We start from the raw sequence: 72,089 nt of genomic DNA on the forward strand, positions 1-72,089 counted from the left end.
AAGGACAGCCAAAACAGATTTGTTGGCTGTTGAAGTTACACAGTAGCACCTACTTGGTGTCTTACTTCTGGCTTCGTGCCAATGTGCTGGAATTGATGTAATCCACCCTATGGGGAAGATGAGAGTTGTAGTCTGTTACAAGTATGTGCAGTGTGTTTAACATATCCAAACCATTATTGCATACTCAGTTATGTAGGTTTGAAAGAAGGAGTTATACAAAGATAGCAACTAGAGGCAGAGTACTATGTTTCATACAAGTACGCCACATTTGTATGTTGTGGCGTGTATGCAGTGCGACACTAGTTATGTTTGCGGCTACAATTGGAGACATAAGACCACAGAGGGAAACCTAAATATATCAACCCCAAAGAAAGAGATAAATGCTCACCACCACAGTGTTAAGACAGTGTCTTGTTTATAATAGGAATTACAAAATTAATACTCTCTCTATACTTCATGGTATGGTAACGATCAGGTTGAGTACCATGTCTCCTCCTGGGGAGCGGGGGAGAGCATAAGATCCTTAATTTAATGGTGGTTCAACTGCTGACAGGGTACGAAGAAGATACTCTCACTATGCCATGAAGTATGGAAAAAAGAGATTGGGTCATATACCAGGTCTCCTACCCCTGGAATGAGTAACAGATCCATAATTTAATGGGGGTTCAGCTGCTGCCGGGGTATATCATCATTCAGGCCTACATTATGGGATTGAAGTCTGTAGACTCATTGCTGCTCTTTCTCAAATGAGGCTTGTGTCAATCTCTTTGGTTGAATCTTGTCAATTACAGTCCACAGTAGATCTTTGTCATTATGGTTAAAAGAAAATGGGCCTTTAGTCTGGTGGATGACCTCTTGCACCTAATTGTGCTTCTAAGTTTGCTTATGCTGACCTTTATTTTTTGCGACACCATGCCCACGTATGGTAACCCATAAGGGCAAGCGATCAAGTAAACCACATGTTCCTTATTGCAGTTCATGTAAGATCTTTGTTCCCCAGGGGTCCTTAGTCCCAAATGTAGAATTAGCTCTACTAATAAAAGGATACCTAGGTGTGTGTGAGTCATTTTTAACTTTACTTCGCCAGTACCTCAAATGTAGCAGAAAGCGCTTCCTGGAATATGGTTGAGCCCATCCTGGATTTTAGCAATCAGGATGAACCTGATGATGAAACATGTCACTACTAGAATGAGTGAGGGTTATATAATACTCACAATGGTGTTTGCCTTATCATCCCTAAATCAGACAAGCGTCACATCTGTGGTGGACGGATACTCCTTTTTGTGATAAGTATTGTATTGAGAGAACATACCCGGTGCTTCTGTAAGGTCTCTCATCCCTCCCTGGGGGTTCACATGTCCCCTTCTGTTAGGGGACACCCCTTCCGTATAAGAATGGTTTACAAAATATAAGGAAAAAACAAATCACAAATTCTGGCACCCCTGTTTGTTCACAGTCTCCTACCACCTGTGTACACCCTGTTTGTTGCTGATAGGAAAACTATGGGGCATATTTAAGAGCACATAGCACCACCAGAATGTCACTTTTTGTGATGCTCCGGTTGTCCAATGCCCTGCACCGTATTTACAAAGTGGCATAAGCCCCTTTTTGTGCCTTAACACCACCTTGTAAATACAGTCCCTTCACACGCGGCTGTTTGCGTGGAAGGGGCGTGCAATGGGTGTTGCAATGGGCATGCCACAGCAACACCTATTGCACTTTGACGCTGCCTCAGATTTACGAGTTTTCGTAAACCGGAGGCAGAGCCAAAATCTAAGACCACCCCAAGCCACAGTTTTTGCTTTTTCTATGTGCTACATTATGCCCTTATTTCCAAAGCAGAACTCTCTTCTAGCCAGTACAATAGTAAGTTGCATGAAAGCAATTATCTGCAAGTACAGTAAACAGATGCAGATAGTTGTGTGTGGCAAAAGTAAACAGTACTTGTGCAGTCATTGCAAATGGTGAAAATTTCAATATTGTGAAAGGCGGGCCACACAAATAAGACATTGGGCATGTTTTTTTAAGTTTTTAACGTTTCCCTTGGCCACGCAAGGAGTTTCAAGGTGATGCAAAACCTAAATGAGATTTATCAAGCCACACAAGGCCACCTTGCATTGGCCTGAGTGGCTTGATAAATGTGGAGTAATTCAAGACAGTGCAATTCGCTGCTTGTGTTACTCTGGGGAAGGCAGGTGTGCCCTACATAGAGCATTGGTGTTCCCCCGCATCCACCCAAGGATTCTGACGCTTTCCCAGATTTACCAACATTGGTAGACCTTGGAATGTGTCAGAATTGTACACCTCCCCACCAGAGGCAAAACAAGGAGAAATATATTTATTTTTCTTTGCTGTTTCCTCTTTCTGCAGCACACTCAGAAAGATGAAAGTGCCTCAGAGGATTGTTTTTGTGCAGGAAGGTGCTCCTTCCTGCAAACAATTCCTGCCTGCAATGCAGGCACCCGTGCAACAAGTAGCAAGGGTACCTACATTGGTGATCAGCAGCCAAAAGTGTGCCAGTCCTACAAGAGAACAGGAATACATTGAATAATGGTAAATATGGCATATTCCTGTCCTTTCCCTTTCAAACAGGGCAAAACAGCATGGTGGGTCGATATGTTGCGCTGAATGAATCTTTTTAATACAAATTGCCCTGGGGATGCCAAAGGAGTATTTAGCAGACTAAGGGCCAAATGTACAAAGGGTTTTTCTGGTGGCAAACAGCCCAATTCTCAAATTGGGTTTGCAATTCGATATTAGGAAGGGGAATGTTTACAGTGTCCCCTCCTAATATCAAATCACAGTGGTATGTGTGAATGTTTTACAACCACAACGAAGTCACAAAACAGTTGCATTTTACCACTAACTTGAATCTGCAGGTCACGGATTTGAATCCAGATAAGATTGACATCACAGTTCATCCTTCTGAGGCTGGAAAAATGTATATCAATTTCAACTAGGTAATAATAAATATGTATATAAAATATTCTTTGCAAAGAACCTTGCGAAAACAGTTGTATGAGTAGCAGTTTAGTTGTAACTGTTGTTCTACTTCTTCTCCATGAAATCATATTGATAATAATACTAATATAAATATTTATATTACTACTACTACTAATACTACTACTATGAACGAGAAGAGGAAAAAGAAGAATAACATCAATAATACCAATAATAACATTGTTTATTGTTATATTTCATTATTAGGTCCTGCTGTTAGTCATGGATGGCACTAGACATATTGGTCTGTATGCATTAATAATTATCTGTGCATGTATGTTTGTGTCTATCTGCATTTGCCCAAGTGCCATGCAACAATCATTGAAAGTGAAATGGGGCTGCATAGGGTAATGGACATATCCATAGTTAACAATATTTTTACCAGGAGGAAATGAATTTGTTTTTTTTAAAGAAACTTAAATCTGGCCGACATTGATCATGAAGGTAGGTGCATAGTCTGGGAAGGCTAAGGGCCTGATTTAGATGTTGGTGGAGGGGAATACTCTGTCACAAATGTGATATCCTCTGGGGATCATGTGACGGCAGATGGGACAGAGTGTTCCATCCACCAACATCTAAATTAGGCCGTCAGACTGTTGTTTTTTGAGAGTACTCCTGAAACAAATTTAAAAAATTAAACTTTATATGTAACAATAATCATGGAGGGAAATTTAGATGTGGAAAAAATACATTATGGACAAAAATAAAAATACTCTTTAATAGAATTAGCATTTGGTGTTTTTTCAACTGGAAATTTTACCCCTAAATATGGAATTTTGGGTTTTTCCAAATTCATATATGCAAGGAAACATTTGGGAGTAGATACGCCCATGAGAGAGAGACATGGGAGTACTAACAAGGAAGGTGTTGAAGACCCAGAAAATCCTCTGTCTGTTGTTTTTTCTAAACGTTGCCAAATGTTTTTCTTCAACCTCTCTTATAAATATAATTTACGCCTGCATGTGTTTGAAATACTTGTGCAAGAAGGGTGGACACATTTCCCTGATACTGGTAATGTATGGGGATAGATTGTCTCAGAATGAATTAATATTGTCTATTGAGAAAAAAATGTGTTAAACGGACAATTTAAATTTACGTCTCTCTTATGTCTTCAGATTGTTTGGCTGTGAACAATACTCTGAAGTACCTGTACAGAATCAGGACTACATACATACATTTGGAATTCACATATATTTATTTTCATAATTGATGGGAGGAAAGATTAAATGTGTAGTTCTCCAAAGATGTAAGTGAAACGAAGAAGCAGACCGTTTGACAGCATTCACAGATCCAGGCAAGTGCCTTGGGGATGGCAAGAAGTGTGTGATTCATAACTCTGCTATGTTGGCTGATGGCAATTGAAGATAATGTTTGAGTTCACCCCACAACAAAGCAGTACATATAGGTAGAGAACTAAGGGCCTGATTTACATCTTGGTAGTAACAGTTCCGCTGATTGTTTTCTAACTGAAAACCAGTCTGTCACCATGATGGTCCACCGGCCATATTTAGATGTTGGTGGTCCAATATACTTTAACTCGACAGAGTGCCACAGCACCAGGGGAAAGAGTGGCTGATGGATGGACTCCAGCCACACTTACAGCAGAGCGGATTGGATGTGACATGCTGCCAAGAAAAAAGTGGTGGTTCGACCTCCACTAGGTGGATTTGGGGGCAAGCAGGGGAAAACTCACTTTTTTCTAGATTTAACATCTGTTTCTGGCTGGACACAACTGGACAGGACCCTCTGTCGCTGCTGCCAACGGAACCCAGAGAAAACACAACCCCCTGCCACTGGACACAAAGGTAGAGACTATGCCCTGGCTGTGTACATTGGGCAGTCACTGCACATGGGCATGGGGCCACTGTAGATATATACATGTTACAGCAACTTTTTTTTAAATACTGTGACATGCATATGCTGGGAACATGAGTGGGTCAGATATGAAGGGTGGCACACTGGTATACATCACATATCAAAAACATACACAAGTGCCCATAATGCATCGGTATTCATTGCCAAATGAATGCTAGCAAATGAATGATGGTACATTCACACTTGTCAATTATACCAATGTGTGCACATTGCAGGCTGACCTGTATCTGTCATGTTGTGCTTGAGTTGTGTCTGTGAATCAGTATGTGTACATGTTTGTGTGATGTGATAGGATCGGTAAGGTGGAGGGAGGCATAGTGAGTGATGTGGTTGTATCAGTATGTGTGCCACTTTCATATCGAATGGAAGTCAGTGGTTTTGCGTGTTGTGTTGCTACATGCAGAACTTAGGTGCATGTTGTTTTGTGGTGGTCACTGTCAAGATGCGTGTAGTTGTTCTTGTGTGTGCATGTGATGGTGAAGATGATTGTGTTGGTTGTTGTGGTTTTGTTGTCTGTGGGTACAGTGTCACTAGTGTGTGTATGTTGTGTAATGGATGTACATGTATGTGTGTTTGTGGCATGTGAGAGTTGTGTTGTGGTGTAATGGCAATAGATAATAGTGTGTACATAGTGTGTTGTGGTGTGTTGTGTCATGTGTGATGCAGGGGGTCGCATATGTGAAGGATAGAGTGTGTGTGTGACTTACCTCTTCACCATTGCCACTGGCATTATCAGATATACATTGGGTCCAGTGATGTCCAGCGGTTTCCTCCATCAATCAACACGCCACCAGCAGCACACAGCATGTCCAATTATAACATCTAAATACGGCCGGCAGGAACCCGCCTCTTTCACAGCTAGGAAGAGCACTCCGTTGTGCCGGTTTCATCTCAGCCACAATACATTTAAATACAGAGGGTGGAAGACTGTCAACTTGGCAGTCTTCTTGGGTCCGCAGCTTGAAGGTACAACCACAAAGATCTAAATCAGGCCCTAAGACTAATGCTTCCAATTTCTACATCTTTCTGCCCCACCCACGGTAATCTTAACAACCCAAATCAATTTGCCCAATTCCCTCTATCTACTAGTATTAGCTAAATCCTGGCATACCGGGTCTCTTTTACGTAACTGTCCGTGCCTTAAATTACCTATGTGTAATATGTGTAAATTTGCTGCTTTCAGTATGGTGCACTGGCTCTACCGTGGCTGCAATTTTCTGATAGTCATTCGTTCCAATAAAATACCACTGATAATTTATATACACACTTTTATGCTGAAAACACCTTGCATCAGGTGTTCTAGCAATACTTCTGGATCCTTAATAAACTTCTGGAATGTTCATCAGACACCATCTCCCACATTTTCGCTAATGGAAAATCCATTGACATATTCAGCATAAACAGTGCTTTATGACACTTTGAACATATTTAACTTTTACAGAAGTCCTTTAGTAAGACGGAATTACCGGAACCAATAGTTCAACCAATACGCTATCACTGTTTCGATGTAAAAACACTTGCATCAGTGACGTTGCATCCTTATTCACAGAAAGCAACACTGTTCACAAATGAGTAAACAACAAAAAGCCATGGCGCAAGCGGCCTAATACCAATATAAAGGATCAATAAGACTGTTTTTGAAGACTAGACTGCTGGGAATATGCGTGGGTGGTTTCTAGTCATCTCATGGCTCTTACACAGCTCCAACATCACTGTGCTCTGTGACAGGCCAAAGATGGCCTATTGTGCTAGAAATGCTTCAGTTTTATCAGAACAATTGGAAGTTGTTCTCACAGTGTTTCAGACTAAAAAATAGCAGACGTGTGTCTTCAACTGTACAGTATATTAAAACTAATACCGACCTGCACAAAAGTATTTAGAAGGGAGAACGTTTCCAAGGGCAGCCAGCATGAGAATGGATGCTACAGCTGGGTCTAGAAAAAGACCCGAAGTTTGGGGCAAGCACATCTGAGCATGTTTTATGCTCTGCAGCTGATGGGATAAGGCAAGAAAGACAGCTGGTGTTACTGCTTTAAGTGAAGAGAGACGGTGTGTGGCCTATTTGTTGCCTAGTGATGCTTATGTATGTACATACAGAGTGACGCAGCATTCATTTAGTATAGAATCTGCGGAAAACCATGACTAAGTGCCCTCAATAACCCTGATTGGGCTGGTATTGGAGGTTACTGGTCCAAACAGCACTACAAGTTGTGATGCTTCCAGCAGTAAATGAAATCTCTGTGTGAAGCACAGGAGTAAAACAGTAGATGTTGTTTGGTAGGAACACAGGTATGCTGCGCACCAAAACCTCTATTTATTACATCTTCTCCTCTGCACTAGCCACGCAAGCTCAAGTTATTTCTTTTCAAGACTTCTAAAAATCACTTAGTGGTAATATAAAGGCAACTATAGTTGCCCGAAGTAAATAAAAATGGTAAACAACTCAGCATTGGAGGTATTGAACGTACGGTCATGATTGGACTTTTGTCTGTGTGCTAGGTTAAAATAATAAAAGCCGAGCTAATGCCTCTATATTTTGAATTTTCTGTTAATGTTTTTTTTCATTCCTTATTAAAAAAATGAACTAGAAATCAGTTTTTGGGAAGGCAGTAAGGATTGGTAGTTTTAACTACTCATCTAAATGCAAAGGGGTACAAAAATCTGATGGTGCACGAGTTGTAGAAGTACATATTTAAATAAAGAGGAATTATCTGCATTTGATTTTAATTTGTGGAGGGCAATGACAATTTTAGCAATAACATATTTAGTAATTGTCAATGTTCTCTACGGCCTTTTTACTAAATCCTGCAGATAAAATGTTGGAAATTTTTGAGTGTTGATAAAAACCAATGCGTGTGTTAATTTGAAGTCAATTTGACTTTTGTTATTTTTTTATCATTGTATTATCAACATCATGATAAAACTTAATATAAATAAGTACATTTTTAACGAAATATACATACACCTAACAGATTCAGAAGGAATATATGCCCCATGTGCCTATCCTAGAAGTCTAGAAACAAGTCTTGGTCCTTTTTCCTCGAGACTCACACAAGGAGCCTTATGCAACTAAAGACTTCCTCTGACACATAGTCACTTTCAGCTTTGTTTAGTAGCCACATAAAGGATACTAATGACATTTACTAATTTGCCAGTGGAAAAGAGGATTTTTAACAGGCATAAAGTAGTCCAGAGCTGCTGCAGAGCAAAGAATATTTCATTATTTTCTACACCAAGTCTCTCCCAAGGACTTGTACCGAGATCTATTCTACGTTTCTGATTGACATCAGAGGAAACATTCTGGAAGCAAAAAAGATATTGATACACCTGTGGTATGGCTATCTGTCATGAGCAATCAGGAAACGCTAATTGTCTGGTGAGTTTCTAAATAGAGAAGTGCTTGGAAGCTTGAGAGTTGCGTCTGTGGGTTGGGTCACATGTGGCTGGAGGGGCTGTAACCAACATAAAGGGGCCGGTGGAATGAATTTGAGCTAGGAGGAGTAAGAAGTAACAAGCAGAATGTTTTAGCATTTTTGAATCCACTGTTTGGGTGCTGCAGGAGAGGTCGACAGACTTTTGGCCAGTGGACTTCACCCCCTCTGCTTCAGTACCTATGTGCATGTGTCCTACTCTGTTGTCTCAACTCCACTATCAGCACACTTTTCCACTCTGTTATGATCAGTCTGCCATTGCCACCATTCTTCACTGAATGACAACTCTGGACAGAGCTCGAGAAGCCTCTTTGTTGTGTCTTTAGAGTGGAGGTGGGTCACAACTGTTGGAGCTTGAAATGCAAATAAACTGTGGCTGTGCCTGTCCACTATGGAGGAACAACCAAAGTAGCAGCAGCCACAAAAGCAAGAAAAATGGAAGGAGCAAAGTATCACTGAGTTTGGCTGCGTGGTGTATGTAATTTATAAACAAGCAGAAGAGGCAATAGTGTTTGCTGGATGAGGTGCCATAATTCTTTCATGCGTAAGTGAACATTTTCAGTTAACATATCATAATTGTCCTGATGTGCGAGGAATGTTATCTCAGAGAAAATCAAAATTAGGATTAGGTGTAATGCTTGAATCATTCCCAACCATTGACAGTTACATAGGGCTTTATCCCAGTCCATCTTTTTTGTTTGTGCCCAACATACAGCTTCAGACACAAGCCAGCCATTTGCAGATAAGCCTTGATCCTGCTCCAATCAGAAGAGTCTAACTCAAGTGGCAGAATATGTCCCCACTGAACAGGAACACAAGCAAAGCAGACTGGTTTAGTCCTAGCCAGGCCTTGACTGTTAGGTATACCTTCAGTCATGTGTCACAGTGAGAAAGGGACCCATAGCTGTACATACTCATCACAATTAGGTCACATTGCTGAAAACAAAAAGGTGATGGGTTGAATGTTTGAATTAATCTCAGTCACTATTTACTCGGGCTGTATCCTAGTTTGTAAATAGTTTTCCCATCATGCTATTTCAAACAGAATTTAAATCAATGCAAATCAGCATTGGTCCTGCTCCAACTGGAACAGTCTACCCAGATTTGCTAGACCACTTGTCCACAAAAGAAAAACACAAACGACAGCGGACCTGTTTTAGACTTGTTAGCCTTTGTCTGTGTGGATAGTTTGAGTCCTGTGGCATATTGAACAAGACACCTATGTCTGGGAATACCCATTCAATGTAGAGCATTGTATTGAGAAAAGGAAGTAATGGGGGGAACATAAATTAATCTCCGCCACCACCAAATACTCAACACTGCCTCTAGGTTAATCATTTAATGCCTGTGGCGTGACCTCAGAAAGGAAACAGCCATTAGCAAATCAGCCTTGGTCTTGCTCTAGTAGAAACAGGCAAGCCTAACATACTATGCCACATCCTGTCGGAACAGGAACACAAGCAACCCTCGACCAGTTTGTCCAAGTTAGGCTTTGGCAGTGAGGTATAGTTTAAGTCCTATGGAACAGAGAGCAAGGGACGCATATATGTGCATGCCCTTTGTGCTTAGGGTGTCACATTCAAGAAAACAAAAAAGTAATAGTTGGAAAGCTCAGCCAATCTCAATTTGCCCAGGTTAAATCCCAGTTCATTAGTTTGTGCCTATTATTATACATTAGGCAGCCTCATGCCTTATTCATGCTCCAATCTTAACTGTCAGTACAGTATTATTTGAGTCCTGTTGCACAGTGAGCATGAAACCCATGCATGGGTATACCAGTCAAATGTGTGGTATTTGTTAGACCTGACAGGCTTAGGGAGGTCTTCCCTCAATCTTTTTTCCTGTTTGCCTCACAATTTTTATGTATCTCTTTTAATAATTAGCCTTAAGACTCTAAGCATTTTATCACTGCCAACCAATGGTAAAGTGCATGCGCTTCTCCCCTAACCATGGTAATATTGGTGTAACCACAATTGGTAGATTTAAGTTACTTGTACGTCCCTTCTAAAGTGGTATAGTATATACCAGGGCCTGTAACATAAATGCTACTAATGGGCCTGCAACACTGATTGTACCACATGCTTAATTAACCCCTTGACTATATCTCAGGCCTGGCATTGAACGGCCTGTGTGTGGCTTGGCACTAAAAACAGCTTGCCAAACCTTAAACTCCAGTTTTATAACATATATGTCACACCAAAGGTAGGCCGTAAGTAGCCCACAGGGCAGGATGCCATGTAGGCAAAAGACAGGACATCTGCTTTAAAGTTTGACATGTCCTGGTAGTTTCTCAGTACATTGATGCCTGCTCCTCTCATAGGTCAGCATTTGGAATTCCTTAATACACTTTAAGTTGTAATTCCTGATCAGAAAGAAGTAGCCTGGTCATGTTTCATATCTTTAGAATGGTAATGATAAATCCTCTTTAATGGTAAAGTCCCAGATTTCACATTATTATTTTAAAAATGCCACTTTTAGAATGTGGGCATTTCTCTGCTCTTACTGCTCTGTGTGCCTTGCAGCCTCTCTCCAATTCACATCTGTGCTAGGTGACAGCTGCACTTTGTGTATTTCTTCTAGACAGCCCCAAACTCAGGAATGGTGGGAGTGGCAAAGAGCTCATCTGCATTTATTTGTATTCTGATGGGTCTTCCTGGGCAGGTGGTTTAGAGGGGAGCTGACACTTACACTTCAAAGGAGAAGTGCATGTCCCACACAAAGGGCTAGTTACCCCCTACTGGCTGCCTGGAACCAGGCCAAGAAGAAAGGATCTCTGTGCACTTCAAAGACCTTTCTGTGAAGTCACTCCCATTTCAAAGGCACATTTGGGTATAAGTACTGTGACTTTCACCCTACCAAAGCAATACACCACTGGACCTGAGAAGAGCACTGCTATTGAAACAACTGCTGTGCTTAAGGATTACCACTTTGCCTGGGCTGACTGTTCCAATGAACTGCTTCTCTTCTTGGCTGAGCTGCCCTGCTGCCTACTGATCCCTGCCCTGCTGAGGACAAGCACTGGACCCATCTCACTTGAACTCAGAGTGACTTTAAGGGATTGCTGCCTTACCCCTGTTATTCTGCAGTCTCAGGGACATCAAATACTGCTTCCACTCTTTTGCTATTGCTGGGCTCTGCCATCTGTAATCCCTACCCTTGCCTGAGGTGCCCCCTCCAGACTTGGGCCCCAGAAGTGTGTTTTGCAGCTGCTTTCTACTATAAACCAACACATCAAGCCACTGCACCACTCAGAACCAACGCATCACCCCTTTGAAGCCGGCACAGAGGATGTTCCACAACAGCGGATTCACAGCCTGTGTGGCCCAACGACAATGCTGTGTGCTTTACTATGATGTCTTGTATTCATTTCTACGGAGCTCGACTTCGACACGTGACCTGACTGTGTGGGAGATATCTCGGCATGGTTGCCTCATTTTCAACTCAGTGATGATCCTGTGTGGGTTTTACAGTCAGCCTATCCTCCTTCATGATCGGCCTGAACTTTGGATTTGCACTGGTCCCTTGCAACTTAAAGTAACTTTGTGACCACTACTAATTAATTAATATCTGGACTTCTACTGATTCGATTTTTGTTGCTTTAATCTTGTTTTACCCGGATAAATGTTCTCTAAAGCTGTGTAGAGTCATTTTGTGGTGGTTTCATTGTGTTACTGTGCATGTGTATGGCACAAATACATAGTTCCTCTCAGGTTAGGCCTGCCTGCTCAGTGACAAGCTACCAGTGGGTGAGCACAGGTTAATTAAAGTGTGTATCTGACTTATCTTGACTTGGATCGTGGTCCCTTCTTGAATAGGAGGCAAACTTCTGCCAACTAGAGACCCATTTTCTAAAAGTATTGCACTAAGGAGAACCAAAACGTAATCTTCAGAATGCTTGAATTAGCCTAAGCCATTTGTATTTTCTCGGTCTGAGATTAAGTCACACTTTCCACCTATCACTGTTTTATTTTGCTGAGGAATTTTTCACCCAGACCATCACAATATTTTCGTGTGGTATTTGCAAGATCACAATAGAATAAATATTCATCTAGCATTAAATAACTGTTGCCAGAAAATGTGCTGGACGTGCTGATATTCTACATTCTGTTGTCAAATTGATGTCATTTCTGAGGGTGTCACCACCACCTGATTACTTTCCCATTTAGGAGTAAGAAGTGGTTTTGCCAATAAGTAAGCCATCTTCTCCAACTCTTATAATAGGACATGGGGAATCAGAGGTGGGAGAACAGGATGTTTGCTGTGTTTGGCTGATATTCCATCTCTACCAATGTCTAAATAAGAACTTAATTGTTGAGCTCAACCAATGTTACCAAAGAACGATGATTTCTTAGGTTTGAACTTGGGAGCTACCTTCTCTACACATTCTAGTATTTCTGCTACAACATGAATGGACATGTCTATTCATCTTTCATCTTTAGCCACATTAGGGGATTCATACACCTTGTCCCAGATTCTCAAAGGTTTAGTATCGGGTTAGCATTCATTTTGTAATGCTAAACCGACGCTAAACTTATTTTGAGATTCACAAACCAGTGCAACTTGGTATTTGCTTTGTTTGTGTGGCAAAGTAATACAGAGCCGTGCAAAATGCTATTTAGCGTTACTTTGTATGAGGGGGCAGTACATGGGTGGTACATGGGCATACCTGTGCTACCACACATGATTTCTTAAGTTAAACCCTATTTTCAAACATCAGAAGAAAGGATTTAGCACCAAAAACTTACACCACTTAAAATCAGACATTAAACGGAGAAATGTTTTCATTTTTCTGAGCTTTACTGACTTCGAATGTCCAGTTCAAATATCCTAGTCCACCTATATACTTTAGGGCTCGTCCCATTCGCTGGCCAACAGGTAAAGCATCTGCTCTTAGTGAGAATGATTGCCTTAAAGCATCATCTGAAAGACATGTTGAACTTCACCCTGACTTACATGAAACAACTGTCTCTGCTCTGGCTGCAGCCCCCAATATTGCCTCCACAAGCCCTCACGTTTCTTTTCCTTACAGATCCCACCAGACCACCCGTGATCCATTGCATAGCCATGATAACATTGTACATTCTTCCCCCCGTGAATCTCACTTATTACAGATAGCAAAGCATGAGAATACCGCACCTAGGATAAGGTTGGGTCCCCCAGATAGTTATCATTAATCAACACTGGATTCGCTGGACAATAGTGATGACGCCCCCTCTCCTCCCAAGCAAACTCATCTGTTAAACCATCCTCTGGTAACCAAACTCTCAAATATGTCAGTGGACAGGGCTGTCCATTCAACCACCGGGGTACGACTTGTCTCATGGAATTTGGCAGGTCTGAGATCTATCCTCCTCCTCCTGTCCTTCACCTCCCTTATTGAGGAACACAACATATGCCTTCTTCAAGAGACATGGTCGACCGACCCACTCTTCCGAACTGGCTATTTCAACTTTTATATTCCTGCTTTGCCCAGTATCAAGGGTAGGCCTTCTCGGGATCTAGACATTTGGACTAGAACATCACTAAACTGTCGTATATCACAGCTATCCATTGATTCCCCCGATCTGCTAGGTCTTCGCCTATCATTTGGGACTGATGCAGTTGTGATTATTCTTAACATCTATACCAGAGGGGTTGAGGGGGAGGTCGGGTTTCCAAAATCCTCTGCATTCTGGAGGCATTTTTGCAAAACTGTCCCTGGCATTACAAAATTATTGTGGCAGGTGACTTTAATGTCACATTTGAACCTCTTGACTGGGGTGATCTTGGGTCCACCCACGAGGAGGATCAGGTGTGGTCTATCCCTGCCCTGGATATCCCACCCATTAAAAGGTGGTCACAAGTTGCTGTTCAAGTAAAATCACTGACTATGGAATTTGGACTTCAGGCACTCAATGGCAGGACCAAATCAGACATAGTGGGTTGTCACATGTATAACCATACTAATAGAATTTAATATTGTCTAGTTGACATAAGATTATGGCCTTTAGTCATTGACATGATGGTTATTGAGAGATCTGAAAGTGATCATAATCCTCTCTCAGTCCACCTGTCAGCTTTGAGCAACCACCTATCCATGATCAACACCTCAGTTAAAGCACCAAAGGGAATCAGTCTGCCTAAAGTGGAACCAGGTTCTGGCTCAACCTACACTCATCGACGCTGCTAACAACACCTTGAGGACCACTTTGACGGGCTTAAAGGTGGGTTCCGCAATCCCCAACAAAGAAATAAGCTGAACTCACACCTCATCTTTCAAGGGTATTGCGGCCCTCTTCGCGGCTGACATAGCCACTGATAGTAAAAGGCTCAAGGGTAGGCATCACTGGTTTAACAAAGAGTGCCGCTCCTCAAGCAAGCATTTAGTCCAAGCTATCAAATCTAAGGATGTAAATGCAATTAGCTCAGCCAGAAAGTGTTACAAATCAGCTATCGACAAAGCTAAACGTGAACAAGATGACAAATTGTGGGCTGCACTTAGTGACGCTGCACAAGAGAGGAACTGCAGCACATTTTGGTCTCTGACAGCACGCGGCCCTGCAAACAGTGGATTGAACATTACAACTAATATTGCACCAAAGGACTGGGTAGACCACTTTAGTTGGTTGTATTATTACAACCATGATAGTTCTACTTCTCGACATAAGGACACTTGCCCAAATATTATCCTAACACCCACCCCTCCAGTGTTGCAACTACTTTACCAAGCGGAAATAGCATACTCTTTAGGCTCTCTAAAGCGTGGTACGGCACCTGGTGTGGATTATGTCCCAGCAGACCTATTTTTAACCGATATAGCAATCTGGTCATGATATATCACCATCATAGCGAATGCAATAGCATCTGGGGTGCCAATCCCTGAGTTTTGGAAGGGGGCCATTGATGTCCCAATTTTCAAAAAGGGCAACACAAGCCTCCCTATAATTATAGGCCAATTAGCTTAATAGACTGTTTGCAGAAAGTGTTCTGTTATTGCCTTCTGGGCAAGATTCAAGACTGGATGATGGAACACAACATCCTTAGTCCCCTCAAGGCAGGTTTTCACAAAAAAATATCTACCATTGAGCAAGCCCTTAGGTTTCTGCTCTTATACTGGAAAACCGTTTTTTTTTGGGTAAAAGGAACCTGTATGTTGCTTTTGTGGACTTGAAATCCACATTCGATCTAGTAATAACAAGCTTTGGGAAGTTCTTTCCCTAATGGGAATCCCCAAGCACATTCTTGTATTACTAACTCAGCTCCATGGGGTAATTATGAACGTGTCAGATGGGGCGATAGGGGGCAGCTAACTGACAGAATTCAGGTGTCAAGGGGTGTGCGGCAAGGGTGTGTCCTTGACCCCACCCTGGTCTCCCTGTACATAAATGATATTGTCCCCTCTTTACTCAGACTGGAGGCTGACGCACCTTCGCTAGGCACACAGAAAATTGCAGTCCTGCTCTTTGCAGATGATACACTCCTGATATCCAAGACCCCAAGTGGATTACGTAAACTCCTCATGTGTTTTGAGGAATTTTGCTCCACACGGGGACTTGAAATCAATGCCTCTGAAACGAAATTGATGACACCTAATCCACACAGATCATTTAGAGGAAAGTTCACTCTCAAGGGAACTCCACTCAAAAAGGTTGGCACTTTTAGTTACCTGGGCAGAATGTTAACTGAAAAAATTTCTTGGGAATCACATATTATAAAGCTATCACTGAAGTTAAAGCAAACAATGGGGTCTTATTAAAGGACTTTAACCTCTTACATACTTTACCAATATCCCCCGCAATCCAGATATATGAAACCAAGGCAGTAAGCTCAGCCCTCTACCGGGCTGAACTTTGGGGCATTGCCAAAGCACAAGAAATAAAGGTTTCTGAAAATAATTTCTTAAGAAATCCAGTGTCCCTCCTGCCAAGTACTCCACCTTTTCCCCTTTTTAAAGACCTAGGGATGAAACGCATTGACCACAAAGCCCGCCTACATCCCCTCTTGTATTGGCGGCTTCTTTGGACCACCCAGGAGCATGCCTCTTTTACTATAGCCCTGCAGGACATCTTAGAAGCTGAGCACTCTCATAGTATCCCCTGGTTCAGACACATTAACGGGCTACTTTACTCTCTTGGACTTAGAGAACTTTGGGATTCCCCAACTACTGCTTCCTTCCCTTCGAAAAGTGATCTTAAAAAATGGTACTGGCACATGGTAGACTCTGAAGACATGAGAGTTGCTCTTCACTCTACACTATCATTTGACTTCACCAACCTAAAAGAGATGCGCAAATATGAGGCTTTCTGGGACATAATCACGGTGCCAAGAGAAAGGAAGTTGTACTTCTAGTTCAGTATTGGCACCCTGCCATTAAGACTATTTACTAGCCGCTGGTCACACGATAAAAGAACCATTTGCCCAGCTTGTAAAGCACCCATCGAAAACCTCCCTCACGCCCTATTTGTCTGCCCTCCATACACTGCCTCACGCAGGAAATGGCTGGCCCCGGCTTGTAGACTGCTAGGTGTTCGCAGGTACGACCTAGCTCTCCGAATTCTTAGATCAGATACTCGCCCTATACTAGTGATTGCTGTTGCCAAATTCCTTGGGGCAAGTTGGATTGTTAGAGGGAAACTTATATCTGTGTAATGGTTTTAGCAAGAATGTATAAACTTACTCTGGGAGTGTATTCAAGTGTATTTAATTTTATTTAAATTGATTATTTTATCTAATCACACGTACTGTATATATTTAATTTTATTTTGTGTAATTATTTATTGTTGCTGTGCTTTTGTGGCTCTTGTAGCCGAAATAAAGTTCTTTTGACTGACTGAATGTGCGCTGCACTGTACAGCACACATACAAAGTAGGAAAATCATTTCCACTTGTCTAGGCATATTATTTTGTACAGGAAGGATGTCCTACCTGTACTATGCTAGAATCACAAACACACCCTAGCACTATGGCTCTAAGTTGTGTGCATGGCGCATGGCAGCTGAAATCAGCATAGGCGATAAAGAGACAGGAGGAGAGTGCTATTTATATGTGAATATAGCACTCTCCTGCTCCCTCCCTGTCATGCAACGCAGTGCAGCAACTTTGGGTGCTGCGCTGCATTGTCTATCACCTCTCACAACCTTTCGTCCATGTCTATTTAAAAGTGACATAGAACTGGGGCACATAATAATGGTTTATCTTTACATGCGATAAGAGAAATGTGTGTCTGGTGATTCACCCTCTGATATGGTAGAAATAAGTATAATTATCAGAATTATCACTAGAATTTTCTGTATTATATGGAAGATTGTTCACTATCTTGAACCTACTGCACAGAGCATGATAATGCCTCTATTAAGTGCTAAGGTGCACAAAAAACACTTTACACATAACTCCCTAATTCTGGTTCACAAGATTAGCATCTGGAGAGCCAACTTTTCTAAGAGTTTCCACTAGTGAAATTCAGATAAAGTGGCTTAAAGTGACTTATTGTATTAAAAAGGTATTACTTTCCAGCACAAAAAGTGTTTTGCTCTGGAATGATGCTCTTTTCTCAGTGCAAATAATAATTTTAGCTCCTTTGTGCTAATTTGGCTCAAGGGATATTGCTTGGTTGTAACTTGGGTAAATTAGCACAAGCACCCATAACTTTTGATGGAAAGCCTGCTCTGCTAAGATTGCCAGACCGACTTGCATTAAAAACTAAAGGCTCCCAGAGGTGGGAACTTATAAAGAGAAATGCTTTGAATGGGTGCTGTATTTTACAGTACCAAATAGAACAGATGATGAATTGAATGCTGAACAATGTAAGCATTCAACACCAGTTACAGAGATCTCGGTTTAATCCATCATTTTATTGCCCACCACGCCACCCCAGTTTGGACCCAGTCATATGCAAATCAGTCTTGGCCGTGATTCGCAAGAGAACAGACCAGCCTCAACTGTCAGGCCGGGTCCTCTCTGGACCGGAAACTAGCATCCTGTTACTGGTTTCTGGGTATCACCCCTCATCAGCTAGGCTAACTTGAATTGATTGGCGCAGTGAGCATGGAAATCACATCTAGGCATACCCTTCCCTCTTATGGTGAGAAAAGCAAAAAAACAGATGATGAACAGAATGATGAACTATGCAAACATTCACCCCCAGTCCGATGGTGTAGGAGGCTGGCTTGGTTTGTAGTGGGTACCAAAGGTACTTACACCTTATACAAGGTCCAGTTATCCCCTGTTGGTTGAATGTAGTCAGTGTCTAGAAGCCAGGCTGTCTAGAGGTAGCTGTAGGCTGATAAGCCAAGGCTGAACTAGGAGACATGCAAAGCTCTTTCAATACCACACTAGTCTTACAGTACTCACACACATGAAAGACAATACTCAGTCTTACCAAAAATAAAGGCACTTTATTATAGTGACACAAAGCCAAAAATGCTTTGGAGACTATACTCCCTTAGGAGGTAAGTAAATTACACATTACATACACTGGTAACCAAAAACAGGTAGAAAATAGTGCAAATAGTGAAAATCACAATAGGTTGCAATGGGCCTGGGGGAACACAAACCATATACTGAAATATTGGAATGCAAAAGTCGGGTTTCCACCTAGGGAAGTGTAATGTGTAGAGGGGCGCTGAGAGTGTGGAAAAAAACGAAGTTAAGTAAAATACCCTACCCCCGAGCCCAGGAAAGCAGGAGTAAAACACAGCAAGTTTACTAAAACACACTAGAAGTCGTGATAGAAGATTATGCAAGAACCAGAAGAGACTGCAAGACATCCAACAATGGATTCCTCGACTTGAAGACCTGCGGAAGAAAGGGACCAAGTCCAAGAAACACTGAAGAGTCCAGGGAGAAGAGGAGCCCCTGCTAACCGGGATGAAGGTGCAAAAGAAGAACCACTGGTGAGAAGGCAAAGTCAGTATTGCACCAAAGAAGATAGATGCGAGTTGCTGGTAGGTCCAGAAGATGGCCCACACTGGATGGATGAATGCAGTCTGGTTTGCGTCACTGGATTACACAAACAAGCCATGGTAAACACAAAGCTCACGGTTGATATAAAATGGTGCTGCCTGGGTCCAGGAAGGACCAGGTCGAATCTACCCATAAGAGGGAGGCAGAGGGGGCTCTCAGCAACTCAGAGAGCCCTCAGAAAACCAGACAACACACACAGGAGTCCCACAACACGGGGACAAAGAAGGTGCAAAAGGAGGCCCATGTATCATGAAACAAAGGAGTCCCACACCGCTGAATACCACTCAGGAAGCTGTGCATCACAGGACAGAGTGATGGGGGCCTAAGCTGTGCTGTGCACAAAGCACTTTTTGGAAGGTTGTACACAAGCCTTGGTAGCTGTCAGTCACTTGGTGCACAGGGATACTGTCTTGCGTGAGGAGGCAAGATCTTAACTCCACCAAAATTGGACAGCTAGAGGTTGGGACTATAGTAGTCCCTTTAGTCCACCACCTATGTGCTAGATCCGTGCCTGTCATTGGGAAAGGGGACCCAAGCCACTGGTCATCGCTCCAGAGAGGTGCCTGCTGACACAGGAAAGTGACTCTGTCACTCTACAGGAGAGTCCTTCAGTTCTTCTGGTGAAAGTTGAAGACAGACAGTCTTTGGGGGTTGCACAACCTGATAACTTGTAGTTGCTGGCAGGAGCTAAAAATACAAGGTTGCAGATGTTGTCTTTGCTTCTTTGTTGCAGTTTTGTAGAGTTCCTGGAGCAGTCAGCAGTTGATTTGTCGGTAGAAGATGAAGTAGAGGATGCAGAGGATTCCTGCTGGAGTCTTGCAATCCGAATCTGAGGAAACACCCACAGGAGAGACCATAAATAGCCCTCAAAGGGAGATTGGTCACCCAACCAGGTATGGACCTACCATGAGGGGTCTCTGATGTCACCTGTTGGCACTGGCCACTCAGAAGATCCCAGACCATCCTGAAAACAAGATGGCTGAATCCAAGAACACTCTGGAGGAGCTCTGGGCACCACCCTGGGGGTGGTGATGGACAGGGGAGTGGTCACTCCCCTTACTTTCGTCCAGTTTCCAGCCAGAGCAGGGCCCTTCAAAGCATTTCCAAAGGTTCTTGGAGGATACCCCTCCCATGCTTGTAACACCTATTTTCCCTCTCCTAAGGGAAATGCATTGTTCTGCCTTCCTGGGATTGAGATGCTCAAGCCCCAGGAAGGCAGAAGTCTGTCTGTGAAGTGGCAGCATCTTTGGCTACAGTGAAAACCTCAGAAGTCTGGTATGGCAGTAATGGGGGTCCACAGTGGAGCCCCCCGTATTGTATGGGATTGTGCAACCAATACTGGAATATGTATTGTGGTACAATTCCCAGTTGTTAGACACCTTACATGGCCAAATTCGGAGTTACCATTGTGAAGCTGTACATAGGTATTGACCTATGTGCAGTGCACACCTAAAATGGCATCCCCACACTCATGAAGTCCAGGAAAATGGGCCTGGATGACATGGGGACACCTCTGCTACTTCAGGGGTGCCCTCACATACAGGTACTTTGCACCCAGTGTTCAGTGTCTGAAGGTCTGACATATAGGTGATTTATAAGTAACCTGGTGCAGCGAAAATGGTTGTGAAATAGTGCATGCACTATTTCACACAAGCTTCAATGGTATACCTGTAGAAGACTTTGTATCGGCTCCTTATGGGTGGCAAAAGAAATGCTGCAGCCCACAAGGACCCTCTGGCACCCCAATGCCCTGGGATCATAGGTACAATATACTAGGGACTTATAAGGCGGGGTCCAGTGTGCCAATTTGGAGTGAAATACTGGCTTACCAGTATGTAAGGAGAGATTTGGAACCAGAGAGAGCATAAGCAATGAAGTTCTGGTTAGCAGGACTCCAGTGACACAGTTAAGCACACTGACAAAAACAGTGAAACAGACTGACAAGTAGGCCACAAACCATAAGCACTGCAGTCCTGACTATCAGGATTCCAGTGACACAGACAAACCACACTGACAAACTGGCCAAAAATAGGGTTAACCATGCTAGCAAGAGGCTACGTTCTCACACATGTGTAGCAGGGTCAAGGCTGATTTGCATGTAGCTGGGACTAAACTGGTGTGACTTGGTGACCTTGATTTCTGTGACTGGGGGTGAATATTTGCATTGCTTAGCATTCTGTCAATCATCCTTTCTTTTGCTTCTGTCACTCTAAGTGGGAAGGGTATACCAAAATGTGGGTCCAGTGTTCACTGCACTGCTGAAGTCAAGCTAACCTGGTTGATGTGAGATGATGCCCCAAAACCAGTCCCAGGATAATGGCTTCTCAAACATTGAGGGCCTGGCATTTCATGTGTGACTGTTCCAAGGAGAAACAGTGTCAAGACTGATTTGCATATGGCTAGGTCCAAACTGGTAGTGGGCAAAAAAATATTAGATTAAATCTAGATCCTTGGGGCAGCGGGTGAATGTTTCAATTGTTCAGCATTCCTGTTCTTTTTGCTTTTGTTGTTATAATTGGGAAAGGTATACCAAGGCGTGGGTCCTTTGATCACTGCACCACTGGAGTCCAGCTAGCCTGGCTGATGAGGGGGTAATGCCCTGAAACTGATCTGTAGAGAGCTAGGTTCTGATTTTAGATCCAACTTTGACTGAAGTGCCCTGGGGGTCTGCTAACCAGTTCCCCCATGCCAGTGTTCCTTCCCTAACACCTGGTGGTAAATTTATACTCTGTTTGCAGCAGATTTGCATCATTTTTGTTTACGCAAACCCGGCGCAAACTTAACTCCATATTTATATTTTGGTGCTAAACATGGCTAGCACCCAAATATCGGAGTTAAAGTCATTTTTTGCCTGTGGAAAACTACCATGCGTCAATGAGATGCAAGGTAGGCATTCCCGGGCAAAAAAATGACTCCAAGACCTTAGTGCCTTATTTATCCTCCTGTGCTAAAATCACGCACGGGAGGAAGAGGGCCTTAAATAATGTTGCTAAGCCTGCTTAGCGCCATTATTTAAGGCCTGGTTATGGGCAGACCTTAGGGGACTTTTAGGCCTTTTTCCATGATCAGATACCATGGAAACAGCCCACAAGTGCCCTTCCCTGCCCCTACCGACACCCCACCCACCTGCACCCACACCTGGAGGACACCTAAAGATGGAGGGACCCATACCAGGTAAGTTCAGGTAGGTGCTTTTAAATTATTTTTCAAAGTGCCATATGTGGGGCCTAACTTGGGCCCCCCTACATGGCACTGTGCCCAATGACCATTGGGCTGGAGGGGCATGACTCCTGTCTTAACTGAGACAGGAGTCATGTCCATGGGGTTTTTACGTTAAAAAATGATGCTGGTCTGGGCAGAGGCCTTTTTTTTGCCTCTGCCTGTACTAACATCATCCTCTGATGCTACACCCCCGTTCCGCCTATACCTCCTACACCCGGCTAGCGTCTTTTTCTATGACGCTAGCGTCATGCCATAAATATGAAGCCTGGCCGGTATCTTGATATGGCGCTGGCCACCGGTAAACTTTTTGACGCTGAACTGTGTTTGCAAAAAGTATCAATATGGGCCCTGGTCACTTGATCCCCAAGTGACCAGGCACTTCATTGTCCTGTAAGTCCTTAGTAAATAGTACCCCTGGTACATAGGGGAATAGTACTGAAGAGGGCCTTCAAAGCTGCAGCACAACTGATGCCACTCTGAGGGACCCAGCACCAACCTTATGCAAGCTGCCATTGCAGGCGTGTGACAAGGTGCTTTCAAAATTTAAACCATGACACAGTACACACTGTGTGTGCCATGTCTCCTAAAGGCTGCATGCAATATATGTAAGTCACCCCTCTAGCAGGCCTTACAGCCCTTAGGCAGGGTACATTATATTACACGTGAGGGCATATCTGCATGAGCAGATGTGCCCCTGCTATGTCTTTGTCGATTCTCAGATATAGTAAGTGTACAGGGATGCAATTTTAAATGCATGTGCTAAACACTGGTCATTACGAGCTCCCCAGCTACATGATGGCTTTTCTGAATCCTGAGATGTTTTGGTATTAAACACCTCAGAATAATAAACCCTCTCTGACCCTTGTGATTTATTTAAAATGTGCCACAAAGGGCACCTTAGAGGTGCCCCATGAAAGCCTGTCAGCTACTAGTGTGTTGACTGACTGGTCTTTATCAGTTCAACCACCATAGACAGGTTTCTGGACCACCAAAGTGAAAACCAGTGTTCTTGAAGCCCAGCGTCAAAAGCTTGCACTGGGCAGAGGTTTTACCTCCTCTCCCAGGCAGAATGGACATTCCATGGCAGGGAGCTTCAAAGGCCTTACTGACTTTTTAATGCGACCCAGGCCTCTCCAGATAGTGGTGATGACCATCCCTTCTGTTCTGATCTCACTTTTGTTGGCAGCACAAGCAGGAAAAATAGTTAAATTGGAAAGAGTGCCCACTTCATGCCAGTCCCTCCCCTAAGTTGGATGAGCTGAAGTGAACACTACATTTTAAATTCCTCCTTCTTGTTTGGAAGAAATTAGGCCCATAGGGTTAAGGCTATGCCCACTTCCCAACAGAAGTGGTCATAAAATGGATGTGGTCACCCTAAAGGTGAGCAGCCCATTGGCTCTCACCCTGCACTCCCTATAATGCCCCTAAAATCAGTATTTAGGTGACACCCCTGAACCCTAGAACTCAGATTCCTAACGACCTAAGAAGAACTGGACACTACAGAGTCACATCAGCAAAGAAGACTGCAGACACCAGTTGACTTGGCCCCGGCCCTACTGGTCTGCCTGCAGCCCTTGATGATCCTGCGGCAAAAGACGACCTGTCCAGCAGCCCAGTGACCTCCAAAGCTTTTGAAGGACTGCCTGCCTTGGATAAAGATCAAGATCTCTCGAGAACAGCAGACCTGTTCAAGAACAACCAACTTTAAAAGTTTGCCCTGTGGAACCATGCATTATCATGCTCTGTGCAGTAGGTTCAGGATATTGAACAATCTTCCACCCAGCTCCCAGGGCCCGAGTCCAAGTGGCCCACCGGTCCTGTGAAGATTACCCAGAAATTCTGAGTCCAAGTCCACAGTGGGCTGACCCTTGTCAGATTGTGACTCAAAGCCTGCAGCCTCAAATTGAAGTCTCCCCCTGACCACAACCTGCCTAGTAAGCTGTTTCCGATGACAAAGGACACCCCTACAGCAAGCGACCTGGGTCTTTGGGAGCTGGACCATCAATGTCCCTATGTCCCCTAGCGACAGAAAGTATTTGAGAAGCTATGGCTTTTCTTCATCCAGCCTCCTGGCCCAAGCTTGCAGCCTTTTTCCAAACTTGTGTTCCCCCTTTGACTTGTATACAGCACCCAACGCTGTGTTGGCACTCTGCACCCAGCTGCTACTGTGCTGCTGAGGGTTTTGGTGCTGCCTTGTGGTTCTCCCTGTGCTTATCTCAGCCCAAGGACATCGACTCCTGACACCACTTTACTCACCTATGAGCAGTGCCTCTTTAGTTACCCCCAGACTCTATTGCTTAACATTGGGTGCCTGACGTTATGTTGGCACTCTGCATCTGGCTGCCCCTGTGCCGCTGATTGTGTAAGTTTGGTGCTACCTTATGGCCCACCTTGGACTTACCTCAACCCTAGGAGATCAACTCCTGACACCGCTTTACTCACCCACGAGCAGCACATCTTCATTCACCCCAAGCTCCTTTGGTTAACACTGGGCATCTGACTTTGAATTCGACCTCTTCAACCAGCTGTCCCTGTGCTGATGTGGGTGCACTCTTGGTACTGATTTGAACTTTGGCTGGTGTTGACCTAAAATACCAGAGACCGGATGTGTAAGTCTTCTGCTTACCTGAAAAACTGCATTCTTGTTTTCCTCCCATATGTTAACATTGCTGACCTGAAAAATTGCACTGTTTTCATTTTTGAAACTGCAGTGTATTTATCTTTTAAAAACGTCTCACCTTATAATTAGGCTATTTGGTTCAAAGCATAAACAAAAGCAAATGTTCATTTTCTCCCGACTGGTCTTGGATTTATTCATTGAGTGTGTGTTTCATTTACGTCCTCTGTGAGTACCACAAATGCCTACCATGACTCCACAACTCCTCAATAAGCCTAATTGCTTGTCCACACTACCAGAAATAGATCATTAGTCCTATCTACTTTTGCCTCTGCAATACCAATTGGGGATCCACTGGAGTCTCTGCACAGTGTACTTCACTTTAGTGCAGCATATAGAGAACAAGGGGCCACATGTACGAAGGCTTTTCCCATTGCAGAAGGCAAATCGGGCGTTTTGCGATGTGCAAAATGTACTTCCCCATGTACCAACCAATTTTTGCAATTCGGTAAACTACTTACCGAATTGCAAAAAGGGATTGCGACTCACAATTAGGAAGGGGTGTTCTGACTCGCAGTCCCATGTATGATTGTTTTGTGACTGCGAATGCGTCGCAAAACAATCGCAATTAGCACCAGTGCTACACTGGTGCTAACCCATTCACAAATGGGAATGGGTCCCCATGGGACACCTTCCCCTTTGTGAATGTCAGTGTAATTGGCTTTCCTATGATTGGCATATTCGATTTACTAATAAGTGTCCAGTAAAGCACCTTGAGACCCTCACGGGTAGTAGCCATGCTCTATAAATAATGACTGATTCAGTAAAGTGCTCTAGAGGTGTCCAGGGCGTGTAAATCAAAGGCTACTAGTGGCCTAAACCTTCCCTTTTGATACAGGTAAGGTACCCCTAAGGTAGGCCCTAGGTAGCCCAATGGGCAGGGTGAAGTGTTTTTTAAAGGTGGATCATGTACTGATTTGATTTATATGTCCTAACAGTGAAATACTGCCAAATCTGGTTATCACTGCGCAAGACCTATCTCTCTCCTAGGCTAACATAGGGGCTGCCTTTGAATATTATTAAAGTGGAGATTCCCTTTGGGATTAGATAGGAATTTGGAGTTTGGGGTCTCTGAACTCACAATTTAAAAATACATATTTTAGTGAAGTTGGTTTTTAGATTGTTAGTTTGAAAATGCCACTTTTAGAAGGTAGGCATGTTCCTGCTTAAACCATTCTGTGACTCTGGCTGTTTGTGGATTCTCTGTCTGGGTCAGTTTGACAGTTGGGCTGTTTGTGCATCTCCTCTAGACAATGACACAAAGGGTGCTGTGGTGTATCCTACATATCCTGATGAGCCATCTGTGCTAGAGTGGAGGTAGGAGTGGTCACTCACATCTGAATGGACTGTGTGTGCCCTCACACAATGCAGTCTCCAACCTCCTGGTGTGGGTCTGGGACCTGGCCTGGGCAAGGCAGGATCTTGTGAACAACAGAGACTTTTCTTTGAAGCTGGGCAACTTCAAAGGCAGAAAGGGGTATAAGTATTGTATCCAAAACTCCAGACTTTAGATCACTTCTGGAATCAAAGGAACATCTTCCAAGGAGAAAAGCTGAAGAGCTGAGAAGTGCTGCCCCTGACTGTGACAGTGCTTTGTTGGGCTATCCTGCAGTTGCTGCTTCTGCCTGTGAAAGGGAACAAATACTGGATTATTGTGCATTTCTGCTTGAGAAGAATCTCCAAGGGCTTGGAGTAGAGTTTGCCTCCTGTTTTGAAGCCTCTGGGACAGCAAATGCTTCACCATCCAGTTTTGAGTATGCATGCTGTGGACTCTAGCTTACCAGAGGGTGCCATTCCTGTTCCCGGGGCCCTGAAAATGAATTTCTGGTGAAATCCTGTGAAACAACGCCAGACCACACTGTGTGACTTCGCTAAGGATGCAGTTGCATGGAACCCACGACTCCTCCTGCCCCTGAAGCTGTTGACCTCGCAAAAGCATAACAACCCGTACAACTATGCAGGCCTTACATCACCACAGCCACTGATCCCGCATGACTTCACTGAGATTAAAGTGTCGTAGCACTGATGTTTGTGACACCCAACTCCGTCATGGCGCCTGTGACCGTGTGATTTGAGTGCGACCTCGTGAGGTCGCCCGCAGCATCGTGACTTTGCCGGACTTTGTATGTGCCAGTGGTAGCAAGGGACCGACACTTCGCAACCAATGTTGTCTCACCTTCTCTGCTCTGCAGTAAAGGCCCAACGCCGCTGCACGATGCCTCTGCTCCTCTGGCCATTAGCACAGGAACCGACACCACATCGGATTCATCGGGCCTGTTTTCTACTTGTTTTACAAAGGTACTTTACCTGGGAGTCCTGTATGATTCCGTATACAGTGCCAGTGGTGTTGCATTGTGGTAAACGAATCCGCTTAACTTCAAATTGTAGTATTTGTGCATCTAGGCACTATTTTTTGTGTTTGTAAACACTAGGGCCCTGATTTATACTTTTTGCTTCAAAACTGCACTAACGCAGTTTTGCACCAAAACGTTTAGCACCGGCTTGCACCATTTCTGTGCACCAGCCGGGCACCATATTTATGAAATCGTGCAAGCCAGTGCAAAGGGTAGGCTAGCATCAATATAAATGACATTAGTCGAGTGGAGCTGGCGGTATGGAAGAAGGGGATTTTACACCAAAAAATGATGTTAGGTAGGTTAGAGTAAAAAAAATGACTCTAACCAGATTAGCGTTGTTCTATTGCGTTAAACCTACCATGCCATATGACTCCTGCCTTACAAAAGGCAGGAGTCATGCCCACCACCCTATTGGCCAGCACGGGGTACAAGGGTGCCCTGGGCATGGCCATTGCCCATTTCAGGGCCCCCTATAGCACATTAAAAAATAAAATTAAATACCTATCGTACTTACCTGTACTTAACCGGGATGGGGTCCCCCATCCTCCACAGTCCCTCTGGTGTGGGTGGGGTATGTACCTGGGGCTTGGGGAGGGCACCTGTGGGATTATTCGATGGTGTTCCACCATGGAAATAGGCCCACAGGTCCCCTAATCCCTGCCCTGACCCAGGAGTTAAAAAATGGGACAAAGCAAGCTTTACCCATTTTTTGACCCCTCCTCCTTCCCGTGAACCTTTTTGCATGGGAGTATAAATATGGCATTAACGCCATAGAGTCATTTTTTGCACGGGAACGCCTACCTTGAATCTCATTAAGGCAAGGTAGTTTTCCACATCCCAAAAATGACATTAACTCCATAAATTGGGCACTACACCCATCTAGTGCCAAAGTATAAATATGGAGTTAGTTGTGCACCGAATTAGAGTAAATAAAAATGATGATAATTTGGTGCAAACAGAGTATAAATATGCGCCTAAGATCATATTTTTAATGGTGCATTGTGGATTTATATTGTATTTGGTCTTGTTTATTAGGATCAAATATTTACTATTTTTCTAAACCTGTCTTGTGTTATATTTGTAGTGGTTCACTGTCTTACTGTGTGTTGGTACAAATGCTTAACACATTGTCTTTGAGTTAAGCCTGCCTGCTCGTGCCAAGCTACCAAGTGGGTGAGTGGGGGTTAACCAAGTGTGATTCTCCTTTACCCTGACTAGAGTGAGGGTCCTTGCTTGGATAGGGGACAACCTGACTGCCAAAAAAAAACCTCATTTCTAACAAGCACCAAACCTACTAAGATGTGGTGTTGTTTTGCTTTCTTCTTATGTTGACACACTTTAAACTGCAATGCGCCAAAGCAGACACCCTTGTGCGATAGTGCATTGTGGTAAGCATAGTTTCTGTGCTAGAAGTGGTACCTTCTGTACAAAAACTATGCCTTAAGGTATTCCCTTTTGGCATAAGTATTGTAGAATGCAACAGACACTCAAAAAGAGAAAAATGGGGAGGAATGAAACATTTTTCATCCTTATGTCTGCCTTAGGTAGGTACAAGATTTTGGCACAAGTTTCTGTCTACAATTTTTTGTAGATAGATATTTATCAAAACCTACGGGTGTTGAACAAAAATACCCACACACTACCTACGCTATAAATCCTTAATGAAAGAAACTCAAGGCAAAGCTTTGGACAGCCTTAGGTTACTGTTGGTAGCAATCCAGTACAAATCACAATTTGCGTGGGATTCTAAATACCAAAACAACACTTGCATTGGTTTTGCATTAAAAAAGTCTGAGGCAAAGTCTTTGTAAAGCTGGACCTGTATTTTGTGCTGCAAGGGCATGCTTCTGGTAGAAATACTAGGTTAGGTAATGCACATGCATCTCTGTCAAAAAAGGTTGAACATCACACCAGGCAGCCATTAATATGACCCGCAGGTCATTATTAATTAATATGATGCTGCTCTGATTTCATATGCTTGTACGGTGCAGCGTAGCACCTTTGATTGCTGTGCTACGCTTCACAAAAAATTACAGATTGTGTCGTAGAGCTGTATTTTTGTAACGTATACATAAGAATGCAGCAAGTCTGATTGCTGGTTTTACATGTTTTGGGGTGTGTCTGGCTAAAGCAAATTAGTAAATGAACATTCTCAAAAATGTGCACTTGAGAGTTTTCATATAACACTTTCAGGTTTCTGTCCACCTTAAATTCTCACAGAAATGTACTCTTGTCAAACGCTCACTTAAGTGAGTTTCCAGAGTCGAAGTACGAGGTTGCAGGAAATTAGTTTCTTTAACTGTGAATTGTAGGTTCCCTTTGGCTACATGTGCTAAGGCGACTTTGCCTCACTTATGTTTACAGAGTTTGACGAACTGTAGATCATCTACAGTGTTATAATGTACGCATACAAGTGATTCCTGGAGTACTCCTGGGTCCTTCGTGAATCCCTAAAAAGATAAAAACCTGCTTCAAACGTGGAATTGATCCTAAGAGAGCACATGTTTGAATTTCTTGTCTATAGATTTGTCAATAATGTAACTGTAAAGGCTGTATTAACAAATGTAACATAATGACTGAACGTCCTGAGTGATAAAGATGCCAGCAGTCAAAGGCAGTGATTACTGGATGATGATATTTGATTCAGTTAACACATTGTACATTGTGGTGGACCATCCTATGAGTATTTTAACTGAGGGCATCTAGTTTGTGTAATAGCTCAGTTTGATGATCTCATGTCAATGGATAGGCAACCTTCTGTCTGAGGTTTCGAAATCTAGTACCATCAGGGTCAGTAATTTTAATACCTGCCATTTAAGCTCAAAAACAATTCGATGAGTGAAATGTGCTGTGACAATAGATACTACAGTGCTTCCTTCACTAATTCTACACAACCTTTTAAGAAGTATTGTAAACATGATAAGAATGGAGTAGGGAATTATAAGATTATATCAGAATGCATTGAATGGAATAAACCAAAACCCAAACGTGTTGAAGTTCTTTATGTGCCATGTTAAACCCTTTGTGTCTGCTAGTTTGTCTCCAGTTGGATCAGGTCATAAAAAATAACCATTGGTTGCCCCAATTCAATGATTTTTAAACATGCTAAGGAAAAATAAACTATTTATCAAGTAAGAAATACTCGTTTAATTTTGACTGAAACGTAACACTACAACTCCCATAGCCCCCGTAACAAAGAAATAGTTAGGCAAATTGACATTATTACATTCTTACAACCATTTTCACTAGTCGATGGTTCTCTTCATGGTTTGATAAATTACCGACAGCGGCATAGCCTACCTTTGTCAACAGAAACGCCTTGCATTATTCATACGATGCCCTACTCTATGCATATATAAAGCACAAGAAAGCTGCAGTGTAACCTGTGTATGGATTTATGCATATATTACCATTGATTTCTTCATGGGCCACATCAGAATTCCACGGTTTACACACTCAATTATATTATGCTTAAGGGATGTTTGATCCCCATTGAAAGGTTTGCAAATCTGCGATAGGTATAGGATGTACAAATAAAATATTGCGTAAATGAAATGCATGCAATATCAAGAATGATTTCATGTGCGAATTCAATGAACCTGTATGTTGAAATATATACTAATAACATTGTGTCATCGATTAAAGGAAATTCCCACGGAACATCTTCAAGGTTACATCTGCCACTATGTTTAAACGCGCCTTTGACCTTGAAGTGCCACAACTCAATGGTTTGCCGCACAATCGATAGTCTTTATATTTGGGTGTGATAGGCGGCTGTGAGCAGTGAGGCGCACACCAAGCACTTCATTAATATTCCTCGGACAAGAATCGACAGTGCACCTCATGCATTGCATATAGCAAATGCCGAAACAGAGGCTTTCATGGTACAGCAGGCTTCCATGTATGCGTTAAAATGTGTAATGTGCCAGTACTGTCATACCTGTCCCTTCAAGGGACATTGCTCATAATTCCTCCAGCACTGTATACGAGAAAATAAGGGACAAATTCTGATAAGTGGGACTGTTGTCTCTGCCTCCGAATTCCTGTAACTGGTACATGCGCGGTAAAGGCTGTCTGAAATGGAAAGTTTACACTTTGGAAATGGTAACTAGTTGATCTCAGCAGTGGGTAAAACATCTGATGCTTCACTAACACTGCAGCTCTCATAAAGCTCTCACAAAGTAGTAGTTCAATAAGGTGTAAGCCTCAAGTAGGAAGACAACACCCTTTACCATTGCATGTGTGCAATGTATGCAATACACTTTTGGCCTTCTTTACAAGACCCGAGACCCAAGACCAAGGGATAGATGTACAAAGCCCTTTTGCATTTCTTAAAGGTCTGAATCGGTATTTCGGGTCCTTAAGAAATACAAAAAGGCCTTTTCTTATGTGCAAAGGTAATTAAGAAATTGCAAATTACAATTTCTACCATGTAGAAATTGCAATTTGGAATTACAAAAAAAAAAAAAAAATCGCAACTAGGTATTCCCTATTTGAGATTCCTATTTCGATGTACAAAGAATTTCCTAAATGTTAGTTGAGCATTTAGGAGATGCAATTACCACCAACTTGAAGTCAGTGGTAACCAGGTGCAATTTAAAAAAGCACCCCAAGGTGTTTTTCTTATTCTAATAGAGGAAACACATGGCCCTTAGGCATAGGTGTGCTCTACCAGTGGACCCCTATTTTTGCAATGCACCAAGGGGGTCCTTTTATCCTTTGCCATCCCTGGTTTTGCATTTCCTAAACAGTGATTTCTTAATAGGAAATCGCTATTTGGGAAATGCAAAACTGGCCCATTGACTAAAATTCAAAGGGATTTCTTAATACCGATTTCCAAATAGCCTTTCCTACTTTGTAGGAATGGCTATTAGTAAATCTGTATATTAGTACATTGCATTTTGCACTTCTTAAATAGTGATTTCTTTAAAGTCGCTATTTAAGAAATGCAAAATTGCATTTTTGTAGATCTGGCCCCAAGTGTCTTGCAGCGCTGCCCTGCGTCACCAGGAAAAGGCAGAAATCCACCATATCTACACAATATGATGCATGTTTGTCCTCTACCCCTGTGCTGGTGTGCATACTGCTGCCTAGCACCAATGCAGGACATCAGTGTTTCCATGTGTGGTATTCGTGAAAAATAGTGAATTTTCATAGATAATTTCATAAATATTCACAAATATGAAAACATTTAAAAGAAACATCGCAGACTCATTCAGACAGTAATTCATTCACTTATACGTGCACTCAGTGACTCATACACTAAATATGGTGCACACATGGTGTTGCTTGTGAGGAGCAGGGGGACGCAAGAAAAGAGGTGCATCAAAGCTGATGAGCCATTTTATTGTAAATCTGACCCTTTTTTTCTTACCTTGCACCTTAGGAAGAATTTACCCTGTCATATTCATTTCTGTCACATTTTTATTGTTTAAAAACTAGGCTGTTTTAGCTATCTGCCCCTTTGGTCTGCCTTCGAGTCTGTATAGTTGTGGGACACTCCTATTGGCTTAAGCTGTTTGTGCTATGTTAAATCTTGCTAACATAACATAACATAACGTATGCAGAGGGATGGAATTCCAAATCCTGGGAAACTTCCAAAGAAGGATTTTTAGACTTCTTCTAGGTGAACTTCTTGGAAGGAAAGCATCTGAATTCCTCAGTTGCAATGTGCAAATTCATGCGAGTGATGCACGTCAGGTTGGAGCAATTCCTTCCTTCAGTTGGAAGCCAGTTCAACAACATCAAGATTGGAGATGCATGGTTGAATTTTCTTGCTCCTGACACCTGTGTGGAAACTATCAGAAGGGCAGTCAAGAGATGTCCAAGTGAATTTAAAGAGTCCTTACTAGTAGAGTGTTACTATTCTTCAGTCTTGGAAATAATAGTACCGGATTGGCAGGTTTGAAATCAGGCTCTGGGATGAATTGTTTTATGTCTAATTTGGAGTTGTGCTGTCTTTGCCATATTAGTGATCCATGTTAATAGGTTCAGGCATTTTTCCAGAATGAGGCCCAGAAATGTACAAGGTCTACAAGAAAACATTCTTTCAGCTTCAGTTGTGCTGTGGTGTTGCAAATGGGAGGACAGATGAGGAGAAATGTATTTTCTGAAGGTTGAATTTCAGATGATAGTGAGATACTCAGGAATGAATATCATTGATAACTTGAAACTGTCTTTTTAAAAGAAAAAGTTTTACTTAGCATTGCTTGTCATGTACCTAAAAGTCGTAAGTGATATGTACAATTCTTATGCTAGAGGAGAGTGCGTCTACTTAGATATTCAATAGAATGGGTAAGAGTATTGATGGTTGAGGAACTCCTTGGTGGAGGTCAAGGGTATTGGAGAGCACGTTAGCAATGTTGATGCATTCACTGTGATTTTGGAGGAATGATTTGAAGCGTAAGAGAACTGAGCAGTTCAAGCCAATTCCTTCTTAGAGTATTATCAGAAGGAAGTTATGGTACACTGAATCAAATTTTACTGAAGGTTTTAGAAAGCTGAGTTGACAGGAGTCACCTTCCTCTAAAATGTAGATTTGTTGTTTTAACCATAACTTTTTCTTCTAAAAAGAGTTTGAGAGGAGTCTTTTAATGTGTTTATTTATTTCAGTCAGGAGTGACTGATTGTTTTATGGAAGGAAGTTATTTAGGCCCTTATGATCTGCTCATTGTTTTTTGAGAGGCGGTAAGAGCCGTCCAACGTTTTGGCAATTTGATGAAGATTCTGGTACAAAAGATGAGTTGATTAGGTTAAGCCAGAATGGTGCCACAACCCACCTAAGGCCAGATTTATTGTAAAATGGGACAGGCAGTGTTGCACCAAGATTGGCAGTGCTGGGATGCGTCACTTTAATAATGCACTGTAGTTACTAAGATATAGCTGCCAGCACCAGTGCAGGCATCCTTGCACCATAGTGCAAGGGTATCTGCACTGAAGGGAATGATTGTGTATGTGCAGGAAGGTGTCTCTTCCTGCACATAAACAATCTACAATGGTGATTCAGCACTTCACTTGCATGGGAATGCAGCGCACTTAGAAGTAGTATATTGTCATTTTTTTAGTTATTGTTTATGAACAGGAAGCGACACCTTACTGTGCATACAAAACCATTCATGGCCTTTTTCTCTTTCTCTGTATGCTGCAGAATGCAGCACACAAGGAAAAAGCAAAAACAAGGAGGAACGTACGTATGCCTCTCCACTGTGCCATACTAATGCCACCCCTGGGTGGTGTTAGTTTTTGGCATTGCCACAGATTTACAGCAGCATCAAAAGCAATGGGATTTGCAGTGGAACACCCAAAGCAGCACCCACTACACGCCCCTCTGAAGCAGAAAACTGTGTCAAAGGGACCCATATTTACAAGATGGCGTTAAGCCACAAAAAGTGGCTTAGGGCCACCTTACAAATGCGGCACACTACTCAACGCCACCGGAGCCTCACAAAAAGTGATGCTCGGGTGGCGTAAGGACCTTCTAAATCTGGCCTCTAGTTTCTTTACCAAGAGATAATGAGATAGCTTTTGAGAAAAATGAAAATGTTTTTTGTCAGCAAAGGTGTTTATCAGTTCATCTTGGGTGAATTAGCTCACTCGAATTTCGATTCCTGCATCATATATTTTTGAAAACTTATCAGAGTTGCCAAGGAGAGTTCCAACAATGATCCTAGTGAAACAAATGGTGAGATCTCTCACACTTCTCATTTGGTAAGGCAGAGATTTCCATTGGAATCAGCCTATTTGACTTTTTACAGTTTCAAAACTTTTCTTACCAATTTTTTTCATGATACATTTCCATTTTTGTAAATGAGGATTTTGTGAAAAAAATGTTTGTTTTGTAGCTCTATTTCTTTTCAGAGTATAGAATGGTTCTTTGTTGATGTGCCATATTCACTTAGATCTATGAAGGGTCTTCCCTAGTTCTTTCAGTTTTTTGATAACCATGGGCTGAGTTTTGGGTTTTTTGTTTTTTTAAGGTGTGATGTGGTCAATTGTGATTGTGAGCTAACTGACGTTGAGCAAATATTGAATAGTTTGTAGCAGTACACCTACTTCCTCTAAAACTGTGTACGTGTCCAGATTTCATAACATTCTGGTCCAGTGTTTGGTTCCTATTATTTGGCCAGTGTGTATGGTTTTGTCAAGATCAACAAGAACAATATGAGTGAATGTTCTAACCAAACCACTGGTAATATAGAGTAAAAAAAAACAATTGACCTTACTTTGAAAAGAAAAGGTCCAGCATGGAGCCCATACTATGAGTGGGTGATATGTACAAGTGAGTGTGTTTAATATTGTTTAGGTATGTGGATAAGAAAGGTACTGTGATGTATTTCTGGACACCTCAATGGAGGATGAAATTTCCAAGGAAGCTATTGGTGTTTGAATGAATCTCATATTCAGTGAACAAGTCAATTAATTTTTCTTCAGTGGATAGGTCGTTGCTATGTGATGGTAGATAATGTTGAGCATGATACGAGTAGTGTCATTTGATAATTTTTATCTCTAGAGATAGTTATTCAAATGAAAGGAGACATACAACCAGGCTTCTATTATACAAATAAGATCTAGTTTTTGAGCTGTAAATATATCAGCTATCCCTATGCTGTGTTTCAGAGCAGATCTACAACTTAGAGCCATTCTGCAGTAGAGTGAAAAGAGTGCATTTTGAGAGAAAAGGGCATTTATTTGTATTTCTAGCAGGGTATTGTGGTTCCTGACTTATCAAGGTCAGACTGTTTTTCTCTTTGCCTGTTCCTAATGACAGGGATGAGAACGCCTTTGTGGTTGCTCTTATTTCAACTTTTCTTTGTCATACCCCCCCAAGAAAGCTGTCAATATTGTTATTGATTAAGCAAGAAATGTCTCCCCATCCTAGAGGTTCTTTACTATTATTGTTTTTATGGTTGTTGCTTATTGTTCTTGTTTATAGTGGTGAGGAGTTGAATAAAGGATTTCAAAAAGTCTGATGCCATTGACCTTAATGTCAGAAAGAGGTTGTCAGCTTTCAATGTGAAATCTATTGCCAAAGATCATTGATCTTGTTATTGCTGTAGGTGGTATGAGAGAATGATCATTGATTATTGGCAAACCAGAATGGTTGAATTATCTTACTTGAGGCTAGGCAGACAAGTTTCTATTCAAAAGCATTGAGGAGTGGGCTAAACAGGGAGTCTCATGTTATTATTTTTTTAATGAGGTTAGGCCAGAGAAGAATATTTCTCAGAGTGGTTGTGGCCTCATTTCATGGAAAGTCTTACTTTCTTTTCTGGTAGGACAGCCCAAAAAGGTAATTTTACTCCTTTTTATTGTTTTGATGAGGTAAGGCTTGTGAAGATGACTATTCTCACAGTGCTTTGTGTCCTCATTGCAGCCACTTAGGAAAGAATGGTCGGTTATGTAGGGGTATGTGTGCAACCTAATATCAAACATTGTGTCTGGCTCAAAAGTCCCTTTACTTACAGGCTCCTTATTCGCCTCTTCCACCTATCAAGTGGTACATACCCGGGCCTGTCGAAGTAAGCCTCAGCAAGGACTACTAGTGAAAGGGGTTCACCCTTCTCTGCACAAAGTCCTCAGACCATATAGGAAGAAGTTGGCACAGAAACTGAAATAAAAGACAAAGTTTATTAAGCCTCATGAGGTGGTACTACAGTTCAAACAGCACCCTTTGGTAATGTTTGAAGTAGCACACTGAACTAAGAGAGCATGGTCCTTTTATACCCACGCAGGGGCTAAAAGAAGGTGGTACAATTATAGAAGCAAGACTTACATACATGTAAGGTCATTTGGAAATGCACAGTCGACAGGTAGGATGGGCTAACAGCTTCAAGGACTAGTTGACACATTACTGTCTGTTACTGATTACTAACAGCTGCAGATCTTTCTGGGCATGTGAGAAAGTGGGAGATGCTAAATATAACTTGTCACTAGACAGATTTTCAAGAGTAGTTAACAGAAAGGTAGGACAGAGCACATGGCGAGCACATGGCAGAGAAAATGGCTGCCATGAATACAAAATAGATTCAGTGAAATATTCACAATAGTTGCTAAATACAAGATGTCTTCTGCTAATGCTTAATCTAATCGCTATTAAATTCCAACAGGCCGACCCTCCGTTCAGCTGACCTGAAGTTAGCTTACGCCACTAGGACTAAGAAAGTGAAATGGATGGACCGACTATTTAAATTATGGAATGCTCTCCCTTTGAAAATTAGGAATATCCCTTTTCTTCAGCTATTTCGCAAACAACTGAAAACCTGGTTATTTCAGCTTTAACTAAGAGTGATTGTAGAATTGTGGTCTCACTTCCCTTCATAGCACTTTGATACCGCTGGTCAAAATGCACTTTACTAAATACTCTATAAATAAATAAATAAATAAAAATATCATCCAGAGGGTAGTATTTTTAACTCACCAAGACCCCACCACTCCTATCCGTTTCTAGCATTCACATTTTTGAAAGCAACAGTGCTCCTACGTATTCCGTCGGCCACAGCACGCCTCGTTCTGCAACAGAACGGGGGCAAACCCAATGATGAAGTATGTCACCAAGGGGTAGTCTTGGTGGGTGAGGGTTTTTCACACAAAAAAAACCTTGTATTCTTCCTGTGGAAGTTTCTTTTCCGGGCTGGGCCTTTATGTACGTTTACTGAAGCTTTAAGGAGGATAGACTCAGCTCCTTTAAATCCTCCTTCTCCTCTTTAGTTAGTGTGGTCATACAGACCTCCTTATTATGAGTTACACAGCCAGAACCACTAAAACCAAGCCAAAAGTGCTCTAAAGCGCAGAAAAGAGGAGGCTCCACAACCAGCTCGCCAGCCCATCAAAAATCATTCGAACCTATTGGGACCCACAGATCACAATATTGGTTCTTCCATGGCAGGAAACCAATGGCGGTGCGAGCCGTGGCAGTCGGCGGTCACCACAGTAATATACAACACCACATTGGATAGTTTGAATTCCCCACACCTGACACACATCCACACACGCAACACACCTAAAAACTGCACTATAAAACACACCCCTTCGTACCCCACAATCCTTTGCAACAGAACACCATATAAGCTAGGGGAGTCAAGTCAGGTAAATCACTACACCAATAATGTCACCCTAAAGTTCTGTCTTGCATGATCACTGATCTCCTTTTGACATCTTACCAGGCAACCCACCCACCGCCCCTTTGTCCAACTGTCCAAATACCATGTGTTAGACCTGACAGCCTTAGGGTGGTCACCCCTAACTATTTACCGGCCTCCCTCCACTTTTTGGACACTGTCTTTGCTGGCTTTTAGACTTTGCACACTTTACCACTGCTAACCAGTGCTAAAGTGCATATGCTCTTTCCCTTTAAACATGGTTATCTTGGATCATACCTGATTGGACTATTTAATTTACTTATAAGTCCCTAGTAATGTGCACTATATGTGCCTAGGGCCGGTAGATTAAATGCTACTAGTGGGCCTGCAGCACTGGTTGTGCCATCCACTTAAGTAGCCCCTTTTCCTTGTCTCAGGCCTGCCATTGCATAGCCTGTGCATGCAGTTTCACTGACACCTCAACTTGGCATTTAAAAGTACTTGCCAAGCCTAAACCTCCCCTTCCTCCACATATAAGTCACCTCTAATGTGTGCCCTAGGTAACCCCTAGAGCAGGCTGCTGTGTGGGGGAAAGTAAGGACATGTACCTGTGTAGTTTACATGTCCTGGTAGGGTAAAACTCCTAAATTCATTTTGCACTACTGTGAGGCCTGCTCCTTTCATAGGCTAACATTGGGGTGCCCTCATACAGTATTGAAGTGGTAGCTGCTGATCTGAAAGGAGTAGGAAGGTCATATTTAGTATGGCCAGAATGGCAATACCAAATCCTGCTGACTAGTGACGTTGGATTTAATATTGCTATTCTAGAAATGCCACTTTTAGAAAGTGAGCATTTCTTTTCACTTAAATCTTTCTGTGCCTTACAATCCACGTCTGGCTGGGCTTGGTTGACAGCTCCTTGTGCATTCACTCAGACACACCCCAAACACAGGGTACTCAGCCTCACTTACATACATCTGCATTTTGAATGGGTCTTCCTGGGCTGGGAGGGTGGAGGGCCTGCTCTCACACAAAGGACTGCCACACCACCTACTGGGACCCTGGCAGACAGGATTGAACTGAAAGGGGAGCTGGTGCACTTCTTAGCCACTCTTTGAAGTCTCCCCCACTTCAAAGGCACATTTGGGTATAAAACAGGGCCTCTGCCCTACCTCATCAGACACTTGCTGGAGAAGAAACCTGAACCAGAAACTACATCCTGCCAAGAAGAACTGCCTGGCTGCTCAAAGGACTCACCTGTCTGCTTTCTACTAAGGACTGCTGCCTTGCTGTTGGCCAGCTGCCTTGCTGAACTCTTGTCTGGCTGTGAAAGTGCTCTCCAAGGGCTTGGATAGAGCTTGCCTCCTGTTCTCTGAAGTCTCAGGACCCAAAAAACCTCTCTTTTTCACTTGGACGCTTCGTGCGGCGAATTTTTTGGCGCACAGCTTGTTCCGTGGCGAGAAAAACGCTGCACACCGACGTTGATCGACGCGACGCCTTCGGGACGACCGGAACTTCGACGCACGGCCTCACAAGGACAACGCCACCCGACCTCCAGAGGAGAAATCGACACGACGCCTGCTGTGAGAGCGAAACTTCCACGCGCAGCCCCGCAGAACAACGCGCAGCCGTAAAACAAGCAGGAGAATCCACGCACAGACCCGGGACATCTGGTAATCCCCACGATCCACAGAAAGAGACTGTCGGCGCGCCGGAAAACGACACATGACTTCCCCGTGTGAAAAATAACGATGCAAGTCCGTGTGTTTTGGGGAGAAATAGCCGCAAACACCATTTTTCCATGTATCTCTTCTTCTGTGGCCCTCTGAGGAGAATTTTCCACTCCAAACCAGGTACTTTGTGCTTAAAAGAGACTTTGTTTGCTTTTTAAAGACTTAAGACACTTTATATCACTTTTCAGTGATATCTCTACAAATTCACATTGCAACTTTATTCGTTTTGACCTACAATTATCCTGATAAATATTATATATTTTTCTAAACACTGTCGTGTGGTGTATTTTTGTGGTGCTACGTGGTGGTATTGTATGATTTATTGCACAAATACTTTACACATTGCCTTCTAAGTTAAGCCTGACTGCTCGCGCCAAGCTACCAGAGGGTGGGCACAGGATAATCTTGGATTGTGTGTGACTTACCCTGACTAGAGTGAGGGTTTTTGCTTAGACAGGGGGTAACCTGACTGCCAACCAAAAACCCCATTTCTAACATTGGTGATCAGCGGTGAGGATAGGACTTGTATTTGTGCAGTGACATACATTAGCTAAGTATTTCACTACCTACCCACAGTTGAAGGTCAACTTGATTTTTATCTCTTTTTGCAAATTCGTTTTTCCTGACAATTTTCAAAAACTAAGGGGCATATTTATACTCTGTTTGCGCCGGAATTGCGTCATTTTTTTTTACGCAATTCCGACGCAAAACTAACTCCATATTTTTACTTTGGCGTTAGACATGTCTAGCGCCAAAGTCCATGGAGTTTGCGTCATTTTTTTGCGTGGACACCTACTTTGAGTTAATGATATGCAAGGTAGGCGTTCCCGTCTAAAAAATTGACTCCGAGGCATGTGCGCAGTATTTACACTCCCAGGCAAAATTCACGCCCGGGAGTGGGCGGGTCAAAAAAAATGACGTACGGCCGCTTTTGCGCAGTTTTTTAGCGCCTGGTCAGGGCAGGCGTTAAGGGACCTGTGGGCTCGGAAGGAGCCCAGAGGTGCCCTCCCAAGCCCCCAGGGACACCCCCTGCCACCCTTGCCCACCCCAGGAGGACACCCAAGGCTGGAGGGACCCATCCCAGGGACATTAAGGTAAGTTCAGGTAAGTTTTTATTTTTATTTTTTTGTGGTATAGGGGGGCCTGATTTGTGCCCCCCCACATGCCACTATGCCCAATGACCATGCCCAGGGGACATAAGTCCCCTGGGCATGGCCATTGGGCAAGGGGGCATGACTCCTGTCTTTGCTAAGACAGGAGTCATTTCAATGGGGGTTGGGAGTTGAAAAAAATGGCGCAAATCGGGTTGAGGCGAAAAATTTGCCTCGGCCTGACTTGCCCCATTTTTTGGCGCCCAAGCTCCATATCCCCCTACGCCGGCGCTGCCTGGTGTACGTCGTTTTTTTTCACGCACACCAGGCAGCGCCGGCGGCTAACGCCGGCTAACGTCATTGAATAAATACGCGCCCGCATGGCGCTTCAGAATGGCGTTAGCCGGCGCAAATTTTTTTGACGAAAAACTGCGTTAGAGCAGTTTTGCGTCAAAAAGTATAAATATGGCCCTAGATCCTCACTCAACATGTCTCTGACTGGGTCTCAGATAGGACTCTTTGACCTAGTCCTGTTGGATACATATACGGTCAAACAACTAAAAGGATTCTGCAGGGCAATGAGGGTACCCACCCAAGGGGCCTCCAAAAAGGAGGACTTTCAAGTGGTGCTGAGGGCCTGGGCAGAAGCCCATTTAGAAGAGGATGATGAGGAAGAGGAGCCAGAAAATGGCCCCTCAGAGGATTTGTTGCTATCTGTGGATGGTGTTACCACTGCAATTGTGCCCCCTTCCAGACCAGGGAGCAGTGTCTCTGTGCAAAGCCTGACCGCAGAGGAAAGGAGAGAGGAAAGGGAGTTCCAATTGCAAATGGCAAAACTGAAAATTGAGGCTCAACAGGAGGAAAGAAGGGCAGAGAGAGAAGCCAAGCAAGCTGAGGCTGAAAGAGCAGCCAAACAGATTGAAGCTGAAAGAGCTGAAGCTGCAGCTGAGAGAGCCTTGGCTGAAAAGAAACTGTTATTGGCTCATGAACTGAGTCTCAATGAGCTGGATCTCAAGGCAAAGCAGTCTGAATCCAGCAATAATGGTGGCAGCATACTGACAGGACCTGCTGGAGCAAAGAAGGTTCGTATACCCAAAAATGTGGTGCCCAGTTTTGTGGTGGGAGATGACATAGATAAATGGTTAGCTGCTTATGAAGTTACACTAAGGGCTCATGAGGTTCCTGAAGGGCAATGGGGGTTAGCTATGTGGGGCTATGTGCCGCCATTGGGGAGGGACACACTTCTCACATTGGATCAACCTGATCAAAACATATACCCACTTCAGAAAGCCACTTTACTTGCCAAGTTTGGGCTGACCCCTGAGGGATACCATCAGAGGTTCAGGGACAACACCAAACAAACCACACAAACATGGGTAGATCTCTTTGACTTTTCCAGTAAGGCACTGAATGGATGGGTGCGGGGCAATAAAGTAGATGATTATAAATGGTTATATGACTTGATTCTGAGAGAGCATATGCTTAATAGTACTTTTACAGAGTTGCGCCAGCACTTAGTGGATAGTAAGCTGACTAATCCCAGGAAACTTGCTGAGGAGGCGGACCTCTGGGTTAGCACCAGAGTGTCCAAGAAGGTACCTGGGGGGGACACCCACAAAGGTGGTCAGGGTTCCCAACAGAAGAAAAAGGGGGGAGATACACTTACAGATAAGGAACTCTCCAAAGGCCCCCAAAATAATTCCCAGGGAGGGGGTGGCAACCATTCCTTTTCCAGATTTAGGAAAAAGCCAGGGACATATGATAGGTCAGGAAAATCCTACCCCAAATGCATGGAGTGTTACCAGTATGGTCACTATAAAGGCGACCCCCAGTGCTCCAAGAGAGAACCGTCCACTACCGGACAGACACCTGGGTTGACTAGTGTAGTGCTCGGGGGGAGATGGACCCAGATAGCTTTGGGGAACAGGTAGAGATTTCCCTAGTGTCCCTGGGAGAAGGAGAGATGGTGCCCAAAGCCCACATGCCCCAAAACACTTCTCACATTGGATCAACCTGATCAAAACATATACCCACTTCAGAAAGCCACTTTACTTGCCAAGTTTGGGCTGACCCCTGAGGGATACCATCAGAGGTTCAGGGACAACACCAAACAAACCACACAAACATGGGTAGATCTCTTTGACTTTTCCAGTAAGGCACTGAATGGATGGGTGCGGGGCAACAAAGTAGATGATTATAAATGGTTATATGACTTGATTCTGAGAGAGCATATGCTTAATAGTACTTTTACAGAGTTGCGCCAGCACTTAGTGGATAGTAAGCTGACTAATCCCAGGAAACTTGCTGAGGAGGCGGACCTCTGGGTTAGCACCAGAGTGTCCAAGAAGGTACCTGGGGGGGACACCCACAAAGGTGGTCAGGGTTCCCAACAGAAGAAAAAGGGGGGAGATACACTTACAGATAAGGAACTCTCCAAAGGCCCCCAAAAGAATTCCCAGGGAGGGGGTGGCAACCATTCCTTTTCCAGATTTGTGAAAAAGCCAGGGACATATGATAGGTCAGGAAAATCCTACCCCAAATGCATGGAGTGTTACCAGTATGGTCACTATAAAGGCGACCCCCAGTGCTCCAAGAGAGAACCGTCCACTACCGGACAGACACCTGGGTTGACTAGTGTAGCCCTCGGGGGGGGGGATGGACCCAGATAGCTTTGGGGAACAGGTAGAGATTTCCCTAGTGTCCCTGGGAGAAGGAGAGATGGTGCCCAAAGCCCACATGCCCCAAAATACTTCCAAGTACAGGCAGTGGGTCACCATTGATGGGAAGAAGGTGGAGGCTCTGTGTGACACAGGAGCCAGTATGACTACTATCAAGAGTCAGCTGCTGTCAACAGAGCAGATAGTCCCTAATACATTCCACCAGGTCAGAGTCGCTGACAATCGTGAGAGTCACCTACTGGTGGCTCTGGTTCCCTTTGAGTGGGGGGGGTCTCCGGTACTCTGAATGTAGCTGTGAGTCCTGCCATGCCTGTAGATTGTCTGTTAGGCAATGATCTTGAGCATACTGCTTGGAAAGAAGTAGAGCTCAGATCTCACCTGGAGATGTTAGGGTTACCTGAGTTGGTCTGCATGACCACACAGTCCATGGCTGACCGAGAGGGAAGTCAAGGGCGTCTGGAGCCTGGAACAATGGCCCAGAGAACTGCCAAGAGGAGGGACAAGTAGCGCGGGAAACCAGCCCCAGAAGTTCCCGCAGTGGTTGATGAGGCTCCTGAGGAGGAGGCTCCCGAACCAACTGGGGAAGAGTGTGCCACCCTAGGTGACCTACCTGAGCTTGCTGGATGGCAAGTTGAGGGTGGACCCACCAGGGAGGAATTCTGCAAGGCACAGAAAGAATGTCCCACTCTAGTGGGTCTGAGGAAGCAAGCCTCAGACCAGGCGGCAGGTGAAGCCTCTGGCGATCACCACATATATTGGGAGAATTATCTCCTCTACAGTGAGCCTAAGGTTCTGGCCATTGGGGCAGCGCATGCGCTGGTGGTCCCCCAGTGTTACTGAACCTTCCTACTGGCTCTGGCTCATGACATTCCACTGGCAGGACATTTGGGGCAAGGCAAGACCTTTGACAGGCTTGTCACCCACTTTTATTGGCCCAGAATGAGGACAAACTCAGATAAGTTCTGTAGATCTTGTCCTACCTGCCAGGCCAGTGGTAAAGCAGGAAAAAGGGTTAAAACCCCCCCTGATTCCACTTCCTGTCGTTGGCACCCCCTTTGAAAGGGTGGGCATCGACATTGTTAGTCCATTGGACCCCAAAACTGCCCTAGGCAACAGGTTCATCCTGGTTTTGGTGGACCATACCACCCGTTACCCAGAGGCAATCCCTCTGAGGACCGTAACTGCACAGGTGGTGACCAGAACCTTGATGGGGATATTTACCCGTGTGGGATTCCCAAACGAGATAGTGTCTGACAGAGGCACTAACTTCATGTCTGCATACATGAAGTCTCTGTGGGATGCGTGTGGTGTAACCTACAAGTTCACAACACCTTGTCACCCCCAATCTAATGGTCTTGTGGAGAGATTCAACAAGACCTTGAAAGGCATGATTGGTGGCCTCCCTGAGGCCATGAGGCGTAAGTGGGACGTCCTCTTACCATGCCTTTTCTTTGCTTACAGAGAGGTCCCCCAGAGGGGGTGGGGTTCAGTCCATTTGAGCTTCTCTATGGGTACCCTGTCAGGGGACCCTTAAGCATTGTAATGGAGGGGTTGGAGAAAGCTCCAAAGGCGCCCCCTCAGGATGTGGTCAGCTACATGTTGGCCCTCCGCAACCAGATGAACCGCTTCTGGAAAGAGGCCCAAAGTAACCTTGAGGCCAGTCAAGAGGTAATGAAACGCTGCTATGACCAGAAGGCCACACTGGTAGAGTTTCAACCTGGAGACAAAGTGTGGGTAATGGAGCCAGTAGAGCCTAGAGCTCTCCAGGACCACTGGTCTGGCCCATTTGAAGTAAAGGAGCGGAAAGGGGAGGCCACTTACCTAGTGGACGTCCAAACCCCTAGGAACCCCCTAAGGGTGCTCCATGTCAACCGACTAAAGGCTCATTTTGAGAGGTCTGAGGTCAATATGCTTCTGGTCACAGATGAAGGAATGGAAGAGGAGAGTGAACCTCTCCCCGACCTTTTATCTGCCCAAGAAGGTGATGGGTCAGTGAAAGGGGTCGTTCTCTCTGACTCCCTAACTCTAAACCAGAAAGGAGACTGCTATGAGCTGTTGGAGCAGTTATCCCCCCGTTCTCCCTTACTCCTGGACTGACCCACCTCTGTGTTCATGACATTGACACAGGTGACAGTCTCCCTGTGAAGAACAACATTTACAGGTTATCTGATAAGGTGAAGGCCAGCATCAAGGAAGAGGTCTCCAAGATGTTAGCTTTAGGGGTTATCGAGAAATCCAGTAGTCCCTGGGCCAGCCCAGTGGTGTTGGTCCCTAAGGCTACTGCCCCAGGTGCGTAGCTAGAACTACGGTTCTGTGTGGACTACCGGGGTCTCAACTCAGTCACACGGACTGATGCTCACCTCATCCCCGAGCTGATGAGCTCGTTGACAGACTGGGCGCTGCCAAGTTCCTGAGTACGTTTGATCTTACTTCAGGGTACTGGCAGATCGCCCTGACTGAGGGGGCTAAAGAGAGATCCGCATTTTTAACCCCTGATGACCATTACCAGTTCTGGGAGATGCCACTTGGGTTGAAAAATGCCCCTGCCACTTTCCAACGGTTAGATAACGTGGTCCTAGCTGGCAAGGATGCCTTCTGTGCAGCCTACCTGGATGACATAGCTGTCTACAGTTCCAGCTGGGAGGAACACCTGCTCCACCTCAAGGAGGTGCTTCAGGCCCTGCAACAGGCAGGCCTGACAATCAAGGCTAGTACGTGCCAGATTGGGCAGGGTTCCGTGGTGTACTTGGGACACCTAGTGGGTGGTGGCAAGGTGCAGCCTCTCCAGGCCAGGATTGAAACTATCAAGGCCTGGCAACCACCTAGAACACAGACTGAGGTGAGAGCTTTTTTAGGCCTCACAGGATACTACCGCAGATTTGTCAAGGGCTATGGGACCATTGTGTCACCCTTGACTGAACTCACTTCCAAGAAACAACCTAGGTTGGTGAATTGGACAGATGCTTGTCAGAAAGCCTTTGACTCCCTGAAGGAAGCCATGTGCACGGCCCCGTGCTCAAGGCCCCTGACTACTCCCAGGAATTTATTGTGCAGACAGACGCTTCAGAGCATGGCATAGGGGCGGTCCTAGCACAGCTAAATGAGGGGGGCCTAGACCAACCAGTAGTCTTTATTAGCAGAAGGCTATTACCACGGGAACAGAGGTGGAGTGCTATTGGGAGAGAAGCTTTTGCTGTGGTCTGGGCACTAAAGAAGCTAAGACCCTACCTGTTTGGGACTCACTTCCGGGTTCAGACAGACCACAGGCCCCTCAGATGGCTCATGCAGATGAGGGGTGAGAATCCAAAACTCTTGAGGTGGTCCATTTCCCTACAGGGAATGGACTTTACGGTGGAGCATTGCCCAGGGGTTGACCACGCCATTGCTGATGGTCTCTCCAGATACTTCCGCCTTAGCGATGAGAGCTCCCAGGAGGTCGGGTAGCTCGCCCCACTTTCAGCTGGGGGGAGACATATGTTAGACCTTACAGCCTTAGTGTGGTCACCCCTAACTTTTTGCCTGCCTCCCTCCACTTTTTGGACACTGTTTTTGCTGGCTTTTAGACTCTGCGCACTTTACCACTGCTAACCAGTGCTAAAGTGCATATGCTCTCTCCCTTTAAACATGGTTATCTTGGATCATACCTGATTGGACTATTTAATTTACTTATAAGTCCCTAGTAATGTGCACTATATGTGCCTAGGGTCGGTAGATTAAATGCTACTAGTGGGCCTGCAGCACTGGTTGTGCCACCCACTTAAGTAGCCCTTTTTCCTTGTTTCAGGCCTGCCATTGCATGGCCTGTGCATGCAGTTTCACTGACACCTCGACTTGGCATTTAAAAGTACTTGCCAAGCCTAAACCTCCCCTTCCTCCACATATAAGTCACCTCTAATATGTGCCCTAGGTAACCCCTAGAGCAGGGTGCTGTGTGGGGGAAAGGTAGGATATGTACCTGTGTAGTTTACATGTGCTGGTAGGGTAAAACTCCTAAATTCGTTTTGCACTACTGTGAGGCCTGCTCCTTTCATAGGCTAACATTGGGGCTGCCCTCATACAGTATTGAAGTGGTAGCTGCTGATCTGAAAGGAGTAGGAAGGTCATATTTAGTATGGCCAGAATGGTAATACCAAATCCTGCTGACTGGTGAAGTTGGATTTAATATTACTATTTTAGAAATGCCACTTTTAGAAAGTGAGCATTTCTTTGCACTTAAATCTTTCTGTGCCCTTCAATCCACGTCTGGCTAGGTTTAGTTGACAGCTCCTTATGCATTCACTCAGACACACCACAAACACAGGGTACTCAGCCTCACTTGCATACATCTGCATTTTGAATGGGTCTTCCTGACCTGGGAGGGTGGAGGGTCAGCCCTCACACAAAGGACTGCCACACCCCCTACTGGGACGCTGGCAGTCAGGATTGAACTGAAAGGGGGCCTGGTGCATTTCTTAGACACTCTTTGAAGTCACCCCCACTTCAAAGGCACAATTTAGTATAAAACAGGGCCTCTGACCTACCTCATCAGACACTTGCTGGAGAAGAAATCTGAACCAGAAACTACATCCTGCCAAGAAGAACTGCCTGGCTGCTCAAAGGACTCACCTGTCTGCTTTCTCCAAAGAACTGCTGCCTTGCTGTTGGCCTGCTGCCTTTCTGAACTCTTGTCTGGCTGTAAAAGTGCTCTCCAAGGGCTTGGATAGAGCTTGCCTCCTGTTCCCTGAAGTCTCAGGACCAAAAAGACTTATCTTTTTCACTTGGACGCTTTGTGCGCCGAAATTTTCGATCCACAGCTTGTTCCGCGGCGCGAAAAACGCCGCACACCGACGCTGATCGACGCAATACCTTCGGGACGACCGGAACTTCGACGCACGGCCACGCAAGGACAACGCCGCCCGAATTCCATAGGAGAAATCGACGCGACGTCTGCCGTGAGAGCGAAACTTCGACGCACAGCCCCGCGGAACGACGCGCAGCCAGAAAACAAGCAGGAGAACCCACGCACAGACCCGGGACATCTGGTAATCCCCTCGATCCACAGAAAGGGACTGTCGGCGCGCCGGAAAACGACGCACAACTTCCCCGTGTGAAAAATAACGACGCAAGTCCATGTGTGCTGGGGAGAAATCGACGCACACACCATTTTGCCACGTATCTCTTCTTCTGCTGCCCTTTGCGGAGGTTTTCCACTCCAAACCAGGTACTTTGTCCTTGAAAGAGACTCTGTTTGCTTTTTAAAGACTTAAGACACTTTATATCACTTTTCAGTGATAACTTTACAAATTCATATTGCATCTTTGATCGTTTTGACCTGCAAATACCCAGATAAATACTTCATATTTTTCTAAACACTGTGTGGTGTATTTTTGTGGTGTTATATTATGGTATTGTATGATTTATTGCACAAATGCTTTACACATTGCCTTCTAAGTTAAGCCTGACTGCTCGTGCCAAGCTACCAGAGGGTGGGCACAGTCTGATTTTTGATTGTGTATGACTTACCCTGACTAGAGTGAGGGATCTTGATTGGACAGAGGGTAACCTGGCTGCCAACCAAAAAACCCATTTCTAACATTGGTGATCAGCGGTGAGGATAGGACTTGTGTTTGTGCAGTGACATACAGTAGCTAAGTATTTCGCTACCTACCCACAGTTGAAGGTCAACTTGATTTTTTCATCTTTTTGCTTTTGGTTCTCTGATGTCCTCCTGGATATACTATTGATATTTTGGACTTTGGATTTTGTTTTTTGCTGGTAATACCTTATCAGATTAAGAATGCTTACCTACTCATTCTTTGTGCCTACAGACCACTTCACTAAGGCTGACCTAAGGAGGCTTTGCAGAAAATGGGGCCTTCCTGCATCAAGGAGATCTTCTAAGATGAAAATGCTACATTACTACAAAGTCTGGGGGGAAGAAAGATGGGCAGAGAGAGAGGCAGCAAAAAAACAAATGACTAGGTACTCCTCAGATGAGGAGGAGGACTGCTCACATGAGGAGGAAGACTACTCAGAAGAGGAAAGAGAACCAGAGAGAGATGAATGGCTCCTAGCTCAAGAGCGGCAGGCACAACAGTTAGATGAGTTTCTTGAAAGGGCTGAGGCAGCAAGACTCTTAGCCCTAGAAGAAGAAAGGATTGCAGCTCAAGAGCTGAGCTGTGAAGAGCTGAAACTGGAGGCCGGAAGGGCTGAGTCCAGTTCAGATGGTGGCAGCAAAAATCTTGCATCCAGTACTGCTGAAGAAGGGCACCAACCCAGAGATGTGGTGCCCAACTTGAAGAAGGGAGTTGACACACCCCAGGTGGTTCAAGGGTATGAGGTAGTTCCCATTATGCACAGGGTCCCTGAGAAGAATTGGGGAACTGGCACAGGGAGTCATATTCCTACTGGAGGGAGGGACACTTTACTGGCTCTAGCAGAGAGTGACAGGGAAAAGAGTTCCCCCGGTGGACGTCCTGGATATAGAGTGTAGAGACATCCCAGAAGAGTATGGGTTGAGTGTCAGGGAGTCAGATACTGTCTCACCAGTCTCAGGAGGGTGATGTAGAGTGCTTTTCCAAGGCTGAGTTACTGGATGGTTAGGTGAAGGGTACTGTGATTAATACATGCGAAGGGCAGAGTGATGTAATTGCTCGAGAGCATATGTCTGGTCCTTATTTTCCAGAGCTACGCCAACACCAGGTGGAGTGTGAGTTCTCTGACCCCAGGGAGCTTACAATGGAGGCAGACTTCTGGGTGAGTACCAGAGAGTCTGAAGAGGCATTTGGGGGTGCTCCTGAAGGGAGTGGTCTAGGTGTTTCCCAACCAAGTGAGGTGGGAGAGGATTGTAGTGTCCCAGGTAGGTCCCAGAGCCTAGCTGTACCATAGGGCCACCTGTTGAGGGAAGCCCGCAGTGTCAGAAGAACTTGGGGGGTGATTGTAGCCAGCATCCCAACAATTCTGGTGTCTGGCAGTACCACTCCTAGTGAGGGGGTACAGAAGTCCAGACAGAGGGTTGAGAGGGGGTTGCGGACCCCAGTGGAGGACCTGGAGAGTCAGGGGTTAGCTCTGAGAGCAGAGCCCCCCAGGAATGACCCAGGTGAAACCGTTTCTGGTTTGGGGGAGATCCAGACTCTGATGGATGGGCAGAGGTCAGGAGACCTGCGCCAATCAGACGCTTGTGTGGCCCTTGGGGATAGTGTGTCCCTTGTGGGGGGTGAGTGTGCCCCCCAGGAAGTCCTGGCAACCAGGCAATGGTTCAACCTCAGGGTGGTGACTCTGGGTTGGATCACCGGGTTCAGAGGTTAAACTCTGACCTGGTGGGAAGTAGGTGTGCACCCCAGAAAGTCCTGGTATGCAAGGCAATGGTTCAACCTCAGGGTTGTGACTCTGGGTTGGATACCCAGGTTCAGAGGTTAAACTCTGACCTGGTGGGAGGTAGGTGTGCCTCTGAGGAAGTCCTGCTGTGCCAGGCAATTGTCCAACCTCAGGGTGTTGACTCTGGGTTGGATGGCCAGGTTCAGAGGTTAAACTCTGACCTGGTTGGGGGTAGGTGTGCCCCCCAAAAAGTCCTGGTGTGCCAGGCAATTGTCCAACCTCAGGGTGGTGACTCTGGGTTGGATAGCCAGGATCAGGGATTAAACTCTGACCTGGTGGGGGGTAGGTGTGCCCTCCCAGAAAGTCCTGGTGTGCCAGGTAATTGCCCAACCTCATGGTGGTGACCCTGGGTTGGAGAACCAGGTTCAGAGGTTAAACTCTGACCCGGTGGGGGATAGGTGTGCCCCCCAGGAAGTCCTGGCATGCCAGGCAATTGTTCAACCTCAGGGTGGTGACTCTGGGTTGGATGGTCAGGTGCAGAGGTTAAACTCTGACCTGGTGGGGGGTAGGTGTGCCCCCCAGAAAGTCCTGGTTTGCCAGGCAGTGATCAAGTCTGAGGGTACAGACCCTGGGCTGGAAGGCCAGGTTCAGGGTGTCCCCCTGGACCTGGAGGGAGGGGCTACTGATAACAGTGCCCCTACCATGTTGTCTTCTGAGGAGGCCACTCCTAGTTGGAGGGTGCTGGACCCCAGAAGGGAGGGCAGGGGGAGGGAAGCCTCACCCCGGGCCCTAGTCCAACCTGAAGGTACAGACCCCAGGTTGGAGGGCCAGTTGCAGGTTAACAGCCCTGCACTGGTGGAGGAATGGTACAGAGCGACTTCTATAAGCACCCTGACCATGTTAGACTCTGGGGGTACCGCTCCAGGAGGGAGGGTACAGAGCCCCAGAGGGGAGGACCAGGTTCAGGCTGTCATCCCTGACCTGGTGGAAGGGAGAGTGGTTAAAGGGTGCCCAGCACCTGGGGCTACCGCCCCCCACTCTCCACAGCCACAGTGGAGGGAGAGCTTTGAGAGGCCTGGGGCCTGGCTCTCATCCCTGGCGGCTGTCATTAACCACTGTGGCTTGCTGTCCGGGTGGACAGAGTTATCCCTGGGGAGGGGACAAGTGTCACACCCCGGGGGTAGAGTGGGCAACACCACTGTGTTGGCCCTGGTGGTACTATCCTGCTCCTGGGATACATCTGTGAGCAAAGTAAGGTTAGGTGCTGCACAGATGGGATCCGCAGGTAAGGAGAAAGGTTCCCAATGGGTTGGCTTAGTGGGCCCTGAGAGTATGGACAGAGGGATCCAATTGGAGTCAGGAATGCAAAGATCTGTAGCAAGCCTGGGTCTGGGTCCTTGTTCTGTCACCTCAAACAGGGAAGTACATCAGGATAGTGATTGTTCTCCCGTGGCTTTAGGCTGGTAGGGGGTCATGTTGGACCTGGCTTTTTGACAGGGACATCCCCAAACTTTTTGCCTTCTTCCTCCTATTTTTTCTGACCTGTTGTTGTTGGCGTTTGACCTCTGGGCACTTTACCACTGCTAATCAGTGCTAAAGTGCATATGCTCTCTGTGTAAATTGTACTATTGATTGGTTTATCCATGATTGGCTATTTAATTTACTTATAAGTCCCTAGTAGAGTGCACTATATGTGCCTAGGGCCTGTAGATTAAATGCTGCTAGTGGGCCTGCAGCACAGGTTGTGCCACCCACTTCAGTAGCCCCTTAACCTTGTCTCAGGCCTGCCATTGCAAAGCCTGTGTGAGCAGTTTCACTGCCACTTCGACTTGGCATTTAAAAGTACTTGCCAAGCCTAGAACTCCCCTTTTTCTACATATAAGTCACCCCTAATGTGCGCCCTAGGTAACCCCTAGAGCAGGGTGCTGTGTGGGTAAAAGGCAGGACATGTACCTGGGTAGTTATATGTCCTGGTAGTATAAAACTCCTAAATTAGTTTTTACACTACTGTGAGGCCTGCTCCCTTCATAGGCTAACATTGGGGCTGCCCTCACACATTGTTGAAGTGGCAGCTGCTGATCTGAAAGGAGCAGGAAGGTCATACTTAGTATGACCAGAATGGTAATACAAAATCCTGCTGACTGGTGAAGTCGGATTTAATATTACTATTCTAGAAATGCCACTTTTAGAAAGTGAGCATTTCTTTGCAATTAATCTTTCTGTGCCCTTCAATCCACGTCTGGCTAGGTTTAGTTAACAGCGCCTTTTGCATTCACTCAGACACACCCCAAACACAGGGTACTCAGCCTCACTTGCATAGATCTGCATTTTGAATGGGTCTTCCTGGGCTGGGAGGGTGGAGGGCCTGTCCTCACACAAAGGACTGCCACACCCCCTACTGGGACCCTGGAAGACAGGATTGAACTGAAAGGGGGCCTGGTGCATTTCTTAGACACTCTTTGAAGTCACCCCCACTTCAAAGGCACAATTTAGTATAAAACAGGGCCTCTGCCCTACCTCATCAGACACTTGCTGGAGAAGAAACCTGAACCAGAAACTACATCCTGCCAAGAAGAACTGCCTGGCTGCTCAAAGGATTCACCTGTCTGCTTCGTGCGCCCAAATTTTCAACGCACAGCTTGTTCCGTGGCGAGAAAAACGCCGCACACCAACGCTTATCGACGGGACGACCGGAACTTCGGCGCACGGCCTCGCAAGGACACGCCGCCCGACTTCCAGAGGAGAAATCAACGTGACGCCTGCCGTGAGATCGAAACTTCGACGCACAGCCCTGCGGCTCGACACGCAGCCGGAAAACAAGCAGGAGAATCCACACACAGACCCGGGACATCTGGTAATCCCCGCGATCCACAGAAAGAGACTGTCCGCGTGCCGGAAACGACACACGACTTCCCCGCGTGAAAAATAACGACGCAAGTCCGTGTGTGCTGGGGAGAAATCGACGCACACACCATTTTTCCACGTATCTCTTCTTCTGCGGCCCTTAGCAGAGATTTTCCACTCCAAACTAGGTACTTTGTGCTTGAAAGAGACTTTGGTTGGTTTTTAAAGACTTAAGACACTTTATATCACTTTTCAGTGATATCTTTACAAATTCATATTGCATCTTTGATTGTTTTGACCTATAAATACTGTGGGGGTCATTCTAAACCGCCGCCCGCCAAACGGGAACCGCCAATTGGCCGCTCCGTGGTCAGAAGACCGCTGGGGCCATTCAGACTTTCCCGCTGGGCCGGCGGGCGCCTGCCAAGGCCCAACCCTGAAGCCGGCTCCGAATGGATTGCAGGTGTGCGACGGGTACAGTGAAAAGCTTAATGGGGCCCTGTTAGGGGGCCCCTGCACTGCCCATGCCAGTGGCATGGGCAGTGCAGGGGCCCCCAAGGGCCCCAGGACACCCGTTCCTGCCATCCTGTTCCTGGCGGTGAAAACCGCCAGAAACAGGCTGGCGGGAAGGGGGTCGGAATCCCCATGGCGGCGCTGCTTGCAGCGCCGCCATGGAGGATTGGGCCAACCGGGGTTAATCCGGCGGGAAAACGCCGGACCCGGTTTTCTGACCGCGGCTTTACCGCCGCAGTCAGAATGGCCCAGGAAGCACCGCCAGTCTGTTGGTGGTGCTTTCCGTGGTCCGCGGCCCTGGCGGTTTTTACTGCCAGGGTCGGAATGAGGCCCTATATATTTTTCTAAACACTGTGTGGTGTACTTTTGTGGTGTTATATTATGGTATTGTATGATTTATTGCACAAATGCTTTACACATTGCCTTCTAAGTTAAGCCTGACTGATTGTGCCAAGCTACCGGAGGGTGGGCACATGCTGATTTTGGATTGTGTGTGACTTACCCTGACTAGAGTGAGGGTTCTTGCTTGGACATAGGGAAACCTGGCTGCCAACCAAAAACTCCATTTCTAACAATGCCCCTGTCTTATTTCAAATAAATTATCTTCCAAGAACAACTTTATGGCTCTTGTTTATGATCTATCTAACAAAAATGTGCTACGAATCATTCTCATTCACCATTGTTTCCTTTACTAATTACATTCACTCTACTATGTTGCCCCTTGTATAACCCCTGAATTAGTCCATGCCCACATGATTAGATCTGTGCTGTAAAATAATATTCATAAACAAATACATTTATGACCAACATGTTCGCAGTCTTGGTTATTTAGAAGGTACCTAATCAGGAAAATATAAATGGTTTGTTCTGAGGAGGGAATCCTTTGTAGCTCTGAAGCACCACTAACTTTGTATAGTGCACATGTTCATGGACTTCTTGTTCACTCTAGAGAACAGAGGCCCATATTTATACAATGTTTGTGCCTGATTTGCATCATTTTGTTTTACGCAAATCCAGCGCAAATTTACCTCCAGACCTTTGAATATTCTAACCCTGTCTACAGGGCAGTTGAAAGGGACCACTTGTGTGAACTCCTAAAAGGACCCCTTTGTCCTTTCTAAATCACCATACTCTCCCCTAGCCCAAAGTGCTTTTTTGAAGAAAGCATGGAGAACTTGGGAAAAAATTGGTTTTCTCCCAGGAGTCAATTACATTTTAAGACTGAATAGGCTCAAACATTACTTGCGGTTTATTTTCAAGGATTAAAACTAGTCTGTGCTTATGGCCCAGAGTTGCGGTAAAATAAAACCCAGAAGTCTCCGTAACTAACTCCTCTTATTATTTCCAGATAACTGCATTTAATGTTAGCTCTCTTATCGTAAAATGTTCGAGATATTTGAAACTACTTTCATGTAAGCAAAATGGATTGTTGTTACTCTTCTGGAAATGCAACTACTTGATCAGCTCAAAGATCCGAGGTGGGTATGAGTCTTCGGAATGTCTTTTTTGGTCTTTCGATATATGCAAATTATTTGTGTTTTTTGACAGAATTAACATCACTTTTGGCCCTTTTCACAAAGGTAAACTTGGTATAAGCATACCTTTATGAATGTAAATAGCTGCTTATACCTGGTAGACGTTCGCAAAGTGACATCGAGTGGGTCTGAAAGCATTCTTTGTTGTGGTTTTCTCAACCAGGAGATCGAAATTATCCTCCTAAATTGTCCTCAACTCACTGTGAATATGATTAATTTCATTGTTTCTTTTTTAGCAGAGTGATATAAGACACCGTAGTGTGCCCCTTTTAGATACCATTTTTGTCCCTTGAACTCCTGTTTCTGGAATGTCTGGTGTCCTACGGGAGTAAGACATTCCTACTTACGTAAAAATATCTCTCTGAATCGAGCCTTATTGAAGGCACTAACGACCGATTTATGAGTAATTAAGTGCAACGATTTTCTTTTGGTCAAAGTCATTTTTTTAACAACTAAAACACCAAGAAGAACAGAAATGAATCAAATTGACTGAGTGAGTAACAGTGAGCAGAGAGATAAAATCTGAGCTCGGCCGCGCGATTTTATGATAAATGATATTAACACTATTAAATATTATTTTATTGTTTATTACTTGAGGGCAAATCGATTGAACTCCGCACTATTGCGCCTAATTAGTATATATTTCTATTTTTCTACTGCTGTTAATAATTAAATATCTACAATTAGCCACAGGATTATTTAATTAAGGACGCTTTAGCTCCCAAAATAGTCCAAGTTGTGGTCTCTAAGAAGCTTCTTAACTGTTAATCGCCATTAAAAAGACATTGATAAGAATACAAACATCAAAACAATAATTGGACTTTTTGCACACCCGTACAGGTGGTGCTATGTGATTTACAACAATGCTCTGAAAGCTAAGGGAGGAAGTCTCAATGTGAAACAGGCAGTGACAAAGCCTACAAGGGCCTGATTACAAGTCAGAGGATATATGTGTGAAGACCCAAAGAGGTCGGGATTAGCACATCTGCGAGCAATCTAGGAGCATATATTCTTCTGTTATGAAATATGCTGCACAGAATAGGTAATAACTGCGGACCATGCTTTTCTAGCGAATATTCGGAATGGGTTTCCCAATTCGGTGGTGCATAACGCACGCATTTTACACCTGCTCCGAGCAGCTAGAAGGTTTGTGCGATGAGGCTAGTGCATGGGCAGGAGTAAATGGTGGTAGGTGTAAGAAGAGGGTGGTGCCTGGTATAGGGGAGTATTGCATGCATCCTCTTGCCTTGTAAGTGGACACTGTCCAGGGACCACGACAGGAATGTACTGCAGCCCTTTCTCAAGACAATTTTTAGTGGCTGGTTGTTTAAGAAATAATATCTGGTCCATTGCTCATGCATGTGCGAGATACGGGTGCGAAAGCACAAATTTACTAATAATTAAGCCGAATGGAATTTCACTCAGCTCATCTTCTAATCGCAGCCTAGGTTCGAATTCTTACTAAAAGTGCTTAGTCATTGTATTCACTTATCCATCCATCTATACACTCAGTCTCACATGTTTCATGCACTAAGGCCCATATTTATACTTTTTGACGCTAAACTGCGCTAACGCAGTTTAGCGTCAAAAAATTTAGCGCCGTCTAACACCATTCTGAAGCGCCATGCGGGCGCCGTATTTATGGAATGGCGTTAGCCGGCGCTAGCAGACCGGCGCTGCCTGGTGTGCGTGGAAAAAAACCACGTAGACCAGGCAGTGCCGGCGTAGGGGGAAAATGGCGTTAGGGCGTCTTAAAATGGGGCAAGTCAGGTTGAGGCAAAAAAATCGCCTCAACCCGATTTGCGCCATTTTTTTCGACGCCCAGACGCCATTTAAATGACTCCTGTCTTAGTAAAGACAGGAGTCATGCCCCCTTGCCCAATGGCCATGCCCAGGGGACTTATGTCCCCTGGGCATGGTCATTGGGCATAGTGGCATGTAGGGGGGCACAAATAAGGCCCCCCTATGCCACCAAAAAAAATTAAAAAAAATAAAAAATTATACTTACCTGAATGTCCCTGGGATGGGTCCCTCCATCCTTGGGTGTCCTCCTGGGGTGGGCAAGGGTGGCAGGGGGGGTCCCTGGGGGCATGGGAGGGCACCTGTGGGCTCATTTTGAGCCCACAGGCCCCTTAACGCCTACACTGACCCAGGCGTTAAAAAGTGGCGCAAATGCGGGGTTTTTTGACCCGACCACTCCCGGGCGTGATTTTTGCCCGGGAGTATAAATACGACGCATTTGCGTCGCCGTCATTTTTTTAGACGGGAACGCCTTCCTTGCATCTCATTAACGCAAGGAAGGCGTTCACGCAAAAAAATGACGCTATTTGCCCATACTTTGCCGCTAGACGCGTCTAACGCCAAAGTATAAATATGGCGTTAGTTTTGCGCCGAATTTGCGTTGAAAAAAACGACGCTAATTTGGCGCAAACGGAGTATAAATACGGGCCTAAATACCTTAGAGGTGCTCTCATGCTTCCATGTATATACTCATTGATTCATTCTGCATTAAACCACTTGCCAATATCACGTAGAAACTCACCTACCAATAAAGCAACACTTTCTCTTCTAAACCAAACCTATTAAATGTCCTGAAATACTAGGCATGCTTGTTTCAAAGCCTTTTAACATAAGGTAGTTGTCACTTGTTCCCATGTATCATAAATAATAATTAATTGGTAGGTTAGACTGCTAAAGTACCAAAAGGTAAAGAAAACACAAAAGCCAACATGTTTAGCGGTTGTTTTCTTAACCTTTATTTCTACTTTCTACTAGTTAAAGAAGAACAAAAAACATACCAGAAACGCCTCAAACTTATCATTTTATATTAAATGGGATTCTGTAATCCCTGTACAAATGCCAGTCTTTAATTTCTTTAACATCGGTGACTTATGACGCACACATTAGCCAATTAAAAAAAAAGACATCAGAACTCGACTATTACAAGTTAGAATTGTCTATTTCTGACATTTCAATGCTTTCCACGGTATTTCTCTAGCTTACATGACAAGCAGAGAGAATTACCTCCTCAATGGATGCTCTTTCCCACAGTGTTTGTTAGATTGGATTTAGATGAGCAAATCTGACCCTCCCAATGTCAGTAACGTAACACAAAAAGACATGACCCCACTGTGGGAAGCTGGCTTTTGGTTGTAGTACCCCTCCACACTTTTTGCCTGGAACCTGATGTGGTTTTGAACTGTTAGTGCCCTGGGCCCCTTATAAACAGATTCCCAGGGCTAGATCTCTTTCCCCAAAACTGTACCAAGGGGCATATTTATACTCTGTTTGCGCCGGAATTGCGTCATTTTTTTTTACGCAAATCCGACGCAAAGCTAACTCCATATTTATACTTTGCCGTTAGACCCGTCTAGCGCCAAAGATCTTGGAGTTTGCGTCATTTTTTAGCGTGGACACCTACCTTGCGTTAATGATATGCAAGGTAGGCGTTCCTGTCTAAAAAATGACTCCAAGGCATGTGCGCCGTATTTAAACTCCCGTGCAAAAATGGCGCACGGGAGTGGGCGGGTCAAAAGAAATGACGTCCAGCCGCTTTTGCGTCATTTCTTAACACCTGGTCAGGGCAGGCGTTAAGGGACCTGTGGGCTTGGAAGGAGCCCAGAGGTGCCCTCCCATGCCCCCAGGGACACCCCCTGCCACCCTTGCCCACCCCAGGAGGACGCCCAAGTATGAGGGACCCATCCAAGGGAACTTAAGGTAAGTTCAGGTAAGTATTTTTTTTTAAATTTTATTGTGGCATAGGGGGGCCTGATTTGTGCCCCCCTACATGCCACTATGCCCAATGACCATGCCCAGGGGACAGAAGTCCCCTGGGCATGGCCATTGGGCAAGGGGGCATGACTCCTGTCTTTGCTAAGACAGGAGTCATGTCAATGGAGGGTGGGAGTCAAGAAAAATGGCGCAACTCGGGTTGAGGCAGATTTTTTGCCTCAGACCGACTTGCCCTATTTTTTGACGCCCATGCTCCATTTTCCCCTACGCCGGCGCTGCCTGGTGTGGGTCATTTTTTTTGACGCACACCAGTCAGCTCCGCCGGCTAACTTCATTCCATAAATAAGGCGCCCGCATGGCGCTTTGGAATGGCGTTAGCCGGCGTTAACATTTTTGACGCACAACTGCGTTGGCGCAGTTGTGCGTCAAAAAGTATAAATATGGCTCTAAGTTTGGTGCTTCAGCCACCCTTGTAAGCCCCTAGTAAATAGTACCCCTGGTACCTAGGGCATGGGTACTGAAGAAGCCCACGCTGAGCTACAGTAACCATTGTGCCACTCTGAGAGGCCCCAAACCAGTCTCATGCAGACTGCCATTGTAAGTGTATTACAAGGCATATTTAAACGAGCAGGAGTGCCATGTCCACTAACACTGCAAGCTCTGGCAGGCCTTGCAGCCCTAAAAACAAGAAGACCAGGAACAAAGAAGACCCGAGACCTGAGAACAGAAGTCCTGCTGCAAGAAGAAAAAGGTGTAAAACCTTGCCTGCTGCTCCTAGGCCTCGACAATCGCCGGTGAAGTGTCTCCTGGAAACCTGAAGGACTAAAAAAAATAAACAAGAGCACTTCCAGCTTTCTGCAAATCACCAAGAATCTCCCTCCCTCCCTCAGAGGTCACTGGTTCCTTGCCTGCAGATCATTCTCCTGTGATCTGCAGGCAAGGAACCAGTGAAGTCCAGTTCACTGACCGGCTGCAGACCAATTACCCAGACTGAGCAGCCTGACCAAAATCCACACAACAAACCCAAAGGACACAACCTACCAGTGTGCTAAGTTTGGTGGCACTCAGACTTTCAGGGCCTGAGACGTCCAATTGCCCGGAGTGCGAGACCCTGCAATGTCAGACACACAAAAGCAAAGTCCACTCCAGACCCTCCAAAGCCCAGAAGCAAGCACCACTTCAGGGACCTCAGGACATCCAAGAACCATCCCCCAGAGTGACTCTTCTGACCTGCAATCTACCCTACAAGTGACCTACTCCTGGCTCCAAGGACACCCTGTTGCTCAACTCTTGTCTGATCTAACTGCACTGCACCTCGCCTCCATGGCATCTGCAATATCAAACCAGCTGTGCTCTAGGGGTCTCTAATCCTTGCAACCTCTACACTCCCAGGAAACCCACTGGGTCTACATTTAAGTTCACCTGTGCAGTGTGTTTCCAAGTGGTCCCTTCTCCATTGTGCACCAGCTCCAAGACCATCAGCCGCTGCTTGAACCAGGAACTGCCCAAGTTTATCTGGCTGGCAGAAAGGACATCTCAATGATCTCAACTTAAAAATAGAAGGTGACACTTGTGAGAGGATTGCCTGATTTTATATATATTTTTTAAGATTTCCCCATTCATGCCTATGGTGCCTAATTATCACAAAAGCATATATTTTTTTTAACTTTGAAAAATCATAACAAATGAACGTATATTGATGATCTTGCTCATAAAATGTTTTAAAAAATCTGGAGTATTTTTGTAAATTGGTCTCAAGTTATTCTTCCAAGTGTGTGTCCACATTTATTGATACTATGAGTGCAACAAATGCTTATCACATCTGCTCGCCACACTTCCACAAAAACAGAGCATTAGGTGGCCTTCTTTTTCACCTCTGGCTATCAAAGTGGGATTGCTTGGACTCTGCACTGTGCACGTCAGTTTCGTACACTATATAGAGAGCCAGTCCCCTACACCCACCTTGCAGAATATGATTAGGGCCCAATGAATCTGCCATGCCTGAGAGATAAGCATTGCCCTTTGGTTAAATTGGTGCCCCGGCTAGAAGGGTTGGGAACTTTTTGAAGGGTTTGAGGGCCTCTCTGCACAGAAGGGCCTGCGTTATGGCTATGTTCATGGTATGCATTTTTTCCCAACATTTGTTGGACTGAATTTAGAATCTGACTACCTCCAAATGATGCATTTTGCTAAATTTGTGTTAGACTAGCTATAGAATGAAAAATCTGACCGTCCCTCCCCAGTGTATTAACTTTCTCCAACGTTTGTTCAACTGGAGTTGAATAGTAAGTTTGACCCCTCCAATGCATGCACCTTTACCATTTGTATTAGGGTGGAGTGAAATGAGTGAAACTGTATGCACTTTCCCCAATATTTTTTTATTTTGAAGTAAGAATAGTATATCTAACTCTACACTAGCATGTGTGCACTTTCCCCAGTATTTGTTACACTTGGTTCAGAATACTAAATCTGACTGGTCCAGTCCCTGAACTTTACTCAATATTTGCACTTACTGTAGTGTAGTAACATTTTAAACACACCATTCGAAATATTGTAAGTGTATTGATAAATAAGGTGATATTTGTAAACATATTATATATATATTCCTGTTTTAAATTTAATTTTGTTTCTTCAATGTTACTTTTCCAAGACTTTTATTATTTGACATTTATTACTTTAGAAAGTAATTTAAAACGTTTTAATAATTAGGTAGTATTTTTTTAATTTTTAATAGCTTTTATAATACTTGTGTGTTTATATAGTTTTAGATATTTTGGCTGTTGATACTTTGTGTTATGCTGTCATGTTCATAATTTAATATGTGTTTTTTAAAAAAATTTAATTGAATTTTCAACACTGCTTTGCATTAATTTACCTTTTTCAAAGTTGTTAAATTAATGTTAATTTCTTATTATGCACATTCTTTTTATAAATGTATTACACATTTAAAAAAATACTTAACTTTTTCATTATATTTCTGTAGGTTGGTCTTGTATTTTACATTACAAGTATGTAAATTTGTTTTATTTGATTTCAGTATTTGTCCGCAATCTTTTTGCATCACAATACTTTTGTGGTTCTTTCTCTGTCATTGAAGCATACAGAGCATTTGCAGGATGGTAGCAAACATATTGATCATTTATCTATGTGTGGCTGCTAAGCGGACCTTTGGCAAATGCTTATTATTAGTTGCATTTGTCTGTCCAGTCTTCAAAATGTGTTGTAACTATAGAACCTGAATGACACAGAGCATTTGTACTATGGCTGTTGACTGTTATGAGGCTGGCTGGGGACACAAGAGGCCCACTAATAAATAATAATATGTGCATATATGCTTAGGGGGAATAAAGGGAAAGTTACCTGTCGAAGTGGCTAATGGAACAGGCTGCTTTAATTTTTTATCAGAGCTGGGGGACATAATTATGCTCTCTGAACACCATTCATTGTGGAAAAGTCTGCGTTTGGAAAGGGGCCATTGTCCCCTTTCCAGTCCTTCCTTTTCCTAATGGACTCCCTGCTTGGAATATCATGCTGGACGCTAGGCACTAGGGATAGGTGAAGGGCAGTATTTCTTTGGAGGTGGAATGGGCTACAATGGCATGGGAGAGTGCTCTCCTCTTGCACTGGACCCAGTTAGTCCTTATGCCTACCCCAGGGGGCAGATGGGGTGTTCAACACTGATCCGTCCCCCAGAGGGGAAGAAAGCCCACAAGTCATCAGGGATAAATGAAGGGCAGTATTTATTTGGATGGAGAGACCACTCCATGGGCATGTGTCTGTGTTTCCCACCATTCCATGCCCAACAACCCTTTTGACACCATGGGGGCAGATTTGGGGAGTTTATCCCACTCTGCACCCCGGGGAGCAGAAATCTCAGTCCACCACCAGAGAAGGGGTAGAAGGGGGGCCACCCACCCATGCATTGGGCTGTGCTTGAATACCAGAATAGCCCAACAGTCTTTTTCCACCTATTCAGTCCCCAGGGGGTTTAAATCTCACTAGGAACCAAAGAGCAGATAAACTATGGATTGTCTGTGGGCAACAATGGTGTTGGGTGTACCCTCCAGCTCTATAATCTGAACAGTCTGTCTGCCCTCCTGGGGTGCACATCATCCCCATTCCCATGGCAAGCAAGAGGACATTTTTATTTGTTTGGTCGTAGTTTTAACATATGGGCAGGCAGAGTAAACACAAATTTACTCCTACCTGCCATGATGAATTGCACTGTTTTGGCCCGTGCTCTGCTTCCCAATGAGACCAACTAAACCAACACATTTTCAAAACTGACTCCATGGTGGAGTGCAGTGTGTGGATTCCACAATGGTTTCTTCCCCATTATGCCCTTCAGACCTCAAACCTTGTCTGAAATCAAACTTAAGTTACTGTGGTAAAAAGTTCTGTACTCTGTGAAGACTGACACATTACCTACCATCCAGCATATCATCTCTTCTACTGATAATAATGGAACCCCACTAGTGTGGCTGACCCTAATACCTGCAACACAAAAAACTCCAAAACACAACATGTAAAAACTAGCAATGGGGGTGTAACTGTGCGGGTGTGGATGAATCACTCTAGACCACGTAATAGTCTTGGAAGAAAGGAATTTTATTGATGATTTTGGATGTGGTCTGAAGCAGGTGAGTATACTTCAGTCTTTAGTTGCTGGGTGTAGGGTGGTGGGATGTTCTTGAGGTTTGGTCATCACTTTTCTCTTTCTGTCTCCCTTGTTCACAGGTCGTCCCCCGGGAAGCGCATGCGGAGAGAAGAGAATGAGAGCAATAAGTGAACGTGATACTGGTATCTATTTTGTTTCCTTATGCTTTCTTTGTTGTCTCTGTCTCACTGTTCTTGCAAGGTTACTTTCTCAAACTGGTTCAGGTTAGTATGTGCTTTCTTCCATCTGTTTCTTAGTGGTCTAACTCCTGTCCTTTCTGTCTTCTTATTTTCTTTCAGCGCTCTATCGTTCCTGTGTGCAAGTATTGGCTGGTCTATTTAGTGGCAGTGCTCTAAGGTGCCGGGTGGTAACTTATTTATCTCTCCCTGTTGGTCCTCTCCCTTGTCTGTGTCTGTTTCCTTTTTCTCACCCCCTCCCTTTCCCAGTGCACGTGCGTTTGTTTCCCGGTGTTGTCCTTCCCCCTCCCTTCCTTCTGTGTTACCGTTTCATCCCCCCCTTTCTCTCACTCCGCTAACTTTCTCTCAATCACTCGTTCAGGGACGTGGTCCCACGCACCTGAATGGCCACGCTTCTCCTGAAGCGTGGCGGGATGCTGCACTCCGTCCTCCCAGGTGCCTGGAACAGGATCTCCCGTTACTCGCCTTCCACCTTCTCCTCCGGTACTCGGACGGTACCCCTGTCTCTGGATCTCGAGGGGGCTCCGCTCCTTGTTCTCCTCGTTTGTCTCTCTCTCGCTGGGTTTCTCCTCCTCCGACAGCTGGTTCACGGTTGTCTTCTGGCCTCCCGTTTTCTCCTCCCAACCTCTGAATGCTGTAAGTGCTGGCAGTGGCTCTTTTGACCTCCCAGCTCCCGCCACTGCGGGTTATCCCACCAATCATGGGCAGAGAGACTAGGAAGTCTCGGAGTAGCAGGGGCAGCGTCAGCACAAGTGGGAGTCATGTGCGGGCGAACTGGTTCCAGCCCGTCACATACATTCCCCTTAGAGAGCGGCCTGTCGAGACGCTCCAGGACCGGATAACGGGAAAGAAAATCCGCAGTCACCATATGTTTTCCCGGAAGATGCTGAATCCGAAAGGAGAAAGGCTGTAAGGAAAGGAACCAGCGGAGAACACGGGAATTAGTGTCCTTATGATGGGTGAGCCATGTAAGAGGAGCGTGATCAGTAATGAGGGTAAAGGTCCTGCCAGACAGGTAATATCTGAGAGATTCAATCGCCCATTTAATCGCCAAACACTCCTTCACTATAGTTGGATAATGTACTTCCCGCGGTAGAAGTTTCCGGCTGATGTATAATACTGGGTGGAGGGAATCATCATCCTGCGGCTGGGATAACACAGCCCTAAGACCCACGTCGGAGGCATCGGTTAGTAATACAAAGGGTTTACCAAAATTAGGACAACATAGTACAGGTTCAGATGTGAGAGCGGCTTTTAACTTATCAAAGCTACGTAATGCAGTCACAGGGGGGGGTCCAAGGGTGTTGGGACAGGTGTTTTTTAGCATATTAGTAAGAGGTTCCGCAATTGTGGAGGAATGGGGAATGAAGCGCCGATAATAGCCGATCAATCCCAGGAAAGCCCTTATATATATTTTTTTTCTTGGGGAACTCCATTTTGGAGTTGGCTTCTACTTTTTCTACTTGGGGACTAATCCGACCGCTCCCCACAATATAGCCCAGATATTTGATACTAGTCTGTCCAAGTCTAAATTTTTCAGGATTGGCAGTTAACTGGGCCTTTCATAGAGCTTGTAATAAGGTATCTAGATGTGTCATGTGCTCCTCCCAGGTCTTACTATGGATGACAATGTCATCGAGATAGGCAGCAGCATACTTCTTAAAAGGTCATAGGATTTCGTCCATGAGTCTTTGGACCGTGGCGGGGGCCCTGTGAAGCCCAAAAGGGAGGACATTATAGTGATACAATCCTGAAGGGGTGGCAAATGCTGTTTTTTCTTTGTCTTCCCTTCTTAGGGGTATTTGCCAAGATTTCTCTTCGTGAGATCTAGGGTGGTTAAGTACTTGGCTTGGCCTAATCTCTCAATGAGCTCATCGATTCTAGGCATGGGATAGGCATCAAAACATGTTCAGTTGTTGACGCCCCTATAATCTACACAAAACCGAGTACTGCCATCTGGCTTGGGCACCAAGACGACTGGCGAGCACCAAGGGCTGGTTGACGGCTCTATGATGCCAGCTGCCAACATGGCTTGAACTTCTTCTTCAATAATCTTTTGTTTTGCTTCGGGGATACGGTATGGCCGCTGTCGGGAGACAGTATTCGTTTTCAGGCGAATGGGATGTTGGACTAGGGTGGTTCTACCCGGATATTTAGAGAAGACTTCTTGATTGTGATGCACTGGGCATTTTAGTTGACTGTGATACAACCTACTAAGATCGGGATTGATCCATGGTTGTACCTGGTTGGACAGGTCATGGGTAGGTAACCTGGGATACGGGATGTCGTCAGTAACATCAGAATTGATAAAGTGAACAGAATAGTCTCCTGTGGGTGCTAGCCATTTTTTAAGAAGATTGATGTGATATATCTGCTCCCTACCACTTCCTTGGGAAATGGCCAGCTTATAGGTGGTGGGGTTGATCTGTGCTATCACTTCAAATGGTCCCTGCCATTTGGCCAATAATTTATTTTCAGTGCTAGGGAGTAAGACTAGAGCTTTGTCCCCTACGGTTGGGGTGTGAACTACGCTTCGGGTATCATATATTTGCTTCTGCTTATTCTGTGCTTCCTGTAGGGCAGTATGAGCTTCTTCCCATACTGTATGAAGATTCTCTCTTAATTCTCTGGTATAGGTTAAGAGGTCTTTTACTTCCTCTTCTGTGTCCTCCCACTGTTCGGCTAACATATCTAACAGTGTGCGAGGTTGTCGACCGAACAACATCTCAAAAGGGCTATGGCCTAAGGACGCTTGTACGTGGGTGCGGATAGCATATAAAACCAACGGTAGTTTCTTTTCCCAATCCTTACCAACCTCAGATATACTTTTTCTTAGTAAGGATTTAATGGTTTTGTTGTATCTTTCTACCAGTCCGTGTGTCTGCGGATGATATACTGCTGTCCGAATTTGTTTCACCCCTAGCAATCGACATACTTCAGCCATTAACCTAGACATAAAAGGAGTCCCTTGGTCAGTCAATATCTCTTTCGGGAAACCCACCCTGGAAAATAATTTTATCATTGCCTGGGAGATAGCTTTAGTGTGTATAGTGGGAAGGGGAATGGCCTCGGGCTATCGTGTAGCATAGTCCACCAAGACTAACACATATTGTCTACCCCGAGAATCCAGGATGGGGTGACTTGTGGGGCTCTCACCAGGTTCTGTTACCCAGAATCCTTTGCAAACCTCAACATTTGGCTAAAAAAACACTTTTTCCTCTCATTTCGGTGACAGAAAGTTCTGGAATCTGAGAGGATCCATAAATTTCCTTCCACCCAGCGTTCTCCCGATCAAAATGGTACCTCACTTCTGTGGGTAGGCCTACTGCCCGCAAAAGGAAATGCACCAAAACACTATCTGTACACATCAATATTATCAAATACAGAACTACCTGTTTTTGCAGGGGGGAGGAACCTGAGTTTTTGAACCTGGGCTCAGCAGCCATCTAGGGAAACCTACCAAACCCAGACATTTCTGAAAACTAGACACCTGAGGGAGTCGAGGGAAGTTTGACTTGCGTGGATCCCCCAATGTTTTCTTAACCAGAATCCTCATCAAACCTCAAATTTAGCTAAAAAAGCAATTTTTCCCACATTTCTGTGTGGCATCACAGAACCGGGACAAACTTCATACCACCCAACATTCCCCTCAGCCTCCCAGTAAAAATGATACCTCATTTGTGTAGGTGGGCCAAGTGCTTGTGACTGGGAAGAGCCAAACACATGTTGAAATTGAGGGGGAACCGAAGCGGGTCCAAAAGGGCAGTTTGAAAAAAAATCATTTTTAGGTTGACAAGTGCAGCAGAATTTTTATTGGTACAGATGAGACAATGCTGGGTGGTAGGAATATTGTGGATTCCTGCAGCTTCCGGAAGGTTCCATCACAAAAATGTGTGATTTCCAGCAAAATTGGAGGTTTGCAGGGCATTGTGGGTAAGAAAATGGTGCGTGGTGCATGTGAATCACACCACCCTGGAATCACCCAGATGTTTAGTTTTCAGATGTGTCTAGCTCTTGTGGATTTTTCTACATGGCAGCGTCCCAAAGTCCATAAAGTGCAGCCCTCACCATTCCAAGTGGGACGATTTTGAGAGTTAGCTAAGCTCTTATGGGCCAAATGTAAATCCATACTAATCAAATGTCCTCTTGCTTGCTGTGGGATAAGATGTTTTAGTGTGCAGGGAGAGCTGAAAGACTGTTACTCCCTTCAGTTGGGGTGGGGGCATAAACAGGCCCATACTGGTTGCTAGCCAGCACCCCAATACTTTTGTTTGTTTTTCATTCCCTGGCATCTAGTAGACTTTCTGTCCCCCCGGGGTATGGATCAGGGGAAATTGCCCCATTTGCCCACTGGTGGGCAGAACAACTTTTGCTCCATTTATTTGGGGTGGGGTATGCCCATACCACCACCCTCTTATTTTGGAAAAAAAATCTTCCCTGGGCTTTCTGCCCCCCCTTGGGGGCAGATGAGCCTTCCAAAAATAGGCCAATTTGTCCCCAAAGTGGGCAGATATGGCCAACAGTAATGTGCCCCCATGGGGAGCGCCCCTTACCCAAAGGGCTGCACCCTTAAAGAAAATACACACATACACACACACCAATCCCTGGTGACTAAGTGGTTTCTGCCTTCCCGCGGGGCAGATCGGCCTAATATAAATACGCCGATATGCCCACAAGGGGGGCAGAAATGGCCTAAAATAAATTTGCCCGTCCCAGGGGAACGACCCTTCCCTAAGGGGTCGCTCCCCTTGCGTGAAATTGAAGCAAAAAAATAAAGATCCCTGGCAACTAGTGGTTTCTGCGCCCCTTGGGGGCAGATTGGCCTAACAAAAATCAGCCGATCAGCCCCCAAGCGGAGCAGAAATAGTCTAAATACAATTTGCCCCCCCCCCAGGGGAGCGACCCTTGCCTATGGGGTCACTCCCCACCTCTAAAAAACAAAACAAAAAACAATTCCTGGCACCTAGAGGTTTCTGCCTTCCCTGGGGGCAGATTGGCCTAATAACAATAGGCCGATCTGCCCCCGGGGGGGGGCAGAAATGGTCTAAATATAATTTGCCCCCTAGGGGAGCGACCCATGCCTAAGGGATTGCTCCCCACCTCTAAAAAACAAAAAGAAGAAAAAATTATTCCTGGTGCCTAGAGGTTTCTACCCCCCTGGGGGGTGATCGGCCTAATAACAATAGGCAGATCTGCCCGCAGGGGGAGCAGAAAAGTCCTTGAAAAAAATTGCCCCCCTGGGGGGTGACCCATGCCCAAGGGGTCGCTCCCCTTATGCTCCCCTTATGCCAATTTCCCTTGGTAAAAAAATCCCTAGTGCCTAGTGGGCATTTCTGAAATGCTCTGAGAGACTTCAAAGGGAAGGACATTTATTTCCTTCCCTTTGAAGCCTCTCAGGCCCCCATCACGTGGTCGGAAGAGAAATGCTTTGCATTTCTCTTCCAATCGCGCTGGAAGCTTCCAGCGCCATGGGGAGGCAGCCTCTGATGCGGTCATTGCGCGATCGCACGCTGATGTCATCAGACGCCACTGCGGAGGTTGGGGAGGTCAGGGTGGAAGGGGAAGGGCTTCTCCTTCCATCCCTGCCTTGGGGGGTGGGAGGGAAGCCCACAGAGGGAGCACTAGCACTTCCTCCAAGCTCCAGGCTGAGGACATAATGGTTACATCCTCGGCACAGAAGCACTGTGCTGGTGGACATGACCGTTACGTCCCCGGAACAGAAGGGGGTAATTTTGTGCTTAAAGCCCTTTAACTTCCCTAATTCTCCAGAAAACACATTAGGGAAATCATTGAGAAGATCTTCAATTTCTTCTGAATCTCTAATCACTGCTGCTTGATCATATGTACCAAGTCATAAAACCATTCCAAATAGGCCTTGATGGAACCAACCTAAAATGTTCAGGCCTCTTACTGCCACATAAATCTTCCCATGTATGCATCTCCCCCTGAACTCTAAAATACCCTTAAAGAAACCTTGAAGCTCAATCTTCCTTCCTTCATTAGATACAAGGGTCTGGTGGCCCCTTCCAATTTTGACAAAACAATTCTTGGCTTATCATGGTGATCCTAGCCCCCAAGTCAACCAAGAGGATTAATATTTTATTTTCTACTTTTATACACACACAAGGGTCAACGCACTTTTCAGGATCACAACACTTAACCAAACCACCATCAACCACCAAAACCATTTCTTGAACCTCTCCCATGAGGTGTTCAAGTACTTTGTCATTCTCTTCCATCACTTTCATTACTGACTCGCGTTCCCCACCTTGACACACTTTAGCAAAATGGCCAACTTTGCCAGAGCTCCTACAGTGAATATTCAAAGCTTGAAACTCTTAATCCCTTTTTGGTGTAAAGCATTTCCACATCTAAAACAAACATTTCCTTGTTTATAACAAAAATTAGAATTAGTGAACTTATTGTACTTTGGTCAATTCGACTTGTCCATTCCACTTTTGTCATCTTTGTTCTTGACAACACTAATTCTGCTTTCTGTTGAATTTTCTATTTCTCTTGTAGATTTAATAGAAGATTCAATACTTTTTTGCAATTCTACCAAAGTAGGATTGTCTAAAGAAAGTAGCTTCTGTCTGCTAGACCTATCTGTTCTTTGACAGATAAATTGGTCCCTGATCATTTGATCGCACAAATCTCCAAATTGACATTCCGCAGCCAAAAAACACAAAGTAGAAATATACTTATCCACGTCTTCACCAGTGCACTGTTCTCTTATAAAAAACTAGTGTCTGGCCACCACCAAACTGGGAGGTGCATCAAACCTATTACTAATTTTCTTCACTGCTATTTCATACTCATCCATTTCACCTTCATCCATTTGAATATCCGGTAAATGCTTGAAAATAGCCCTTCCTGTAAACCCAATGGAATGAAGGAGACACTTCTTGCATTCTGGTCTAAACTGTGCTGCTCCTATAGCTCCTAGATAGTTCTCAAAAACATCATGCCACTGCCTCCAACCTATATGTGGCTCACCAGGGCTTTCTAAAAATGGCGGTGGTGGACTAACAATTGCATGGTTCATTCCTATATGTTATGATTATTGCCAATAAAATCTGCTCCTTCCAAATTGTAAAATGTTTTTTTCTTTTCTCTTATTGATTTTTTAATTTATTTTTATGTTATTTCATGTTAAGTAAACCAAACTTTCCTTGACCATAGAATTCAGCTCCTTGTAACCATGTCCTTGCATGCAAAAAAAATAAGCTTAA

This window comes from Pleurodeles waltl, chromosome 2_1 (genome assembly GCF_031143425.1).
Source record: "Pleurodeles waltl isolate 20211129_DDA chromosome 2_1, aPleWal1.hap1.20221129, whole genome shotgun sequence".
In the NCBI taxonomy this organism is placed as follows: Eukaryota; Metazoa; Chordata; class Amphibia; order Caudata; family Salamandridae; genus Pleurodeles; species Pleurodeles waltl.